A 72,089-nucleotide genomic window follows, 5' to 3' on the forward strand; every position below is an offset into this window, starting at 1 on the left:
TTGTTGATTATAATTTGTTAAAGTTTAATTGTTTTTAAAATATTAGTGAAGATATCTATTTTAAATTTTAATTTAAGACTTTTGACTATCTTATATTTTTTATTTCCGTTGGGCTACACATTCAAGCAATTTTTCATCCAAGTCCATCCAAGCAGCCTCAAAACAAAAAAAATCTACCTCATTAAATGAAACGTGTATACAGGCACAGAACCCCCCCCCCCACAAATGTTACTATTTGCGCTTGAATATAAAACAATGCTCATTCTTCACTGTCAAAATCGCTATTGGAAAATTTCAAACCTCTCAAACCTCGTTCGTGTTCTTTGCGAAAACTGCCGCTACTCCAGAATCGCATCAAGCTTTCGAAAGGAAGAAGAAAAAACAAACAAAAACAAGAATAGAGACTCCCCAAGGTATGAGAAAAACTACTGTTATTATGTTCATTTAATTTCGCGCAAAACTCGCATTTCTCCTAGTTCGATTTAAGGTTTAGTGGATTGAGTTAGTGCATTTAGTATAACAACTTATTCTTATTCTATTTTTTCTCCATAACTAGGGCATACGAATGGACATGTGTTGTTATTTGCTTTCTGTGATATATAACTCGGTTCATTGTAGTTGGTGATTTACATTCACTTGATTGTTAAGTGTTCGCTTGAGTTCATTTGCATATAGAAATATTTTAGAGTTGGTGATTTACGAATGAAAATATGTTTATCACATTTTATTCAAACATGAAAGGAGTTCGGTTCATTGGAGTTGGTGATTTAGATTTACTTGATTGTTAAGTATTCAGTTGAGTTCTTTTGCATGCAGAAATATTTTTCTTACTGATTGAATATTTATCACGTTTTATTCAAATATGAATGGAGTTCAGTTCATTAGAGTTGGTGATTTACATTCATTTGATTGTTAAGTGTTCAGTTGAGTTCTTTTGTATGCAGAAATATTTTTCTTGCTGATTGAATGTTAACATGAAAGGAGTTCAGTTTATTGGAGTTGGTGATTTATGTAAGAACCAGAGTTTTCACGTAAAACCATTTTAATAAAATAATAATTTTTAACTGCACGAGATAGATACAAAATTTAGAATTTTTAATTTAAAAATTTAAAAGTAAAATTTGATTTCAGTGAATTTTTCTGAGTTGAAAAATGTATCTTTTTCGAAAGATTTTTTGTAAAAATGCGTACTGGCACTTAAGCTGGCAGTAGCGGCTCTAGTCTGTCCAGTATCGCGTATTTTAGGAGAATAAGATTTTCAAAAATTAATTTATTGTTTTGAAAGGATAAAAAATAATTTAGAATTGAAAACCGGGAACTAATCTTAAAGGTTTAGACCCAAAGTGGACCAAACGAATAAAAAATACTACGTGGTTGGACTGGGCCCAATGCCCAACATATATATGCCCTATTAATGAGCATTCAGCTCATTCTTGCTCTCATATGATGAGAGGGGCGCTGAAAAGAGAGAAGAGAGGAAGAAGAGAGTGCACTATTCACCTCCTCCTTCTTTTGGGCATAACTTGAGCTATGGAACTCCGATTGACGAGCCGTTTGCAACCGCCCAAAGCTCTCAACGAGCTCTTTGTTTTTATCTAAGCAAACCTGGTAAGAACTTGTGTCTTGATCCGCAGTTTCCAGTCCTAGATTTTTGCATTTTTGGGTTATGATTTTTGAGTAGATTTTGTGGTTTTGCTTGATTAGGTGATCTCTAGTGGCAAATAATTATTGGATTTTACCCTAATCTCATTGGGTAAGGTAAGGTTTCACTAAACCCTTGTGTTTAGTTGTTTTTGTGAACCTTAGGTTTGATGTTTGTATGTTATATGATGTTAGTTTGAGCTTTGGTGCTTGTTGGAGTTGGCTTGGATTTTTGGAAGCTTGTTTGGACTCAAAGTGGTGTTTTGTGCATATTGGGAATCAGCCAAGGTATGGTTTCAGTTTTCTTTATATAATATGTAATATTTTTGGACACTTAGGCTAGTGAACCATAGGATAGGATTGAATTGGATTATGTGGTTGTTTGTGGTATATGCATGATGATGAAGATTGAGAAAAATGTATATGTTGGGGTATGATTGTGGTGGATTCTAATATGATGATGGATTGATGTTAATTACTAGTGGTTATTGATTTTTGTGGGTGATGGAGATTTGTTGAGGAATAATTGATGCTAATGATATATTATGATGGTGGTTGATGTTGATGAGTGTGTATGTTAATTGTGAAAATATGAATGTTGATAATAATTGTTAATGTTGAGATTAATTGATGAGGAGTATGAATATTGATGTTGATGACAATTGGTAAAGGATGTGAGTTTTGTGAGGATAATTTGAAGCATAAAGATTATGATGAATTTCGTTAATGTTAGATATTGTTTGGTGATGATTGTTGGAATTGATGAGGATTTGTAGTGATTGTTGATGTTGTTGTTGGTTGATGATGATTATGAGTGTAGATTTATGATTGAATTGGAAATTTTGGATTGATAGTGATATATGGTGTAATAGTTGAGTGGTTTAGGTGTGAAATTGAGGGGAATGATATAAAATGGTAAGATGTTGTGTGTGATAGTGTTTTATGATGATTGAGCAGGTTTTGATTTGAGAGTTGGTTGAAATTGAGGTTTTGAGGTTTTTGGTAAAAATATATTTTTGGTGAACTTTGACGGGTTATAACTTATGCCTCAGTTTTCAAAAGTTGTTGAAATTTGTTTAGAATTAAAGTTCATTGAAAACTCTTCAAATTGATATAAAGTTTGTAAAATTTGGATTATCGTAGAGGAAGTTATGATTATCCAAAGTTTGGTGTCAAAATCTGAAATTCTACAAAGTTGCAGAATTTTGTGATTTCTGGTATGTGTGCATGCACACCGGTGTGATTTTTTGAACCTGTGTGCATGCACAGCCTTGTGCGTACGCACACACAAGGGCAGGCTTTGTGTTTAGAGCGCTAGCACAACCTGTGCGCGCACATAACCAACGAAGTTCTGCAAGCTGTGCGCACGCACACGTTGGAAGGTGCACTCTATTGAGGGCGCTAGCACGCCTTGTGCGAGCGAACAGAGTTTGGAAAATTTTGCACTTGTGCGTACGCACACCTCTATACGTACACACACTTTTTAAAATCTCTCTGGGCGTGTGCACGCACACCCCTGTGCGTACGCACATTGTTCATACCCTGGGTCGAACTGTCCGACCCGGGATGTTCGACAGACAGAGCGACCGACCTCTTCAGGTCAGGACAACCCGACCTCTCCTCAAAGAGCTCGGCCAAGTCACAGGAAAGCCCAAACGAAGGGCCCAAATAAAGGAACGCGCCCCAAATCCAAGGGCAGCCCAAGCCCATAGAGATAAAGGCGGTTCCCTTAAAGATGACCTCACTTAAAGATAAGATAAGATAACTAACTTATCTTATCCGCAGGAGGCCACATCTCACCGTTATAAATACACTGGAGCACCCAGGTATAACTCATACTCTGATTCTACTCAATACCTGCTTAATACCCTTGCTAACTTAAGCATCGAAGTCTCTTGCAGGTACCCCCCTCCGGGGACGAAGGATCAGCACCACCACCAAGTCCAACAAGTCGGACACACCAGCTCCGGCCGCTACACACCTGCCGGACACGTCGGCTCCGACCAGCACAGAAGATCTCATCCGAGATCGACCTACAGTTTCAGGTAACCCTCGGAACATTGGCGTCGTTGCCGGGGAACCTGGAAGTCATCCCATTAACATGGCGGATGACCATGACAACGACCACGATTCAGGTTTGGAAGACAGAACGCCGCATACAAATGCGGACACAATACTCAAAGGTACTCCAGAAACCAACGGAGACAAAAATTCATCAAATCCAGGAGTAATAGAAGCACTTCAAAATCGATTGGAGCAACTTGAGAAAGAAGCCCAACATCGACGTGAAAAAGAAGAAGATCTACGCCGGGAGATAAGGCGGCGCCGAGAATTAGAAGATAAGCTTATAAAACTCGAAGCTGATCTCAAAACTAAAGCTACTCGACCATCCACAGAGGATAGCTCTCAGAAAGATCAAGATCCATTCACCAGAGAAATTATGAAGACCAAAATTCCAAAAGATTTCAAGCTTCCGGATATGACTCTATATGACGGCACCTCAGACCCCAACCATCATCTCAGCAACTTCAGAAGTAGAATGTACCTCACTGATGCCTCAGATGCAGTTCGCTGCAAAGCCTTTCCAACAACTCTCACCAAGACAGCCATTAAATGGTTCGACAACCTACCTCCAAAATCCATCTCGAGTTTCGACGACCTGACCAAGAAGTTCCTGGCCCGATTCTCCATACAAAAGGACAAAGCCAAACACGCACCTAGCCTACCAGGGATCAAGCAAGGAGATCGGGAGAGCCTTCGCAACTACATAGAAAGATTCAACAAAACATGCATGGACATACAAAGTCTACCAACAGAAGCTGCCATTATGGGCCTCATAAATGGCCTACGAGAAGGACCATTTAGCCAATCTATATCAAAGAGATACCCGACATCCTTAGACGAAGTACAAGAACGGGCACAGAAATACATCAACATGGGGGAAAATTCTCGACTTGGCGAAGCCTCAAAGTTCGGTTTTGCTTACCGAGATAAAGAATCCAAGAAAAAGGAGGATCGCTCCGGAGAGAAAATAAAAAAATATCATAACTATACTCCTCTTAGGGTATCCTTGGTAGATGTTTACAAAGAAGTCTGCCATACAAAGAAAATCCCTCCAGCTCGGCCACTTAAAGGCAAAAGAGGAGGAGGAAATCGGAATGAATACTGTGAATATCACCGACTTCGAGAGCATTCCACCAACGAGTGCTTCGACTTGAAAAACATCATAGAAAAACTAGTAAGAGAAGGAAAACTAGATCAGTTTTTGGCTAATCGGGATGACAAACCAAGAAAAAGAAGAAGGGATGAGGATGTTGGACGATCTGAACGATCACCTCGCACACCGGAAAGACACGTTCACGTAATACACGGCGGATTTGCTGGAGGAGGAATCTCCAAATCATCTCGCAAGCGACACCTCAAAGAGGTGTACCACGTCGAAGGAAAAAAGGAAGCCCCAGACATCCCAGCAATCACGTTTACCAAGGAAGACGCATCCGGAATCATCTCGGAACATGACGACCCCATGGTCATTATGATTATACTGGCAAACGCCAACCTTCACCGTACACTAATTGACCAGGGAAGCTCTGCCGACATCTTATTCAAAACTGCCTTCGACAAACTCGGCCTAGAAGAAAAAGAGCTAAGAGCGTACCCGAACAGCCTGTTCGGACTAGGAGATGCCCCAGTTCAACCGCTGGGATACGTATCGCTGCATACAACCTTCGGAAAGGGGAACCAATCCAGAACGCTCAAGATAGACTACATCGTGGTCGACGTAAGCTCAGCCTACAATGCCTTAATAGGTCGGACAACGTTAAATCAACTCGGCGCAGTAGTTTCAACTCCACATCTATGTATGAAATTCCCAACTGCAGAAGGGATAGCTACAATAAAGGCAGATCAAAAGATGACACGTCGCTGTTATAACGAAAGCCTAAACTTCCGAGGCGAAGGAGGAGAGTTCCACACAATCGAGCTCGGTGGAGTTCAGAGGCGAGAAGAATTCCGACCACGACCCGAAGGAAAAGTAGAAAGAGTCCAGATCGGAGACACCTCGGATAAAACAACTAATATTGGCACGATCCTGAAAGGAGACACAAAGGAATCACTAATACGGTTCCTACGAGATAATGTTGATCTCTTTGCATGGAAAGCTGCCGACATGCCAGGCATTGATCCCGAACTAATGAGCCACAAATTGGCAGTCTACCTGGGATCCTAGCCGGTACAACAAAGACGAAGAAAACTCAGACCAGAACGAGCTCAAGCTGTAGAAGAACAAGTACAGGCGCTACTAGAGGCCGGGTTCATAAGGGAAGTCAAATACCCACTATGGCTAGCAAACGTCGTCTTGGTGAAAAAGTCAAATGGGAAGTGGCGAATGTGCACCGACTACACCGACCTCAACAAAGCCTGCCCAAAAGACCCTTACCCACTCCCAAGCATCGACGCTCTAGTAGATGCTTCATCAGGATATAAGTATCTCTCGTTCATGGATGCGTATTCAGGGTATAACCAAATCCCCGTGTATCCGCCAGATCAAGAAAAGACCTCGTTCCTAACGCCGAAAGCAAACTACTGTTACATCGTGATGCCTTTCGGTCTCAAGAACGTAGGAGCTACTTATCAAAGGCTAATGAATAAAGTTTTCTCATATCACATCGGGAAAACCATGGAAGTTTATGTAGACGACATGTTGATAAAGACACAAAGCGAAGATACATTATTATCCGACCTGACTCAAGTGTTTTACACTATCAGGAAACACGACATGCGGCTCAATCCCGCAAAATGCACATTCGCAGTAGAAGCAGGCAAATTCTTCGGCTTCATGCTCACACAAAGGGGGATTGAAGCAAATCCAGACAAGTGTCAAGCCATACTCAACATGAAGAGCCCAACTTGTGTCAAAGAAGTACAACAACTCAACGGGAGGCTGGCCGCTCTATCCCGATTCTTAGCAGGAGCTGCGATAAGATCTCTTCCCTTCTATGCCACTTTAAGAAACGGAAAATAGTTCGAATGGACGACAGAATGTGAGCAAGCCTTCCGAGACTTCAAAGAGTTCTTAGGACGGCCACCTGTCCTATCTCGGCCACGAGAAGGAGAACCGCTCATATTATATCTCGCAGTAGAGAGCCGGGCAATAGCTTTATCACTAGTCAGAGAAGACGAACATGGGCAAAAACCCGTCTACTTCATTAGCAAAGCGCTACAGGGATCTGAGCTGAACTACCAGAAAATAGAAAAGTTTGCCTACGCTCTGATCCTCACATCCCGGCGGCTTCGCCCATATTTCCAAGCGCATACCATTAAAGTTCGGACCAACCAACCCATAAAAGGGATATTGCAGAAAACAGATCTAGCAGGAAGAATCCTACAATGGGCAATCGAGTTGTCTGAGTTCGACCTCCAATACGAGGCGCGGACAGCCATCAAATCATAACACCTGGCCGACTTCATCGCAGAATTCACAGACACCCCGGAAATCCCCATAGAGTGGAACATATACGTGGACGGATCCTCGAATAAAACAGGAAGCGGTGCGGGTGTGATAATCGAAAGCAACCTAGGAACTCAACTTGAGCTCTCCCTTAAATTCGGATTCCCGGCCTCAAACAACCAAGCAGAATACGAAGCACTATTAGCTGGTTTGAAGCTGGCTAGGGAGGTTGGAGCTCGGAAACTCAACATCTACAATGACTCACAAGTCATCACCTCACAAATAACAGGAAGCTACCAAGCCAAAGATCCGACCATGAAAAAATATTTGGATAAAACCAAAGAACAGCTCGGACAACTCGGGGAATATAGGATCTACTACATACCTCGTGAGCAAAATGCCTGAGCGGATGCCCTTTCAAAATTAGCCAGCACCAAACCAGGGGGCAACAACAGAAGCCTCATCCAGGAGATACTACAGAACCCGTCAATAGTTGAAGAAGAAAAAGTCCTAGCTATAATAGGTCGGGATCAAGGATGGATGACCCCCATAATAAACTACCTCAAAACAGAAGCACTCCCTACAGATGAAAAGGAGGCAAAGAGGCTGAAAAGGGAGGTACAGTACTACACTATCATAAACAACACACTATACAAAAGAGGGATATCAACACCTTTACTAAAATGCGTACCGACTTCTAACACAAAGGAAGTCTTGGAGGAACTGCACAGCGGCATTTGTGGTAATCATCTCGGAGCGCAAGCTCTCACCAAAAAGATACTCCGGGCGGGATTCTATTGGCCAACTCTACAAAAGGAGGCTACAGAATTTGTGAGGACATGCCCACCATGCCAGAAGCAAGCCAACTTTCACATTGCCCCACCAGAAAAGCTCATCAGCGTGACCTCACCCTGGCCATTTGCGAAAGGGGGACTCGACCTTCTCGGACCCTTCCCACAGGGATCGGGACAAGTAAAATTCCTCATAGTAGGAGTAGACTATTTCACAAAATGGATCGAGGCAGAACCCCTAGCCAACGCCACCGCTCAAAGAAGTCGAAAATTCCTATATAGGAACATTATTACGAGGTTCGGGGTACCATACTCCATCACCACGGACAACGATACCCAATTTACAGAGGCAGGCTTCAGAAAATTGGTGGCCGACTTGAACATAAAACACCAGTTCACCTCCGTCGAACATCCCCAAGCCAATGGACAAGTCGAAGCAGCCAACAAAGTTATATTGGCCGGACTAAAGCGGAGGCTACAAGAAGCAAAGGGAGCTTGGGCCGAGGAACTTCCACAAGTCCTATGAGCGTATCGAACAACCCCCCATTCTACTACAAACGAATCACCATTCCAACTGGCATACGGAGTGGAGGCAATGATTCCAATAGAAATCAAAGAAAGATCTCCCCGAGTAGTCCACTACAATGAACAAACAAACTCCCAACTTCAGAGAGAAGAGCTCGACTTGTTACCCGAAATCCAAGAAAGAGCTCGGATCAGGGAAGAAGCTCTAAAGCGACGAATGGCTTCTAGATATAATCAAAAGGTAGTGCCGAGAAGTTTTGCAGAGAATGATCTCATCCTAATCATAAATGACATTGGAGCAACTCGACCCGGAGAAGGAAAGCTGGCAGCAAACTGGAAAGGACCCTACCGAGTCATTGAAGTACTGGGGAAGGGCTACTACAGACTGTCCGAGCTTGATGAACGAGAGCTTCCCCGATCATGGCATGCCTGCAACCTAAGAAGGTACTACAGTTAGAAAAGGTAAAGGATCTCATTAAATGGATGCGCTCTTTTTCCTGAAAAGGTTTTTTAATGAGGCACCATGTCGAGACCTAGATCATACCCGGCTTAAAGGGACAAGGAAATTCCCACATGTATACATTTGCATTTTTTCTTTGAATAAAGTTTATTTAGATATTCTACAAGATTCCAAGATGCATTAATCTGAAGTATTCATCGTCCGATTATAAAGCAACAGGTCGGCAGAAAGTGAAAAACAAATTCACTGCGCAACCACGATAAAGACAATCGTCCGATAAAGGTGAAAACACGATTCACCTAAAGGACGATCTAATGACGCCAACCATTTTTCTACAAATCGGCAAAGATGAACACAGAATAATGTAAGAAGTTATCAAAAGCAATCCAAAAAAAGAACCTGACGAGGTCTTACGGATAGCTAATATAATAACTTAAAGACTGGCCGACGTTCAGAAGTCGGACCAAGTCAACCCAAGTTATAAGTAAACCCTAGAAAGAGGTCTGGCCAACCCTATTAAAGAGGATTACTTTAACTTAGAAGGGTCTGACATAACAAAGTCAGCCCCAAACTAAAAAGTTATACAAGTAGTCCCTAAAAGAGATCTGACAAAGATCCAAGAAAGATGACTACAAAAAATAACTTAAAGGAGACCGATATAACCAAGTCGGACTCCTACCATTAAAAAGTTATCAAAGTAATCCCTGGAAGAGACTTGACAAAGGTCCAAAAAAGAGGATTACAGAAATAACTTAAAGGAGACCGACATAACCAAGTCGGACTCCTATCACTAAAAAAGTTATACAAGTAGTCCCTGAAAGAGATCTGACAAAGATCCAAGAAAGAGGACTATAAAAAATAACTTAAAGGAGACCGATATAACCAAATCGGACTCCTACCATTAAAAAGTTATCAAAGTAATCCCTGGAAGAGACCTGACAAAGGTCCAAAAAAGAGGATTACAGAAATAACTTAAAGGAGACCGACATAACCAAGTCGGACTCAAAAAGTTATACAAGTAGTCCCTAAAAGAGATCTGACAAAGATCCAAGAAAGAGGACTACAAAAAATAACTTAAAGGAGACCGATATAACCAAATCGGACTCCTACCATTAAAAAGTTATCAAAGTAATCCCTGGAAGAGACCTGACAAAGGTCCAAAAAAGAGGATTACAGAAATAACTTAAAGGAGACCGACATAACCAAGTCGGACTCCTATCACTAAAAAAGTTATACAAGTAGTCCCTAAAAGAGATCTGACAAAGATCCAAGAAAGAGGACTGCGAAAAATAACTTAAAGGAGACCGACATAACCAAATCGGACTCCTGCCACTAAAAAGTTATCAAAGTAATCCCTGGAAGAGACCTGACAAAGGTCCAAAAAAGAGGATTACAGAAATAACTTAAAAGGGGACCAGCGCAAAAGAACCACCAAGAAACAAGTTGGACCCATAAGTTACAAACCTCAAAGGATCCAAGCTACAAACAATAAAACAAAGCAATCCGAAGAGGTCGAGATACAAGATTTCAAACATCAGTAGAAAACTGAAAAGATACCAAGTCAAAAAATTACCTCTGTTACTCCACAAAAGTTATAAGGCCCGGAAGGCCACCAAAACCTACCGTGAAGGGAAAGCAAGCTACCTTTTGTTTTTCAAAATAAAAAGTTGCTAAACAAGCAACTAGGAAATGTCAATGAAAAGTTTTAAAAGCCCACAAGTTGGGCCAACTATACATCCAGAAAGAGATCAGCAAACATCTGGAGCCTTCTTGGCAGCGTCAGGACAAGGGGAAGGAGGACGAGTCTGAAGGGGCACAGCATCTACGGTTCCATCATCCTGGTTCAGAATCTGGCAATCCGGATCAGATGTAACGGGAGGAACAGAGGAGGTCGACACCTTAAGAGAAGGCACTAGGGGAGGATCAGCCTCATCATCATCCTGGTCATCAGGGACAATCTTACCATCCCTCACGACATTGTCCAGGCTGATGAGAGTCAAGTCGGCATCAGGAGCAACAACCCGAAACTGCTCCATCAGGTTCTCAGAGGCAGCAATTACGCTACCCACAAGGTGACCTTGAAGCTCACCATAATTAACTCGAGCTGTTTCCAAATCCTCCCAAAGATGCATCAATTCCCTATAAGCCGAGACATAGCTATCCTTATGTTTCAATGCCATGTCTTCGGCCAGCTTCACAGAAGCAGCAAGGGCAATAGAGCTGGCCTTCTCACCCTCCAGCTCCTTCTCCACCTTCACCAACTTCACCTCCAACTCCTCCTTCAGACCCTTGATTCGATCAAATTCCGACTTGGCCTCTTCCATAAAGGATTTTGTGGCATGAATCGGAATCCCCTGAATTGTTCGGAATATAGCGGCACCCATATGAGCCATCTTCACACTACTTTTAGTGATAAAATCCAGATGCTGAAGAAGAGAAACATCCTCCATAGAAAGCCCACCATAGGGGGCAATTTGCTGGTCGACAAACTCGATAGCATCAAAATCTGGGGCATCCAGGTTAAAGGGCTCGGATGACTTTTGCTTCTTACAAGGAGGGGCACCAGGAGCTGCAGCAGAAGATTGCGGAGGATCGACCAAGCGAACCCGAGGAATAGGAATTTCTTTCCTCGGCCCGGGAGAACTAGGTACAGGAGGTTTAACTGGAACCTGGGAAGATCCCTCTTCGGCCGCCTTGGCCGAAATGTTTAAAGCAGTAGTTGCCTTCTTCGCCTTCTTGAAGGCCTTCATAGAGTCATTATTCTTCGACATATCTGAAGAACACAAAATCAACCACAAAAGACAAATTACAACATAGAAGAAGAAAAAGCTCGGAAAGCAAGTATAAAAATAATAAAGCAGACAGTACCCAAAGCAGCCCGAACCAAAGACGGATCACTCAAAAATCTCTTCATATCTAGATGGGGAGGCTTCCCCCACAAATCTTCAAGAACAACTACAAAGGCCCGCTCAACCTCACTAAGTATTTTCCATATGTAACGTGGCACTCTTACATTCTTTTGCCACTCTAGAGGAAAAGCAGGCTCATCATTTTCATCAAGAAAAAAGGGGCGGGCCCCCTCGACAGCTCGAACTTTAAAGAAATAGTTCTTGAAGTCCTTAAAGGACTCGTCATACATCGCAAACACTTTATGGCCCTGGGCGGACCGGAAAGAAACCCAAGAAGCTTTCTTTTTTGAAGAACCGCCAGGCTTGGCGGAAACAAACAAGTAAAGAAAAAGAGTCTGAGAAGGTGTTACATATAGTTCACGACAGAGAAGTTGGAAAATTTTAATAAAACCCCAGGAATTTGGGTGAAGCTGGGATGGAGCAATGTTACACGACCACAACAGGTCGGTTTCAAAAGCAGTAAAAGGAAAAGTAACATTCAACTGGCTGAAAAAGTATTCATAGGCATAGAAGAAGGGACGCTCCCTCTCAATAGAAGTCGGAAAGCAAACCCTCTCATTAGAATTAGGAGCAACAAGCTCGTAATCCCCCTCGTGAGCATTGTTACCACAAATCCTATGATGCTTCCTTAGCTCTGTGCAAAATTCAGCATCCACAACGGAAACACACAACAAAACAAGGGAGTCCAGCCAATCGGACATCCCCTCGGGAACTCTGGAAGACATCTCTACAATGTTATTGCGAGAAGACATGAGGCCAACTAAATCCTACAAGTAAGAAAAGAAGATAGGGGTTACAACAAACATCTCAGATAGGAAGAAAACAACTCGGTCAATACTTCTCAGATGATGAAACCACGAAAAGGAAAACCCCAAGACTCAAACCAAAAGTCCTGGGGCATCCTTTGGAGGCAATAACAAAGCAAGGATTCAAGAAATTTCTACAGCTTACGCCCCGGCACTCATCAGAAAGAAAATAAAGTCTCAAAGGAAACAAAGGAAGCAAAAACAAAAACACAAAGTCACCACCTTTCTACAGTCTATCAGCAAAAAGCATTATCAAACATCAAAAATACCAAGCAAAAAATCATCATCAAAGGCGCAACCAGAATCGGGGACAACATGAAAAAGCCCTAAGAAAAGATTCAAGCAACGAGAAAAGCAAAAGACTCGCACCAAAAAATGAAGAAAATCCAGAACACGCAAACAATCAGGCATGGTAAAAACAGAAAGATCCCAACTTTCTCTGAGCAAAATTTTAACTTTCTACCGACATATAAAAGGAACAGAGGAAGAAAAATCGAACCTGGAGAAATAGAAGAAAAACCTCGAAGCGAAAGACCGCAAAGGTAGAAGGAGAAAATTTGGTAATCACCCCTCTTCCACAAAGAGCAATGACAGAACAGACGTTGCAGGAAGAAGTTACGAAAGAAACAGAAAATGAGAGAGTAAAGGAAGAAGTTACAAAGAAGAGCGAAGAAGAGAAACCGTTTTTTATTGAGAAAATTCAAAATAAAAGCCAGGAGAAAACGGGGCAATTAATACGAATTAATGAAGGTACTAAACCCTTTCACGTTCCCAAAGCAAAGCGCTGATATAAAAACACGCGCCTTTAGAGGAAAACGTTCTACATTCAAAAGATTCTACAAAAAGAAGAAATCGACAAAATGCTTGAGTTCAGCTTCATCATGAAAGGACCGAAGTCAAAAACTCAACCTCAACAGAAAGACCGAGCTCAAGCAGGGGCACTGTTCATACCCTGGGTCGAGCTGTCCGATCCGGGATGTTCGACAGACAGAGCGACCGACCTCTTCAGGTCAGGACAACCCGACCTCTCCTCAAAGAGCTCGGCCAAGTCACAGGAAAGCCCAAACGAAGGGCCCAAATAGAGGAACGCGCCCCAAATCCAAGGGTAGCCCAAGCCCATAGAGATAAAGGCGGTTCCCTTAAAGATGACCTCACTTAAAGATAAGATAAAGATAAGATAAGATAACTAACTTATCTTATCCGCAGGAGGCCACATCTCACCATTATAAATACACTGGAGCACCCAGGTATAACTCATACTCTGATTCTACTCAATACCTGCTTAATACCCTTGCTAACTTAAGCATCGGAGTCTCTTGCAGGTACCCCCCACCCTCCGGGGACGAAGGATCAGCACCACCACCAAGTCCAACAAGTCGGACACACCAGCTCCGGCCGCTACACACCTGCCGGACACGTCGGCTCCGACCAGCACAGAAGATCTCACCCGAGATCGACCTACAGTTTCAGGTAACCCTCGAAACACACATGCCCTGTTTTTCAAACTAAATTCTTGTTTTCAACTATTTCACCTTCCCAACAAGCTTGTACACTTTTGAAACACCATTTTAAGACTCTTTGGCTTATTTTTTGGGCATCAATACATGGGAAAGGTCCTAGGAGATTTAATTTGGGTTTTACTTTGAAAAGTTAGCAAACGGAGATTTAGGTTTCTGGTGTATTGAGGTTGAGTTTGGTTGAGAGAGAAGGAGGAGTAGTGAAATTGGTGATTACTGACAACGAATTGAGAAACTGACGAACTAATGAGTTTGGAATGGAATTAAGAACTGATGATGGTTATTATGAGCTTGATGGATATTGAAGGAAAGTGTGCTAGGTACTATATCCTTGGAATGTTGAGAATTGATAATTGGAAGTGATTTGAGATGAGAAATAGTGATGACTAGTGATGGTTTGAGGTTGATGAACTTGTTGGATGTTTGAGAGTGTGCATGGCTTATATCCCTGGCATAGCAGATTTCTCTGCTGCATGAGTAAATGTTGTTGAGAGTGTGCAGGGCCTATATCCCTGGCGTGGCAGATTTTTCTGCTGCATGATTTGTTGTTGTTATTTCCTTCTCTGCTGCATGAAGTATGCAGGGCCTATATCCCTGGTGTAGTAGACTGCCTACTACATGAGTGTAAAGGGCACTATATCTCTGGCGAAACAGATTCGCTACTACATGAGTGTGCATGGCACTATATCCCTGGCGTGGCAGAAAAGGCTACATCCGGGAGGATGTGTCGGGTTGGCATTTACGGACCGACAAGTGATATCACGAGCCAATAGGATAGACATTCATCATATGCGTCTTTTATGTGCTTGTTTGCTTTGATTACTTGAGTTTGCCTAATTGTATAATATACCTACTTGCTTCTTGAATTAATTGTGGTACTTGAATATTAAATGTGTATTACTTGCTTGTATTATTTGTGATTGTCTGGCGCTGAGGAGGTTAGGTAGGTGGTGGCGATGGGATCGCACAGAGGTTAGGGTGGCAAAGGCTGTGGGATACAGCGGTGTGATTAGTATTAGTTATAATTTCCCTAAGTTAGATAACCCGGTTTATAGTTTAAGTTCTTTATTTATTTATTTATTTATTTTATTCTAAGCTTGAATATCCGTATTTGATGTGAAGTTCTAGAATTGTGTTCGGCGTCCCGGAGTCTTACATCTTACATATTGGGCGCTGTTACCATACTGAGAACATTCGGTTCTCATTCCATACTTTGTTGTTGTTTTTCAGATGCAGGTCATAATTCACCTCAGTGAAATTGCGGACATAGTGGCAGAGCGGAGTATGGTTTCTTCCTGCTTTATTTCTGTTTTATGTTGTTGTAGTGCTTTCTCTCACTCTTTTAGTTTTAGACTTTATGGCCTTAGAGGCTTACGTAAGAGATAAGTTGTATAAGCTGTTTTAATTCTAAAATTTTGTATTTTTCTGTTTGTAACTAGTCGGCTTAAAATCCGCAGGTTGTGGCTAGTTCCCTATGATTATTATACTCTTATATCTATATATGTTCTATTCTTTTGCATCCACACCTTGTATCTTATGCGTTAGCTTCGTGTGAACGTTTTGCGCTTTTGTAATTTTGTTTTTGAGCTTAATCCTTCATCGGGCCTCTAAAATATATTATTTCCTTCTATATATAAATATGTATAAGCCTTAGAATTGTCGTAACCTTTGATTAACTTTTACTTTACGGCTAGAGGTAAGGCTTAGGGTAATTAGGGTGTTACAATTTAGATTCGCTTGATTATTAAGTGTTCACTTGAGTTTATTTGCATGTAGAAAATATTTTTCTTGCTGATTGAATGTTTATCACGTTTCATTCAATCACTCATTATGCTTGATTTTGTTTTTTATATCCTTTTCAGGGATTAATAATATCCCAAATGAGGGTTTATGCTGGGGCAAAACCCTTGATGGAGGGTGGAGAGGGAGTTAAAGCAGAATATATCAGGTTCAACAGTCAACGAACAAAATTAATAAAATAAGAGACCAAGTAATTCAGGCATCTGAAGCCATAAGACTCTCCAAGTTATCTGTTGCCCTCTCAAGCCCTTTTTTGTAAATTCACATCTGGCAATATAGATAATATATAGGTTGTAGTTTCTTTAACTCGTTGTAATTAACACTAATTTGTTTAACTTGTTTAAAAAAGCAAACACTTCTTCTTTTATATATATATATATATATATATATATATATATATATATATATATATATATATATATATATAATGTAAATGTTAATGGAAATCTAATGTTAATGTATATATGTGAATGTTAATGGAAAATCTAATGTTAATGTATATATTTGTTGGAACTGTCTGGACTGCTGTTTTATTCTAGGTTCATAGTGAATGGATTCAAGGTATTTATCAAATATCAAGAGTCCCAAAAACACAAATGAACCAAAATTAATACACTAGATGAATTGAAAAAAGTGTATATAGCACTATTGCAGAAAGCTAATTTGAAAAAAATGTTTATATCAGTATTCAGTTTCAGAAACACCTAAACATCAAGAGTCCCTCTCTACTGTATACGATTAGTTGATTCTTAATCTCATCTCCCTTCCGAGTCGTGTTCCTTATTTTGGTAGAAAAACCGGCAAGTTTAAAATAATCTTTGTAGAACTTTTCAACTTCTTCTAGTGTCTTGAAAATCATACCAACCTTTGGAACAAATTGTTCATCCACAACACATATGGTCTACATAATGAACCGAACACATTATTAAAACAAAATCATTATTGTATAGTACTAAATGAACGGAATATTGTCCATTACATACATTCAAATTCGAACAACTGTCTGCATAATGAACCGAACACATTATTAAAATGAAACCATTGTATAGTACTAAATGAACGGAATATTGTCTATTACATAAATTCAAATTCGAACAACTGTCTGCATAATGAATCGAACATGTTATTAAAGCGAAACAATTGTATAGTACTAAATGAACGAAACATTATCCATTATATAAATTCAAATTCGAACAACTATTTGCATAATCAACTAAACATGTTATTAAAGTGAAACCATTGTATAGTACTAAATGAACGGAACATTATCCATTATATAAATTCAAATTCGAACATTGTATATATATAATTAAATTCGAAAGACCTGCATCTAGAATTCAGAGATTGCATTCCATTCAATTGAATTCAGTTCAATCCAAATCAGAACACCTGCGTCTAGAATTTATCAGTTTCATTCAATTCAATTCAATAATAAAAACCTTGTTTGCTTGATTCGACTAAGAAAAATAATCCAAATCACTCTCATTCAACTGATTTGAAGTTGAATCATTCATTGTTTTGATAGACTATTGAAATTTGAAAATGAAGAAGATAAATCCACAGATTGAAGAAGAAAATGAAAAAGAATAGGAAGAAGAACGACGAGCAGCAGAGCAGATCCGAAAATTACAATCGGAACGTTAACGTTACAGAATGTTTACGTTGAAGAAGAAGCTTTACGTAATTCTGTTACGTTAATAGGAGGGGGAGGGGGTGTGCGTGTATTTCACATAACTTGGGGAGGGGGAGGCGCGTTAACAAAAAAATGTTTGAATGACTTGGTTAGGTCGAGTTAAATCTCAATTTGACCCCTGAAATTTGGCCCGATGCTCAGAATGACCCTTACAATTTTATTGGTCTCAATTAGAACCCCCAAATTTGCAATTGTAGCTCCGGCTTGCCCCTGCGATCATCTCTGTTACCAGAATACTGATCTGGTGCAATTACATGACATGGTGACACTACTTAAACGACGGCGTGTTGGTTTTGCACCCAAATCCTTTGAAAATTATGTCATTTCAGTTTTTTTAGAGTTAAAACTTTCTTTCTTCCCACTATGACGATCATAAGTTGCAAAACGTAAAAAAAAACTCTTACACTTTTTCTTCTTCTTCTTCCTCGTTCTCCCTAATGCGGTGTTGTGAAATCCAAAGGAGCTCCTTGTAGCCATTCTAGAAATTTATGCAAACTTTGAGATTTTGGCAAGAGTGAAGAAACCACAAGCACAAGTTTTGACAAGAGTGAAAAATTTTGTGGTTTCTTCACTCTTGCCAAAACCCCCAAGTTTGTATATATTTTCAGAATGGCTACAAGGAGCTCCTTTGAATTTCACAGCAACGTATCAGGGAGAACGAGAAAAAAGAAGTGTAAGGGTTTTCTTGATATTTTGCAACTTATGATCATCATAGTGCGAAGAAAGAGAATTTTAACCCACAAAAAACTGAAATGATGTGGTTTCTAAAGAGTTTAGATGCGAAACCAATACACCGTAATTTAAGTAGTATCCACTGGGTCATGTAATTGTCCCAGATCAGCATTCCAATAACGGAGATAATCGCAGAGATAAGTCAAAACCACGATTACAAATTTAAAATTTTAATTAGGACTAATGAAATTGTGGAGTCATTTTGAATATTAGGCCAAATTTCAAGGACCAAATTAAAATTTAATTCGATTAGATCTTTTATATGAATATAAAGTATTATTGTTTTTCTTTATGAATTTTATTAGTTTAATTGATAATCGATTGAATTAACAAATCAATGAATTAATAATTTGATCAATTCGATCATCCGTTTGATTGGGTTGCTAGCTAAGATACTGCGTTAAGACGGCAGTGGTAACTCGAGTGAGAGTTAAAAACTTCAAATAATATGCGTACCGTGGAATGCACAAATATAAGCACTTGCCACTTGGTCACCGCCTTCGCTGTTGTTGCCCAAGCAAAAGCCCACTCCATCAGTCGTAAGTCGTAACCCCTCTCCACCGCGCAAACCCCCTTTTTCCTATAAACTAACCAACCGACTCAAGTGACGAGACGCCAATGGCGTGGAGATGGATCGTTCGAAGGACTCGCGAATCAAAACCCTTCTTCCTAGCCTTTGCCACCGTATGCGGCGTCGTTCCGGGCGTCATCGGCTACGGCGTCATGCAGGCAACCAACACCCGTAACGAACAGCTTGAATCCCACCTTCGCAGAAGTGCTCGCCCTGAATCACTGGCAAGTCCTTCTCTACCTTCACTTTCCCTTTATTTCTCTCCAAACTGCTTCACAACGAGCCTCTAATTTGATTCCCTAACCTAACCTACATTATATGATATGGTCAATTTGCTGAAATGAAAACAAAATTATTCATTTCAGTATTTTTGTTGTAATTCACCTCTCGATCCCTGTTTCGAAGTCTTTGATTTGGGCAGCACCACTCAACAGGGATTTCCATTTTACTTTTAGAAGTTTACAGGAGAACCAATGTTATATGTGCTTCTTTATTAGCAGATATGGCAATCTACTGGTAAAGTTCCTATTTTGTCTGTTGACGCTTATATGTGGATTAATTGGTTCGATGAATCCCTTTAAGGCTATCTTTCTTATATGAATTGGAATCATCTATCTATAAAACGGCAGCCCCGGTGCACAAGCAATACTATTCCGGGAAATTGGTGAAGGAGTAAGATTGGAAAAACAAATAGTTAAGCATAACTGCATCAAATATGAGGAACTTGCAGGAATCACTGCCCGTTTCGGTTAATATTATATTGGTCCGGGACAGCATTGTTTGGCTATACATTCAGCTATATATTTATCTGTTTCTTGAAATGTGTCATCTCTTTATTTGCTTTATGAAAACAAGATCTTGTATTTTTTTTTTCCTTCAATGTGGCACAATTTTCAGTTATCTCTTCAGTTTTCTATGTATGTTATTATTGATGCTGGGTTTTTTTTACTTCGGATCAGATGATGGGACAAGTAAATAAAGAGAGACTGGCAGAATACCTTGGAGAGCTACAGCGGAAGGAGAACACGAATGATCGTTATGTTGCTGCTCTAAGAGGGGAGACCTTAACCAGAAAACCTTATGTGAGGATTCAACCGGTCCCAGAGAAAACTGACACCGGCTCCAGCAAGGAGTAGCGGAAGTAGATAAGTGTTTTATTGCAAGATATTGCGAATACTTCGAGTTATCTGTACATTATTTAGAACTTGGAAGAAAGGCTTCAAATATTTATTATGTACCTGATGCTGTTCTGCTCTAGTTTTCTCTGGTTTTGTCCTTGGATTTGTTTGTTTAAGCAATAAACCAAAGCAGATGTTGTTAGATGGGAATGAGTGCCCAGGGTTCTTTGCAAACAATATATTAGTTAGGTTCAGGCTAGTGATTTTATGAAATTCTTCTACTATTCTCTTTGAGCGTAATACAATCTTTTTTCAGTCGTCTGGGGTCATTTTGCCTTTTACTGCCTGCAACGCCGCACGTGACTATTAGACATGTTATAATGTTAGTTAGATATTTGGGAATAGTTACTAGTTCGTTACATTACCATCCTATATAAGGGTGCACTCGTATATTGAACCTTTTCCGCCATTTAGTGAAATTTCTGTTTCCTTAATCACCTAATTCTCAACATGGTATCACAAAGGTTCCATCCTCCTTGAAGCTTCTATTTTTCCGCCCCTTTCTGAGTTCTTGATGAACTCATCTATTTTACCATTTTCATTCAACTTTCTTGGATTTTCTTTCCTTACAAACACATTTCCAGAAATCTATTACACCTCTTTCCTATTGTCCATCAATATTTTGATGAGCTGAGGTTTGATTTGACATTTTCTTGTTTTGGGTCGGGTCTCTTTGCCATTAGATCTGTTTCTCTCCACATCTTCCAGTGTGTTTGATTGCCGTTCTCCTTTTTGGTTCAACCCTTTCACCATGACTTATCTGGTTTGTTTCTCCTTCCAATGCTGTTTCTGTCTTTGTTCACAGAGGAATGAATGACTTTCATTAAATTTTAAATTTAGCTTTTGCAGTGTTTAATTGCTTTGTTTATATTGTGCTTTGGTTTGGTGATAATTAGGGTTTGAAGTTAGAACTTTTCATCTTGTTCATAGTGTTTGTACTTGGCAGCATTGTATATTTGTATGATTTTTTGGTCATATGTATAGCCATTAAAATTGAATAGGTAAAACAGAGGCTTGTGTAAGAACCATAAAACGTGTATAGCATTAAGATGTGCTGTCAGACTATCTTGATCATTGCTGCTGCTATCTTTCGATTAATATTTCTTGGTTCTCATAAATTTTCTGCATTAACTATGCGCCTCTAATCATGGAGTTTGGGGGAAGTTATGCGAAATTGGTGATCTAGAATCATGTAAAGCCATGTCTTTATATATGTGTGCTGACTTTGAACTTGCGACTCTATGATCTTGTTTAGGTTGTGGCTATCTCTTACGTATCAACTTCTATCACCATCTTTTTCAGGCTTGGTGATCCTCCAATTATCTAAAATTAAAGCTGTAAGATTGTGTAAGCACTACAATCAAATGAATTTTTTGTCATGCGCATTGTGGACCACACTTAATTTAACTAGTTGTATAAATTGGTTGGTTAATAATTAGTTGACGATGAAATCAGGTTAGTTTGTTAGTTCTGTTTTAGCATACCAATTAGTTGTTTGCCAACGGGCACAACTCTGATATATGTATATACATTCCCAATTGTTATTGGAAAAGCAAGTAACACATTCTCTTTTCACAAGTTTTAGTCTCAATTTGGTTCAGAAGAAATTTTCCATTCCGGTTTCTGCAACTTTCCCTCAAAAGCAAACTTTATGGGAAAAAAATGTTCTCTCTCTTCAATTTCCCCTACCCTTCGTTCTCTTCCCTTTGCTCCATGTCCACCTCTTCTGGCGCAAATCCTTCTTATGGGAACTCGTCAACTCAGGTGCAAATCCTTCTTATGGGAACTCGTCAACTCAGATGCAACGCTTGCCTCGCCAATTCTTGAGGCCTAGGTGTTCCAGTCCAGTGATTATCTAGGGCTTGTGCTAGTCTCGTAACCTCTTCAAGAAGATAACTAAACCTCATGGTGCTAATCCATGCGACTTGTTCTAAGTGGCAAGGGCAAAATTGGATTTATTGATGGTTCCTTGGTGAAGCCAGATTTGGTTTCTAGATCCGGTGCTTATAGAAACATGGCAATGGACGAACGATATCATCACAACTTGGTTACTGAATTCCATTTCAAGGATATTGCAGCGAGCGTCATCTAGTTCAATTGCATTACTGTTGCAAGATTTGAAGACTCATTTTTCTCAGAGCAGTGCACCTTGAATCCGTGACCTTGAACAAAGGATCTTTAACAATTTCACGGTATTTCACCAAATTGATGTCAACAACATTTTCTTGAAGGAGATTTATTTGAAGTGTATATGAATATGCTACTTGGTTACAGGTCTATGTCTTGTGTGCAAGTTGAATAGATTAATTACTTGGTTACAGGTCTATGTCTTGTGTGCAAGTTGAATAGATTAATTTATGGTTTGAAGCAAGCTTCAAGACAATGATTTTGCGAATTCTCCTCAGCATTACTCAACAACAACATCAATCAATCAAAGCATGATTACTCTCTTTTCACATGACACTAGAGAAACTTGTTAGTATATGTGAATAATTCATCCTAGCTATCCCTTCCAAGGACATGCTGAACAAGGTAAAGAGATTGCTTCAGTCAATTTTTAAATTGAAAATTCTTGGAGACTTCAAATACTTATGATTGGAATTGGCTATATCTTCGGAGGGCATTGCCTTAACTAAAAGCAAATACACTCTATGCCTACTGGAAGACACTAATTTTGTTGAAGCTAAACCTACCACTCTTCCAGACAAAGCTAACCTGAGATTGAGTGCATCTACTAGGAATTTGCTTCAGGATCTTGTAAGCTGTAGAAGAATCATTGGAAGCTGATGTATATCATTATTTCACACCTTGATATCACTTACAAAGTATCCACCTTCAGTTAATTCATGTCTCGGCCAACCACTACACACCTTTAGGCTAGCACCATTTATTGAGATACCTTAAAAGGACACCTGGACAGGACTTGTTTTTGCCAAATAAAAAATACAGAAATTAATTTATTTATGGAAGTTAAAAACGTGATATGCAATGATATTGTATTATGGTGAGTAATCCACAAATGTGGAACTGGTGAATTCAGTATCATGCAAAACACAGGTTACGTTTTGACTGAGTTGAACTGCAAAACGCAGCTTGCGTTTGGCATGGGAGGAGAACGCAGCTTCGAAACGTGTTCCTGTGCCCCTTGTATGCCAACACCTCGAAGCTCCAAAACGCAACATGTGTTTGGCAGTCTCCCCACCTGCATGTGTGACACGTGTAAAGGAGAGTGGTGGAGCCGGCCTATAAAACCAAACGCAGGCCATGAGAGTTTCAGTTTTCTTTTCATTTTACATGTTGTAAGTGAGTTTTGAGAGTGAAAGGGTTGGGGTTAAGGGTGAAAGGGAGTAAATTTGTGAGGAGGAAGGATCAGTGAAGGTTTGGGGCTTCATTTAGTGATAAAGAAAAAATGGTTCATAATTTTACTTTACCTAAAAAACACATTATTGAATATTTGAATCATCCTCAATGGGTAAGTAATTTTTTTTTAATTTTATGATGAATAAATATATTTATTTTTATATTCTTTATTTATATGTTTTAACTTATAAATTTATTATTATTATTATTATTATTATTATTATTATTATTATTATTTAAGATAATAATAGTAATAATAATGCTTAGTTACCGTTTTATTATTATTATTATTACGATTATTATTATTATTAGTTTTATTATTATGGATGTTAGTCATTATAGAATACTGTATAATAATAATTATTATTTGTTAATAATTTATTATTATTTTTTAAGATAATAATAATAATGTTTAATTATTGTTGCTATTTTTTTTAATAAATTATTAATTGATATTATTTAGAATTTAATAATTATCATTTTTCTTTTTGCAGGCTATCAGGAATTTGTTACCCAGAAAATTCGATCCGCCAGATACCTTTAACGAGGTAGCGGAGCGGCACTAGTATTGACTGGGTTTCAACACGTTTCGCGAGCAGGCGAAATGAGAGGTCATTCTGCACTACTGAGTGCCTTGGTGGAACGCTGAAGGCCGGAGACTCACACATTTCATCTTCTGGTTGGTGAAGTGATAGTGACGTTGGAAGATGTCCCGATTAATGGGGAGGCCGTTACGGGTAGATCAGACAGCAGTCACCAATTTTTGGTGGAGAATTGCATTGCATATTTTGGTCGGGAGCCCGGTCCACAAGATCACGTGTTGGGAAAGGTTAATCTCGCATAGTCTAGAGGTGCAAAGACACTGAGCCTTGTGACACTCAGGAGTCTGTTGAGCGGTACGTCCGGACGCACATTTTCTGCATGCTCGAAACAGTAGTGTTTCCGAATAAGTCGACCACTTCATTAAACTTGAATTTTCTACCACTACTTCGGAATTTTCACCGAATTTCAGGATACAGTTGGGGGGTAGCCAGTCTGACACACTTATACAGATCGTTGTGTCGTGCTTCACGATACAACTGTAAAGAGATGGACGGCCCACTAATATCGCTTTTTGTTTAGGCGTAGGAGCGTATGTCGCTCCTGGCACCTATATCCCGCGATCAGCTCGGCGACGTTGGTATTCCACTTGCGCGATGGTATTGTTTATTATTATTATTATTATTATTATTATTATTATTATTATTATTATTATGTTTTTTGTTAGGTGGAGCCATTGGCGCCGACATACAAGATATATACGTAGGCCTACTGCGCATTTTAGGCGAGAACTCGATGACATGGGAGTTGACGATGTAAGTTGTAACCATTAATGTCCAATATTTTTATTCAAAAGAATAATTTTTCTAATCGGCCTCTTGGTAACTAATGTGCAGTTTATATGGCAGTCGTATATGGGAGTGTAGGTTCCGAATGTCCTCGCTGCCCAGTTGGTTATGTGCTCCACCCAATCGCCACTAGTGTCATTCGAGTGCATAGAATAGCACCCGACAGACCGAATTAGACGACAGTTTGGGATGCAATAGCTTCCACCAGGTCTGGCGTTCGACCTTGGTCGTGATCATTGCAAGTGGTTGACAGGAGCACAGAACCATGACTGGAGAGAGATTTACAGTCAATGAGTTAACAGGTGGAGATCTGACCACTATAACACATTGCAGTTAGGCGAGGAGATTATTGACTTTCATCCTTTCCCAGTGTACTACGAGTGGTACACACAGCATTATGGGATTCACATGCGACTGTCAGATAGAGTTGCAGGTGAAGAGGTTGGCGCCGATGAACCACAGCAGCAACAGGAAGAACCAGCTGGCCCTTAGCAGCAAGTCCCGTCTCATGAGCAGCAGTTTCAGGTATTATTATTATTATTATTATTATTATTATTATTATTATTATTATTATTATTATTATTATTATTATTATTATTATTATCGTTTTAAATTATAAGTAATTATTATTGTAATTAATTACTATTAATTGTAATTAATTGTTAATTAGGTTCCGGCATATGAGCACCACTATCAGGTCCCGACATATGAGCACCAGTATCAGATGCTGGCATATGCCCAGCATTTTCAAGATCCGGCATATGCCCAGCAGTTTCAGGATCTGACCTACGACCAAGAGCAACAGCAGTGGCCGGCATATCAAGCAGGCACCATATATACCGGAACCACAGTCGTAGCAGGTACCTGAGCCCTACATACCACAGCTGGTAATTCCAGTCGAGGGTCACTTTAGTCCGTTGGATGGATCTGACACCATTAGCTTCTCTCAGGACCTGAGAGATACAGATTATCTATTTTCGACACCACCGCAAGAAGGCCCTGCTACATCTCAGCAGTCTGGGGGTCGTCGCACCACTTCAGGTCATGCAGTGACTTCGACTTTGATCAGTCGACAGGTCATGTAGATTCCGGGGATGAGTGGTTCCAGTTTGTATGACACCAGTGGTGCGAGCATGACAGATTTCGGTGGTCCTGACGTTGGCAGTGGGCTGGATGCCGATGTGTCTCAGGGTCATCCGTATAACTTACGGACACAGACTACGCCTCCGGACAAATATACCCCATCCTTGTATTCGAAGAAGGCGTCGAGGAAGTAGTCTGTTGCAGACTTGCAGTTGATCTTGCATTCAGTGTTGTATTCAGAGTTATGTTCAGTGTTATACCTTATATTTAGATTATTCTGTTCAATATTATTATTATTACGTATTTAGCTTTGTTCTCGTATAACTCTATTTGAGATATCCGTGTTGCACTTTTGGAACGAAATGTTTATTTATTAAAAAGTTACATAATGAGTAAAAAACTTTATATATCATAAATTGTTAACTAGTTTAAGGAGTACGTCATAACAAAGTTACATTGAAAAGCTAAACCACTAATGACCTCCAGCGGAGCTTGGACCTGCGCGCTGAGGATATCGACTGCGGCTATGTCCCTCGCGTACACATATAGTGCACCGGTGAGAACTACGCATATCCCGCGAATCCATTTCATTTAAGTAGCGGGTTGACTTCAGTCTTCTTTCTGTCGCGCGCTTCAATGTCTAGTTGGCGATCACCTTCGCTTCTTCATATCTATCCCACGTAAATGGGTCACCTATCAGAACAAACTCGCCTCTGTACACCTTACAAATTTCAGACATCTTGTACACGTCGTGCACGTATACTTGCCAATCAAGACGCTGGTTAGCGCAACATGCAAGCACGTGGCGACATGGGAGTCGCTCGACCTGAAAATGGCCACAGTCGCAGTGTCGTTGTGCAAGGTTAACAGTGTAAATGGTACCATCTTGCATTTCGGCGAACCTCAAACATCTCGTTGCGCCTGTCGAATCGGTTGACCACAATATTTCCTGCACGTCGAAAGCTTTTTTCAACTCTGTTTGTTGCAAATTTTGAATACGTGAATCCGTTGTGGAGACGTTCATGAGCCTCGGTACTCTTCCGAGTCAACAATTCATTCAGCCGATAGAAAGTTGACCGGACAATGGTAGTGACGGGAAGATTGCGTGCACCCTTCAGGACAGAATGTATGCACTCTACCAAGTTTATTGTCATATGTCTCCAACGATGACCACCATCGAATGCCAATACCCATCTCTCAACACTGATGTCATCGCACCATTGAGTATATGCCTCACCCCGCTCTTTAATCTTTTGGTAGTTTTTGTTGTACTCCTGTTCCATCCTAGAATAGCCTGTTGAACAAACCATTTAGTCATAAGCAGATGCCACAAATTTACTATGAATAGAACCATAACAGCGAGTTGAAATACCTGTGTTCACCACGAGTTTATGCAAATATAGAGCCTTGAACCTCCTCAAGAAGTTTGACCCGATGTGCCTAATGCAGTACATGTGCCACGCCCTTGGTAGTGACCATGCACCATTACTGCGAGCTATTGCAGCGTCAATGGAGGTATGACGGTCAGAAATAATACCCACATCATCAATGGTAACAACATATCTTCGCAAATTGGTTAGGAAAAACTCTCATGCGTCTGCCATCTCGCCCTCGACTATTACAAATGCAATAGGCACAATGTGTTGATTTTCATCTTGTGCAACCATTACCAGAAGTGCACCTTTATATTTTTCGTATAGGTGTGTGCCATCAACCTGCACTAGTGGCTTGTAGTGTCTGAATGCTACAATACACGGATAGAAGCTCCAAAAAACGCGGTACAGAACTCTTACACCTTGAACCTCCTCACTCTCTCGGTAAACGGAGAGCGTTTTAATTTGAACACGAGACCTTGGCATTTTTACCGCCATTGCTTTCAACCATATTGGCAGAGTCTAGTAAGAAACTTCCTAATCACCGAAAACCTTTACGACAGCTTTCTGCTTTGCCAACCAAGCCTTGCAGTAACTCACAGTGTAGTTGAACCTGGATTGAACTTCTGCAATAATATACTTTACCTTTATCAAGGGGTCTGCTTCGACAACGGCCTAATGGCATATGTAATTGTGTCTGAGTCCAACTTGGCATGATCTTGTGAAATCGTGTCCGTGGTGCACGTGTGCTTGCCATTGTATCTCCTGATCTCCCAACAAGCTTTTTTCGAATCAAGTTAGCTTGGATAAGCCAGTCGCACCCTGCACCATACCCCTTACATTTCACATAGAATGTCTGTGGCTCAGACTCATACACAGTGTAATCAACTCCTCTAGAGATGGTGTAGCTTTTGATTGCAGATATCACTGACTCTCTCGAACCGAATTTCATTTCGACACTAAACTCGTCATCTTCCGCCGCTGTGTTGCTTTCACCTACGACATGCGCACCACCATCAGTCAAACAAGGCAAATAAAATAAGCGCTATAGGAAACTTGAGTTAATAATCATACCCGTACTCGCATACTCAAGAAATTTCAGGGTATGCATGGCTTCGAGATTTAAAGTCCGCATAAAAGATGGAACACCAAACGGGTGCTGGCTTACAATCGCATTCGCTTCATTTTGCCCCGCCGGATTGCCTACCAAGTCTCCGTTATCGTTTTCGTCATCGATTTCATAGTTAGCTTCGAATTCCTCTTCATTGTCATTATTATCTTCTTCCTAATCTATATCTCTGAGCTCATCAACATTGACCTCGTCGCCGACCGCACCCATCCCCGACTGCTGTTCAAACTCAATATACAGCTCTATCATCAACACGTGAGATCGGGTTTGTTGATAAATACACAACATCTGCTGCATACTGGCATCGTCAGTGATGGACATTATTTGAAACTGTATTAGCCCACCAAATACTTGCACAGGATTTTTGTATAAAAGATTGCTTACCCTTTTTAAAATGTGGCTTTGAATGTTATTACAAAGACCATTTTGCAACTTGACAAACTCATGGTACATGGAATAGCAAATGACAACGGACATTCACAAACAAAAGTCACTCCTTCATGTGTATTTGGTATAACCTCACCGTTATATGGCTTGTTTGGGTGAGCTTTTAAAAAAAAATCTTTTTTCGAGTTATCTTTTTTTAAAAGATCTTATGAAGAAGTAAAAGTAATTTTATGTTTGGATATCTCATGCAAAAAGATCTTTTTATCTATCAATTATGTTTGGGTATAACAATATAAAAGTACTTTTTTATTTATTTATTACATAAAAAAATCTTTTTTTAAGGAAAAAATCTTTTAAAAAAAGATGTTTTTTTTTTATTTTTCTAGTGCTTTTACTTTTACTACTAGAAATTTACCAAACACGCTAAAAATAAAAAAAGATTTTTTTCATTGAAAAAATCTTTTTTTAACAAAATAATGGCACCCAAACAAACACATAATATACTCGCAAATTTGCAACACTTTCCATAACTTCAGCCTCAACTAATTCTATTTTTTTGACACAATTAACTGCCAAAAAAGCACACCACTAAGGACTTTATGCAAGAAAGAGTAAGAGGAAAAGTGAAGATGAAGAGAATGAAAATGGACTTCATATTTATAGGCAAAGTTGTGGATTTAAATATTATTTTGTGTATAAGACGCAACCTGCATTTTAGGGCTTCCAAGAAAAAGTTTCTGACACTCACAAAACACAACCTGCTTTAAATTTTCAGGCTTAAAAAACGCAACCTACTTTGAATTTTCAGGCTTAAAAAATACCAACCTGCGTTTAGCCTAAAACAAAATTAAAAAAAATGAAAATGTCAAAACGTAACTTACCTTTAGTGTATTTTAAAATTAAAAAAAATAAACAAGTTCAAAACGCAACTTGCATTTTAAATATGACACCATAGTAGTACAATTTTTTTACACACGTCAATTTCATGGTGTTACACGTTATTTCTTTCCATAACAAAAAAAAAACAGCCTAAAAAATAAGGCCAAATAAAAAATAAGGCTATTGCCTACGTTAATTCTAATTGAGCAGGGTGACGCAAGCAGCAGTGTAACAAGTTATTTTGTATTCATTGGTGATTCCATCATATCATGGAGATCAAGGGAGTAGCAAATAGCCTTTAAGTACTTTGCTGAATCTAAGTATTGGGCATGGCAGCAGTAGCTGCTGAATAAACTTGGCTAAGCGGACTCTTCTTGGATTTTCAAGTTGAGATTTAGCTTTTTATGTTGTTTTGTGACTCTCAATCCATTCTTTACATTGCGTCTAATTCAAAATTTTATAAATATCGGGGTGAAAAAAGGTCAAACAACTTGTTAGAAAGTCTCTTGTTTAACTTGTATTTGGTCTGATATGATAGAAAATATGTTTAGATTCAATCTATTTTAAAAGTTTAAATTCTTTAATAAGTCAAATCTAGACTTACAAAATAATTTGTTCGGCCTGTTAGGGAGACTTGAATCTGTAAATATATATGTAATGAAATTTTAAACTAATATCCTTTATGATATTTAAACATTTTTATCCACTAAGCTCTTGTCTTTTTAATTTACATATATACATTTTATATTTTAATATATGTAATATATTTGCTTTATCTTCATTTTTCTATTTATTTTGCTATTTTTTATTTTTTTAAAATTATTAGATCTTTTAATAGGTTTTACTATTTTAGACACCATACTAGATTTTATAATAGGCGGCTAGACTTAATACAAGGTGAATAGCCAATAGCAAGTTGCAGTCTAAGTTTAGGGCAGTAAATTTTATTGTAGGCCTGATATGTTTTCAACCCTACATTAAGGAATCAAAGACATTGGAATTGATTGCCATTTTATTTGTGAAAATGTAGTGGCAGGATTCATCAAGCTCATTCATGTTAATTATTAGAACCCATCACTAATTGATGTATTCACTAAACCGTTGACTTTAGCTCAATTTAGCAACTTGGTTTCAAGCTTGGCATGTTCAATATACACCTGCCAATTTGAGTAGGAATATTGTGGACCACATTTAATTTAACTAGTTGTATAAATTGGTTAGTTAATAATTAGTTGATGATGTAGTCAGGTTAGTTAATTTGTTAGTTCTGTTTTAGCATTTCAATTAGTTGTTTGCCAGCTGGCACAACGTGTGTATATATATTCCTAATTTTAATTGGAAAAGCAAGTAATGAATCATTCTCTTTTCACGAGTAATTTCTTTTTAAGACATGAACTTTATATGTTTTCTCTCTTTGCTGGACTCCAGTTTCAGTTAAATTTATGTTTCTTGTGTAGGAAGTTAGGAACCTCAAAAAATAACGATAGGGTGTAGAGTGTTAATTGCAAAACATGGAATCTGATATTGGTTTTTACATTTTTATTTTTGTGGGTCACATCAGTTGTAGAAAACAATTCTTGTACTTTGTTGTGCTCTCGTAAGGACTAAAAATTCTGCGTTATCGTGGTCATTTGTATTAGATTTACACTTGATTACTCTTTGTTAGGATTTGGTTGAATTAGTCCCATATTGCTTAGAATAGCAAATGGAGTGGGTGGCCTAGGCTATAAATATGAGGCTAAGTTCTCCATTTGTTTTTGTACCAGTCAGAAACACTTTAAATTTGTATCTGATTTTTCTTTTTCTGGGGTGCCGGTGTTAGAGAAAAAGAAGTCTATGTGTTGTAACAATTTTTACATAGTGATATTCTCTGGTTGTCATTTGACAACGGCCGTTAAATTCTTGTGTTGTGATTGTGTCTATTTTATTTCTCTGTCAAAAGTGTTTTCTCAAGGGGAAATGGTGTCTTATTTCCAACACTCTTTAATACCTGCCAGTATTTTTTTATTGTGAGTAAATAGTCATTTTGGTACTTGAAAAATTCAGTTTTTGACAAAATGCACCTCAATATTTATTTCTGATAAAATGACCCCTAAAACATATATTTTGTCTGTTAAAGTGACTAAAACATTTAATTGATAGTTTATTCAGAAAAAGATGCAATTGAAAAAACTTGATACCATAAATAGTGAATCTCGACAACGAAAAGATATTCTGCAGAATTTCGCTCTATGGTATGGAGAATTCACTGAATCCGAGATTAGCGAGAAGCAAAATCATGGTTTGCGATCAGAAAAGTAGCCCTAAGGTTGCCAAAGGTTTGGTGGTGAAGAAAGCTGGTGGAGTTGGAATGATCATCGTAAACGGAATCTCCAACGGCGAGGGTCTTGTTGGCAACGCTCACTTCATCCCGACATGCGCTGTAGACGCAGATGAACGCAACATGATCAAATCCCACATTTCATCTACCGCAAACCCTACTACAAATCTCTTGGTGTCAGCATCTTTGCGACTTAGACCGATGCTATTAGACCTACAAGTCTTGATTCAGATTCCAGGAGAATCGAATTTAACACTTCATCTTACTTTTGTTTATGTTTTATTTTGTTTTTGTTTCATTCTACTACTTCTGCCTTTAAATTGGTTTTATTTCTGTTCACTGATTATGTTAATTTTTTTATTATATTAAAAAATTCTAACTATGAGTTCTAATAATGTCTTTTGCTTATTTTTTATTATGTTAAAAGTTTATTATGGCAAAAATTTTGGTTCTGAATTTGTGTTGATTATGACAAAACTTTTGCTATGAAAAAAAAAAGAGTTTGTTGGTAAAGGATGGTGATAAAAGAGGGGATGAGGAGATGGTAGATGGGGAAATGGTGAGGGTGGTGAAAATGGAAGAGGGTAGATGATAAAGGTATAGGTCAATCAATAAATTTATATTTTATAAACATTTTTTCAATATTTATCATTAATAAAGACTTAATTACAAAATTTAATATGATATAAAAATTTAATTAAAAAATATATATAAGAACTTAATTAAAAATTTAGAATAATAAAACCTTTCTTTTCCCTAATTACATTCCTTGTTCACTACCCATGTGCGCACCCAACATCACCCACTGCATCATGGTTTACCACCATTAATACCAAACCACCTCTTTCTTTTGCCCTATTCCATCTCCCTGCCACCACTCCATTCTACCATCTTCACCTATTAATATCATTAGCATCTTCATCACCACCATTTAGGAAATATTCACCTTAAATTAGAACTGATATTGTTGAACTTTCAAAAAACACAGGAATACCAAAAAAACAAAAAACAAAAAAATATAAAAGCAGAAAATGGTCCATGAAAAGGAGAGTTAAAAAAGAGAACAACAACACAAAACTCAAAGAAACAGAAGATGGGTCAGTCGTGACCATTGGCGGAGCTTTGTTAGGGCAAGGGGGTCATGCCCCCCAAAATTTTTGTAAAAATATTAGTAATTTTACTCTAAAGAAAATAAAATTAGTTTGTTTGATTAAATTGATATACTTTCAACTTATATATTTGAATTTTATGTCCATCTTTATCATTCTTTCAAACTTTTTATCCTATTCTATTTGACATAACAAATAACATACATTTAAATCAACAACAAGTGACATATCTTTAAAACAATGTTACAAATTAAATATCATTATAGAATTAACACTAAATCATATTTAACTACTCATATAGTTTCATGCATTATTTTATTTTTAAAATAATAAAAATTATAATATAACTAATAGTAATATTAGTTATTAATAAAAAATTATTATTTTATTTTTAAATCAACTTTACAAATTTAATGCCATTATAGTATAACACTGTTTACATTAATAAATTTTGATATTTTTATTTTATTAAAAATTTAAGATTTTATTTTGTTGTATTATATTATTTAATTTGTAATCAAAGTAATAATAAAAATAATTAATCTTAAAATTTTTAAAAAATAAATATTATCAAAAGTAAAATTAATTGTATATAATTTAAATAAAAAATTAATTTTTTAAAAAGAAAATCAATTTTTAGATAAAAAATTAATTTTTTAAATAAAAATAGATTTTTATATGTAAAAATTAATTTTTTTTATAATTGATTTTTTATTTAAAATCAAATTGGCTTATTAATCTAAACAAAAAAATTTATTAATCAAAATCAGAATTATTTTTTATTAATCTTAACCATATATAATCTTACATATTAATAATAAATTTAAAAATAAAATAATTATATTTATAAATTTTATTTTAATATAAATACTATTATATAATTTTTTATTAAGATTTTTGATCCCTCCAAAAATTTTTTCAAGCTCCGCCATCGGTCGTGATGTTGGCCAGTTGAAAATAGCGATGCTCGAGGAGACGAGAGATGGCAGAGCTTAAGGCACGATGAATCATGGACCGTGAAATTCGAGACTTAGTGAATGCAGATGGCTGATGTCCAGACATGATTAATGACAAACGATAGAGTAAGAGCTTGTATGGAGAATGAAAACGTTGTGAATGTTAAATGAAGTATGAGAGATTAATTTAGGATTTGTGGAGTGTGATTGCTATAGTGTCAGTGTGAAATAACGGAGACATAGGAGTAGTAGTGAGTGAAATAAAAATTGGGGTTGTGATAGACTGATAGTGCCTTAGGAGGTGGGAATGACAGAAAAGAATGAACTGAGGATAGGAGTATAATAGATGAAGGATGAAAAAAATATGATAGATAATGGTGAGAGAAAGAATAAATTAATAATTTTATATACGTAGAAAACATATGTAATTAATTTAATAGTTAATTTTAATATATATCTAATATAATATTTAAAAGAAGAGGAAAAATAATTATATTATAAAATGGTTGAATAATATGAGAAAAAGATAAAATAAATAATTTAAAAAGAGGAAAAGAGAAAGAGAGAGAAAGGCAAATTAAGAGAAAAAAATGTGCTTGGATTTAAAGAATAAGTATTTTATAATCTACTTCATCAATATAAGAATCAAAAGACAGCAATCAATAATCAACATTATCTTATAAAATTAATTAAAAGATTTAGTTATCTTATATTTTAAAGATACATATTAAAAAAATATTATTAAAAATATAAAAAAATTAATTTTTAATATATTTATTTTATATTTATTAAATAAAAATATTTAAAATTTTTTATTAATAATAAATTTATAATATATCTTAAAAATATATATTAACTAAATTCTTAATTAAAATTTAAGGAGATAAAAGGCTGCCACCTTTACTGTTCACTTCAATTGAATGATTTGATCATTTGAAGTTGTATGTACCCCCTACTCAAAACACACACATGTAGATATTTTTATTAATTTTATAAGTAAACTTTGTCATATATATATATATATATATATATATATATATATATATTAATATAAAATATATATTAATTTTATACTATATATATTAAATTAATTATTAAACTTAATTATTAATATAAAATATATATTAAAATATAAATATATTAATAGTCAATTTTAATATATATATATATATATATATATATATATATATATATATATATATATATATATATATATATATATATATATATATATACACACTAGTCTTGTTGTTGTTCTTATCATCATCATCATCTACTGACTACTGCTAATAATCTGCTATCAAGTGCTTAGTTAATTTTAAGCCTTTGAAAAAAGGTGGTAGTAAAAAGTAAGAATACGGTTAAGTCGGTAGTAAACCAACTAACCAAACGACATCTGATGCTTGCAGTTTGCGCGGGAAATTTTCACAGAAAAAAAGTTGGACAAATGTCACCGTTCGAGCTTGGGACTACACCTTCAAATAACCGATATTCTCTCCCAGTAAACACCAAGCATAAGAAAAGTAAACAAGGAATCATCATCCCCGTTGCTAAAAAACCCCTTCAGATTGAAGTTTTTTGGGATGGCGAGACTGAAGATTAGAGGGACCTGGTCGGGGGTTCTGGAAGACGTCACCGTCGACGCCTGGACCGTACCAAAGCTCCGGGAAGAGGTGGCCATGCGCGCCAACTGCTCCCCTGACTGCATCAACCTCACATTCGCCGGCATGCTCCTCAAGGACGACGATGCCGATGCCGGCGACGTCAGAAACTTGGCCAGTCTGGGCGTCAAGATCAACTCTAAGATCTTCGCCTCTCGCATCTCTCCTCAAGAAAGCGACGCATTCAGAAGAGAAGAAGAATTTTTTAGTAGGCTTGAGGAAATCAGGTACCCCTCACAATCATGTCTTCTTTTTCTTCTTTAATTGTTTTGTTCAGAAGTTTAGGGATTTTCCGACTCTTGATTACTCCTAAGAGTTGCGCATGTCTTCTCTCTTGTTACCAAATAGATATTTTCAAACTCAATGCTAGGCATCTCGTGCCCATCTTGATGACTAATGTAGACATGGAAGATTTTAACTCAATGTTAGGATTGAAGGATGATTCTTGAGAGTTGAATTGTGTAGCTGGCCTCGGAAAAGAAGCCCTCATTAGGATGAAAGGAATGGAACTATTTTATTTTATTTTCTTGTGTTGTATGGTTTGATTGAAAGAGCAATAATTTAAAGCTTTATTAATTCTATCACTGGCAAAATAGAGGAACACGAAGCTTTTTGGTGCGGGTTAAAATCTAAAATCGAATGCCTTCTGTCCGATTTTCTAGGCTGGATAAATTTTATTAATTGATCATGATTTCCTTTTAGATACTGACACCACCGTTAGAGAAATCAACCTTATTAAAATCATTGCTGGAGACAATAGCTCTGAACCAAGAAAATCAAAGAATACCACTTTTTATCCTGCAAGGAAACCAACTTGTTCATTACTGAATTCTTTGCTTCAATGGGAGTCCCACATTTATGAAACCCCTCTTTGCTCTGCATGAATTCTTGCTTTGGAACATAGGTTTCTTTTGTTTTCCCTCTTATCCTATATGTAAAGCTACTTGTTATGATGTCATATGACTATCACTAAATACTGTGGTGGATACAAGCCTTGTTCCAAAATTTTTCTATGATGCATTATCAAATTGTTTGTGCGAACTGAGAAATATGGATCAAGGCAATGAGCAGAGACCTTTTGATAAACTTAATCAAAAGTGCATGACTCCCAGTGTTGTTACCTCTTTCTTTCTTTCCTTTTTTGGGCACATAATGCAGATAATGTGTTATGACAGCTAATCAAAACTGGTGCTTGAGCTTGTGTAATGTGAGAATCTTTGACAGTTCTTGTTTGTACACCTGGTTTCTGGATTGTCAATCACCATTGAGGAATAAGGGTTTGAAAAAAAGTATGTAGTACATTTTCTGAATAACAATGTTTCTTTTCTTGTCAATCTAATTTTGATTCATCGTAAAGACAAACGCTTGATTGTTGGATGTGTGGTCTTAGCGGGAACTTTGACATGTTTGGGAGACAATAAAAAATCAGCCAAAACAGCTCAAACTTGCCTTATTTAACATTTATTAATTGTCGTTACAATTAATAAATTCTAAATAAAGCAAGTTTTGGATTTTTTTTGTCTCCATAGCATTACCGTTAATCAATATGCTGTATACAAGTTAGAATACACTTTCTTTTATCACAATTCTAATTGTGCAATTGAGTGAGCTGTTAATTTTTCAAGCTAATCCATGATGTCTAATTATTCATAAACAATGAGAAGCATCTCTGCATTTCCAGTGATGTTTCTTCTGCACCAACTGCAATGATCAATCTCTTGGTGTTTGTCCTGTTGAGCAAACAAAACTTTCATCTATTATTTTACATTGAATGCATTACTATTTTTCCGAAGCTTAGCTGCGTTTGATGCTGTTAGAAAGGTAAGAGAGAGCAGCAGAGAAAAGATTTGTGTATATTCAAGTTGTGTAAGATAATACAATAGATAAGGGGATTTATAGGTGCTAAGAGAATCGAAATAATAAAAATATAATATCTTATAATACATATTCAGATGTGCTAAATGATTCTAATGAATGCTAAATGATCCTAATATATTATGCAAAATACAGGGGAGCTGCAATTGTGATGGCGGAAAAGCATCCATGTTTAATACCTGTTGAGGACTTCAACAGAGAAGCTGAAGATCAAAGTGGACAGTTAGTGCATATAAGTTCTGAGATGGAGCATAGGTATTTAATCTTGGGAATTTTCATCTTTCTATAATGAATTGTTTGAATGTCGGGTGTTAAAGCCCATATTCTTTTTCCACCATTTAAGTACTTAAAGCTCTCATATGGCAGGGCAGTAATGATGGGAGTGAGGCTTCATGCAATAGCGGTGAGGCTTATTGGATGTGATCTTTACAATAGTGCAGTAGAAGTGCTTAGCTTAGGAGAGGTCAGTTCCTGATGAACAAGAGCAGTATATTGGTTACAAATGTGTGTTCAAAATTAGCATAGTGCACATTTTCGCATGAGTATTGTCTTCTCTTATTATCTGCCTTCATTAGGATATAGGTTATAGGCTAAGAAGTTTCTGAGCAAAATGCAATCTTTATTTGATATGTAGCATAGAACTTTTAAATTTTAACACCATTGATTCTTTGATTAATATGGTTGAATTTATTATGGAGCTGCAAAAATTGGCGTCTCAGTTGAAATAAGTTATTTTTCTTTTTCCTGAAAGATATTAACTCAATCATTCACTTCTTTTCTCTTTTCTTTTTGTTGTTTCCCCAATACAATTAATTCCGTCATTGAAGACTTATTTTATTATGTAGGAGGCATTCTCAATTTGTGATCCAAATCTCATTAAGGTGAGTGACTCAGTATATATTGAGAAAATAAAAGAATTCAGTTGCCAGTTATCATTTAAGACAAGCCATGACAGAGTGCGATTTTTGTGTCACTTTTTAACTGCATTATTGACATTAGATTATACTTTGTGGACACCAGATCAGTGAGTTTGTTGCAGATATGCATTTATAATAAAACTTTCAATCATTTAGGAAAAGATTGAGTAGATGGGGTTTCATTTGAAGCAAAATGATTAGCAACTTTTAATATATTACCATGGAAACATTGTTTAACATCACTATGTAATTATTTCCCATTGATCCTTTTTAAGTATTTCCCTCTACATATTCTCATTCTGAATTGGAAATCCTTCCTGTCTCTGTCATCTCAGCTTATTTATATTGTTCCGATTCTGCACATAAACATGGTGTGGTGCTACTTTATGAAAGGAGACATCAGGTTGCTCTCGGATGCAGGAAAGCGTCTTGAGATAGCTAGAACAGGAATTGAACGCGATCAAGTGAAGAAATCTGTTTGCCGCAGACAATTAGAAAAACTGTGAGTTGCTTATGTATATCTTCCAGCTTCTTTTTCCTTAGAAATTATAAAATGAGATTAATTTAAGGTACTCTGTAAATAGGCATTTGAGACTAGATTTGCTTGAAGGGGTTGTGGCATATCATAGTGGCCAGATAGAGAAATCAAGAAAAGCATTACTTTCTGCAAAAGTAAAATTTATCCAGGTTTGTCTATAACATATTGAAATAATCATGTCTGGAAAAACTTCAACATTAACTTGTTGATCACGGCATTACTTGTACTGACTGGAAAAGGGGGAATTGAGTTATAAGCAAACTGGGCCCAATTTATGATTTTGAAGGTCAATGTAATAGAAAAAGATACTCACCACTTCGATTTATAATGCTTAAAGCCTACTTCTCCCGAACTCCTATCATAAAGACCAGTTGAAGCTCAACCATCAGTAGCATTAAGAATTCTACATCTGGAATTATCATGTGTGATGTAATTGATTAATATAAACACCACTGTGTTCTCTTTTAAATAAGGGGAGAAAGAGCTAGTCAAATACCTTTTATTTCTTCTTGTAAACCAATGTTTCGTTTTATGGCAGCATCAAGGCCCGGTTGACCCCATAATGCTTTTTATGAGCTTTGATGATGCAAGCTTTGGCTTCACCCTAAATGAAGCAAATAGAGCACTGAAAATGTGTAATGGAGATGTGGGGGTTGCCATTGACTTCCTTATTGAGGAAGAAATAAAGGAAATGCAAAAATGCAATGATCATAGCCAGAGAAGAAAGAAAATTTGGTGGGTGTCACTTAGTATTTATTAATTTCTAATTTGAAGGTATTTCTATGTTTCTTGATAGCTTCCTTCGTCAGAGAGGGAAAGCTGTACGGGTTGACACCTTCAAATAAAGTTGTGAATATAAAGAGATTGAAAGCATTGGTTTCCTTTGGGCGAGTATGTTTTGTAAATGTATTGTTGGTAATCTGGTATCTGGTAACATGTGAAGCAGTTATTCTTGTAATTTAAACCAAAATATCTAGTGCATAATATATATCAAGAACTTTTCAGTAGCTATTTATGTTCAATTGGTTATTGATCTGAACAACAGTTCAAGATTCTAACATACCTAAACATGGACAGGATGAATGATGGACTCTAGCTTCCCTGTGGAGCAAAATTATTGAGTTCAAGAAGTATTTATTCCTTACTTAGAGGAGATATGTTAACCGAGTATTGGGACGAGATCTCGGATCCAAGCCCAAACAGCTATGTTGCATATAATTTATAATTATCATTGCACATTTGTATTTTGACAGGTTTGTCCACTAGCTAATAGTATATTTGTCCTATTTGATACTGCTAAATATAGCAGGTTTGGTGAGGAGCTTGCGGCTGAAGCCCTTAAAAGAAATAAAAATTATAAGCTGAATGCATTGGATGATTTAAAAAATCCAGAAACTATTTCTACTTTACAGGTTACTATTAGTATTATGTGTTAACAAATTCGTATTACTAAAATATATTTCTACTGACTCTCACCGCCATGAATGAAGGCTGATATTGAGTCCATGAAAAGAGAGAGACAGAAACAAGGAACAGATTTTGCAATTGAAAAAGCTGTACAAATGGGTTTTGAAAGATCAAGAGGTACAAATCTTATTTAGTTTAATTTAGAGCAGTGCTGCACAACCAGAAAATGTAACCAAGATATTTGAAAGAAACTGTGGTGGTGATTGGATGATATGAAGTGGTGTACTCTGATATTTCTTTGTGTTTACAGTGGTTGCTGCTTTTGAGGCTGGTGGCACTTCAGAAGAAGTAATCCAAAGACTGAAAGTGCAACCGGAAGGTCCATCAGATATCAGCAAAGCAGAGGAGCAAAATGAGGAAATAAAAGGCGAGCTCTCTGCAGATATAGAAATTGCAAATGAAGGACCAGTCATTATTTTTTACTTGCGTTTGGTAGAGCTTGCATTGAGGAGGCTCTGGGAAGAAGACGTCCCTTCCCAGCATGATGAAAAAGAAGGATACAAGTTTATGTAAATAAATAGCGGGTTGATGTGGGCGGTGAATGTATGTCATAGGGGTCAATGTGTAGATAGCAGGATGAATAAATATGTGATCATATTCTTTTTCATGCAGTAACTTTTTATAGAATTTGCTTTTGAAATTTCCAATAATATTAATGGTTATAAAATAAAAAATAGAGAAGAGAAGTAAATATAAAAATAAAATAGAGAGAATAACATATCTTTATTAATATTTTTAATATGTGTATCTCATTATAATTGAGATTTTATAATACTTTCTCAATAATAATATAATATAATATAATATATATTAGAAGTAATGTCTAAAATGGTTTTTAAAATTTTCAACGTTTTTTTATTTTTTAAAATAATTAAATAAATTCTTTTAAGTTGCAAAATATAAATCTCTGTTAGTCTCTAATTGGATGATCGTTAACACAGTGCTGACATGTACGGTTAAGTGCTAACATGGCATAATGAAATACGATATCGTTTTGGAATGGAAGCTAAAAAAGATCACGACCGCCAATATCTTGTTCACTTAATATAGATTAGAAGGTTAGATTTAATTCTAGTTTATTAGCTAGGAGGAATTTATTTTCAAGTTAGTGTTCAAGTGACATAACTCTTACAAGAATCACAAGAACACATATAGAATAAGGGTTATTCTTTCGATCTATCTAGATTCATAAGATGAAGAACGAAAGTAATTCTTGAAATTGAATCAATACATTAATTAACATAGAATGATAATAGTTTTAATCCATAGAAATAAACAGCGCTCCTAACATTAACCAAGGAGGTTTAGTGGCCCATGACTCAGAGAGAAAACTAGGGTTCAGAAAATGTGAAAGTGCGGATGAGAGAGATCCCCCCGAAGGCTGAATTGTTTCCCTTTTATATCTAACCTAATTTGATTTGAAACTAAAAATAAGATAATAAATTCTAAACCTAAAAAATTTTGTTTGTAATTAAAAATAACTAAAATAAAATAAAATAGAGTAATTAAAAGATAAATCCAACTAAAGATGCTTCATTAGTGAGAATGTGATCCGGATCATTGGCGCTAAATGCCAGATCCAGTGTTTAGCTTCCTTGTGGGCAGAAAGCTCCCATTCGTCTTTGGCTTGCTGGAGCTAAATGCTAGGCTTGGCATTTAGTGTCCTAGTAGGCAGAAAGCTTCCTGACGCTGCTGAGTTGCTGGCGCTAAATGCCCAGGTCCGCGTTTAGCGCCAGCTTGGCAGATTCGAATTCTTCTTCTCTTCTTGCATACAAACTCTGCCAAACTGATCCGAATTTCACCTGAAATAATTAAAATATCAAAGCAACTCAAAGTAGCATCCAAAGAGGTTCCAAACACTAAAATAAGATCAAAACTCATTAAGTTCTAACTTAAAATAAATAGAAAATAAGGAAAAGATGCTCACACATCACAACACCAAACTTGAATTGTTGGTTGTCTTTAAGCAACTAAAAATAGTATAGGATTGACAAGAGAAAATGCCTAGACTTGAGTGTTCATTTAAGCTCTTGTCCAATTACTGAGTGGGGTTGATGGTACTGTGATTCTAATAGGTTTGGCATCTCATTATCCTTTGAAGCTCAGAAATATTGATATCCTTCAGAACTAAAACTCGAATGATATTATGCATTCTTTTATTCTTTAAGCTCTGATTGATCCTTGAACGTAGCTTTTTCCTTTCTTTTCTTTGGTGCTTTGCACCTTAGGTCTAGCCGTGACTTTAAATGTTTTGTGTCAAGTTTATCTTGATACAAAAACACCATAAGAACTTAACTAGGGAGTTTTTTGAAGTCTAATTTTTCTTTTAATTTCTCCCAATCAGTGGTACTCAAAGCCTTTGGCATACTCTGTAATTGCATTTGGTCTCGACTCTTAATGCTATGTCTCAAGGGTTACTTAACACATTTACACCACAAGCATATGGTTAGAAAAATAACTCTTTGAGCTTTTAATTATGTTTGACCTTCCTAACCATTAATGCTCAAAGTTTTGGACTTTTTTTTGCTGTTTATTTTGCTTCAAGGACCAATTTCTTACTTACTTTAGAGAATCCATAATATTTCTCCAAGTTCCTGTACCTCGGGAGTCAACACTCTTAACTTCAATATCAATTATGCACTGTTTAGTTCATACATTCAAAATTATAGATAATACTATGATGAGCGGATAATTTATACGCTTTTTGGCATTGTTTTTAGGTAGTTTTTAGTATGTTTTAGTTAATTTTTAGTATATTTTTATTAGTTTTTATGCAAAAATCACATTTCTGGACTTTACTATGAGTTTGTGTGTTTTTCTGTAATTTTAGATATTTTCTAGATGAAATTGAGGGACCTGAGCAAAAGTCTGATTCAAAAGCTGAGAAAGGACTGCAGATGCTGTTGGATTCTGACCCCCTGCACTTGAAGTGGATTTTCTGGAGCTACAGAAGCCCAATTGGCGCGCTCTTAATTGCGTTAGAAAATAGACATCTTGGGCTTTTCAGCAATGTATAATACTTCATACTTTGCCCGAGATTTGACGGCCCAAACTGGCGTCCAAACGCTCACCAGAGACCTTTTTCTGGCGTTAAACGCCAGAACTGGCACCAGAACTGGAGTTAAACGCCCAAACTGGCATCCAAGCTGGAGTTTAACTCCAAGAATGGCCTATGCACGTGAAAGCTTCAAAGCTCAGCCCAAACACACACCAAGTGGGCCTCGGAAGTGGATTTCTGTACTATCTGCACTTAGTTACTTATTTTCTGTAAATCCTAGTAACTAGTTTAGTATAAATAGCACTTTTGACTATTGTATTTTATCTTTAGATCATCTTTTGATCTCTTGATCACCTTAAGGGAGGCTGGCCATTCGGCCATGCCTAGACCTTTCTCTATTATGTATTTTCCAACGGTGGAGTTTCTACACCTCAGAGATTAAGGTGCGGAGCTCTGCTGTTTTTTATGAATTAATGCAAGTACTATTGTTTTTCTTTCAATTCACGTCTACTTCTTCTCCAAGATATACTCTCGTACTTAATTCGTTACTCGCTTAGCCAAGATCCGCGTGCCTGACAACCATAAGCGATCTACATGATGTTCAACGTAGTCATTGGACGACAGCCGGAGTATAATCTCTTGGGTCTCTGATCCACGGATTTGACTCGTCTCTCCTGACAACAGAGCATTCGAAACCATGAGATTAGAACCTTCGTGGTATAGGCTAGAACCAATTGGCAGCATTCCTGAGATCCGGAAAGTCTAAACCTTATCTGTGATATTCTGAGTAGGATCAGGGAAGGGATGACTGTGACGAGCTTCAAACTCACGAATGTTGGGCACAATGACAGTGTGCAAAAGGATAGAGAGATCCTATTCCGACACAAGTGAGAACCGACAGATGATTAGCCGTGCGGAAACGTACCTGGACCATTTTCACTGAGAGGATGGATGGTAGCCATTGACAACGGTGACCAACTAACATACAGCTTGCCATGGAAGGGAGCACGCATGATTGGATGAAGACAATAGGAAAGTTGAGGTTCAGAAGCAACAAAGCATCTCCAAACGCTTATCTAAAATTCCCACCAATGGATTACATAAGTACCTTTATTTTAATTTACGTCTTATTTATCTTTTAATTATCCAAACCTCATAACCATTTGAATCCACCTGACTAAGATTTACAGGATGACCATAGCTTGTTTCAAGCCGACAATCTCTGTGGGATCAACCCTTACTCGCGTAAGGTTTTATTACTTGGACGACCCAGTGCACTTGCTGGTTAGTTGTGCGGAGTTGCAAAAGTGTGATTGCAATTTCGTGCACCAAGTTCTTGGCGCCGTTGCCGGGGATTGTTCGAGTTTGGACAACTGACGGTTCATCTTGTTGCTTAGATTGGGTAATTTTATTTTATGTTTAAGATTTTTTATTTTTATTTTCAAAAAATACAAAAAAATTAATAAAATCATTAAAACCAAAAAAATTGTGTTTCTTGTTTGAGTCTAGTGTCAAATTTTAAGTTTGGTGTCATGCATGTCTTTCTTTTCTTAAATATTTTCAAAAATATGCTCTTGATGTTCATCATGATCTTCAAAGTGTTCTTGGTGTTCATCTTGACATTCAAAGTGTTCTTGCATGCATTATTTGTTTTGATCTTAAATTTTTATGTTTTGATTCATTTTGTTATTTTTCTCTCTCCTCATTAAAAATTCAAAAATCAAAAAAATATCTTTTCCTTTTTCTTCTCATAATTTTTGAAATTTTGAGTTGACTTGGTAAAAAAAATTTTAAAATTTAGTTGTTTCTTGTTAGTCAAGTCAAAATTTCAAATAAAAAAATTTTATATCTTTTCAGTAAATAATACAGAGAAATGAAGGATCAGAACATAAAGCAGAGGAAACACAGAGAAAAAGAGCTCACTGGCGTTAAAATACCAGTAAAGAGGCATTTTGGGTGTTAAACACCAGAATGGTTATCATTCTGGGTGTTTAACACCAATAAAGGTATCATTTTCGGCGTTAAACGCCAGAATGGGCAGCATTCTGGGCGTTTAACGCCAGAAATGGCAGCATTCTGGGCATTTAGAAAAATACCCAGTAAAGAAGGATTCCTGGCGTTTAACGCCAGCCAGGGTATTTGGCTGGCTATTAAACGCCCAAAGAGGTAGCCAAGTGGGCGTTAAACGCCAGAATGGATAGTATTCTGGGCGTTTAACGCCAGGATGACACAAGGGAGGTAATTTTGTTTCCAATTCGAATTTTTTTCAATTTTTCATGTTTTAATTCATAACTTTTTGCATCAAACATATTTTAAACATTCATCTTTCAATTTTTTTATGTTTTTGAAAATTTTCAAACTAATTTTTCAAAAATCTTTTTCTTAACCTTATCTCATATTTTCAAAAATCCTTGCTAATAATTAATGTTTTGGTTCAAAATTTTCAAGTTTGTTACTTTCTTGTTAAAAAAGGTTCAATCTTTAAATTCTAGAATCATATCTTTTAGTTTCTTGTTAGTCAAGTCATCAACTTTAATTTTAAAAATCAAATCTTTTTAATTTTTTTCAATTCTTTTTCAAAATAAATCTCAATCATATCTTTTTAAAATTTTAATTTCAAAATCTTTTTCTAACTTCTTATCTTTTCAAAATTATTTTCAAATCCTTTTCAACTAACTACTTGACTTGTCTGTTTTAATTTAAAAAGTTTACTATTTCTTATCTTTTTCAAAACCACCTAACTACTTTTCCACTTCCAATTTTCGAAAATCACTAACCACTTTTTCAAAAATCTTTTTAATTAACTAATTGTTTTAGTTTTGAATTTTATTGTATTTCTTTTTCAAATTTTTGAAACTAACTTAATTAATTAAATAAAAATAAAAATATTTTCCTTTTCCCTCTTTTAAAATTTGAATACTCTCTCTCATCTCTCTCTATTTATTTGCTAACACTTCTCTTCTACTCATAATTCGGACCCCTCTCTCTTCTCTCTGTTCAAATTACTCATCTCTTCTCTCTATTTCATTCTTCTATTCTTCTGTTCCTTTGTCACCTCAAGGAATCTCTATACTGTGACATAGAGGATTCCACTACTCTCTTTGTTCTCTTCTTTTTCATGAGTAGGAACAAGGATAAGGACATTCTTGTTGAGGCTGATCCTGAACCTGAAAGGACTCTGAAGAGGAAGCTAAGAGAAGCTAAAGCACAACACTCCGGAGAGGACCTTACAGAAAATTTTGAAAAAGAAGCAGACATGGCAGCCAAACCCAACAACAATGCTAGAGATGCAAGAAAGATGCTTGGTGACTATACTGCACCAACTTCCAACTTCTATGGAAGAAGCATCTCAATTCCTGCCATTGGAGCAAACAATTTTGAGCTTAAGCCTCAATTAGTTTCTCTAATGCAGCAGAATTGCAAGTTTCATGGACTTCCATCAAAAGATCCTCATCAGTTCTTAGCTGAATTCTTACAGATCTATGATACTGTTAGGACCAATGGGGTTGATCCCGAGGTCTACATACTTATGCTTTTCCCCTTTGCTGTAAGAGACAGAGCTAGGATATGGTTGGACTCACAACCTAGAGAAACTCTAAACTCTTGGGATAAGTTGGTTAGTGCTTTCTTGACCAAATTCTTTCCACTTCAAAAAATGAGCAAGCTTAGAGTGGAAGTCCAAACCTTCAAACAGAAGGAAGGTGAATCTCTCTATGAAGCTTGGGAAAGATACAAGCAATTAACCAAAAAGTGTCCTTCTGACATGCTTCCAGAATGGAGCATCATATGTATATTCTATGATGGTCGGTCTGAATTGTCCAAGATGTCATTGGACCATTCTGCTGGTGGATCTCTTCATCTGAAAATACCTGCAGAAGCCCAGGAACTCATTGAGATGGTTACAAATAACCAGTTCATGTACACTTCTGAAAGAAATCTTGTGAATAATGGGATAACTCAGAAGAAAGGAGTTCTTGAAATTGATACTCTGAATGCCATATTGGCTCAGAACAAAATATTGACTCAGCAAGTCAATATGATTTCTCAGAATCTAACTGGATTGCAAGCTGCATTTGGCAGTACTAAAGAAGCCTCCTCTGAAGGAGAAGCTTATGACCCTGAGAATCTTACAATGGAAGAGGTGAATTACATGGGAGAACCCTAGGGAAACACCTAATCCTTCATGGAAAAATCATCCAAATTTCTCATGGAAGGATCAACAGAACCCTCAACAAGGCTTCAATAATAATAATGGTAGGAGAAATAGGTTTGGCAATAGCAAGCCTTTTCCATCCTCTTCTCAACAACAGATAAAAAATTCTCAGTAGAGCCATTCTGGCTTAGCAAACATAGTCTCTGATCTATCTAAGGCCACTCTCAGTTTCATGACTGAGACAAGGTCTTCCATCAGAAATTTGGAGGAACAAGTGGATCAGCTGAGTAAAAGAGTTACTGAAACTCCTCCTAGTACTCTCCCAAGCAATACAGAAGAGAATCCAAAGAGAGAGTGCAAGGCCATCAAGATAACCAAAATGGCCAAATCTACAGAGGAGAAAGAGGCAGTGATCTCTAGTGAGGAAGACCTAACTGGACGTCCACTGACCACTAAGAAGTTCCCTAATGGGGAACCAAAGGAATCTGAGGCTCATACAGAGACCATAGAGATTCCACTGAACTTACTATTGCCATTCATGAGCTCTGATGAGTATTCTTCCTCTGAAGAGGATGAAGATATTGTTGAAGAGCAAGTTGCTTGATATCTAGGAGCAATCATGAAGCTGAATGCCAAGTTATTTGGTAATGAGACTTGGGAGGATGAACCTCCATTGCTCATCAATGAACTGAATGCCTTGGTTCAGCTGAAAATACCTCAGAAGAAACCGGATCCCAGAAGGTTCTTAATACCTTGTACTATAGGCACCATGACCTTTGAGAAGGCTCTGTGTGACCTGAGGTCAGGTATAAACCTCATGCCACTCTCTGTAATGGAGAAACTAGGGATCTTTAAGGTACAAACTGAAAGAATCTCACTAGAGATGGCAGACAAATCAATGAAAAAGGCTTATGGACTTGTAGAGGATGTCTTAGTGAAGGTTGAAGGCCTCTACATCCCTGCTGACTTCATAATCTTAGACACTGGGAAGGAGGAGGATGAATCCATCATCCTTGGAAGATCCTTCACAGCCACAGCAAAGGTTGTGATTGATGTGGACAGAGGAGAGTTAGTCCTTCAATTGAATGGGACTACCGTGTGTTTAAGGCTCAAGGATCTTCTCCTGTAAACATGGAGATGAAACATGAAAAGCTTCATCCTATTCTCTCCATACAAAGTCAAACAGAGCCCCCACATTCAAACTTTAAGTTTGGTGTTGGGAGGCCACAATCATGCTCTAAGCACTTGTGAAGCTCTGTAAGAGCTTCCTGTCAAGCTATTGGCATTAAAGAAGCGCTTATTGGGAGGCAACCCAATCTTATTTATCTATATTAATTACTTTCTCATTTTTCTAGTGTTAGTCTATGTTTTCTTTAGATTGATGATCATGTAGAGTAAAAAAAATAGCTGCAGAATTAAAGCAGAATAAAAAACAGCATAAAAAATAGCACACCCTGGAGGACGAGCTTACTGGCATTTAAACGCCACTAAGGATAGCAAAATGGGTGTTTAACGCCCAAAATAGCAGCATTCTGGGCGTTAAATGCCAGAATTGGCAGCCAGACTGGCGTTTAACACCAGAAAAGGGTGTTTGGTGTCTGGCTGGCATTAAACGCCAGTAAGGGTAGCAGAATGGGCGTTTAACACCCAGTCTGGCAGCATTCTGGGCGTTAAATGCCAGAATTGGCAGCCAGACTGGCGTTTAACGACAGAAAGGAGCATCAACCTGGCATTTAACGCCAGAAATGGCACACAGAGGGCGTTTAAATGCCAGAAAGGTGCAGGGATGAGAAATCCTTGACACCTCAGGATCTGTGGACCCCACAAGATCCCCACCTACCCTAACTCACACTCTCTTCTTCACACCTTTCCATAACACTCTTCTCCAAACACCATTCACCTATCAAATCCTATCCTCTTTCCCATAATCTCTCCATTACTCACATCCATCCACTCTTCCCCAAAAACCCCTCATAAAACCCCACCTACCTCACCATTCAAATTCAAAACATTTCCTTCCAAAACCCACCCATTCTCACACGGATCCCCTCTCTCCCTTACCCTATAAATACCCCTCCTTACCACCCTCAATTTCAAACATCACAAACACTTCTTCACCCCATTGGCCGAACCACTCATACACTTCCATCTCCTCCATTTCTTCTTCTTCTACTCCCTTCTTTCTTCTTTTGCTCGAGAACGAGCAAACCTTTTAAGTTTGGTGTGGGAAAAAGCTCTGCTTTTTGCTTTTTTATAACCATTAATGGCACCTAAGGCTGGAGAAACCTCTAGAAAGAGGAAAGGGAAGGCAGTTGCTTCCACCTCTGAGTCATGGGAGATGGAAAGATTCATTTCAAAGGTCTATCAAGACCACTTCTATGAAGTTGTGGCCAAGAAAAAGGTGATCCCCGAGGTCCCCTTCATGCTAAAAAAGAGTGAATATCCGGAGATCCGACGTGAAATGCGAAGAAGAGGTTGGGAAGTTCTCACCAACCCCATCCAACAAGTCGAAATCTGGATGGTTCAAGAGTTCTATGCTAATGCATGGATCACTAAGAACCATGATCAAAGTATGAACCCGAACCCAAAGAATTGGCTCACAATGGTTCGAGTGAAATACTTGGATTTCAGTCCAAAAACCATGAGGTTGACATTCAACTTGCCAATGATGCAAGGAGATCCTCATCCTTTCACTAGAAGGGTCAACTTTGATCAAAGGTTGAACCAAGTCCTCATGGACATCTGTGTGGAAGGAGCCAATGGAAGAGAGACTCCTAAGACAAGCCGGTTCAACTGAGAAGGCATGACCTCAAACTCGTGGCTAGAGGATAGTTGGAGTTCATCCAACGCTCTATCATTCCTACTAGCAACCGGTCTGAAGTAACTGTGGATCGGGCTATCATGATCCATAGTATCATGATTATTGGAGAGGAAGTGGAAGTTCATGAGATCATACCTCTAGAACTATACAAGGTGGCTGACAAGCCCTCCACTTTGGCAAGGTTAGCCTTTCCTCATCTCATCTGTCACCTATGCAATTCAGCCAAAATTGCCATAGAGGAAGACATCTTCATTGAAGAGGACAAGCCCATAACTAAAAAGAGGATGGAGCAAACAAGAGAGCCTATTCATGGACCTCATCAAGAACATGAGGAAGTTCCTCATCAAGAAATCCTTGAGATGCCTCAAGGGATATATTTTTCTCCACACAACTATTGGGAGCAACTCAACACCTCTTTAGGAGATTTGAGTTTCAATATGGAGCAACTAAGGATGGAGCACCAAGAGCACTCCATTATCCTCCATGAAATTAGAAAGGACAAAAGGGCCATGAGGAGGAGCAACAAAGGCAAGAGAAATTGAGGAGCTCAAGCACTCCATAGGATCTTCAAGAGGAAGAACTAGCTTCCGTCACTAAGGTGGACCCGTTCTTTAATTTCTTTGTTCTTATTTTTCTGTTTTTTGGTTTTTATGCTTTATGTTTTGTCTATGTTTGTGTCTTTATTACATGATCATTAGTGTTTAGTGTCTATGTCTTAAAGCTATGAATGTTCTATGAATCCTTCACCTTTCTTAAATGAAAAATGTTTCTATTTGCAAAAGAACAAGAAGTACATGAATTTTGAATTCTATCTTGAAAATAATTTAATTATTTTGATGTGGTGGCAATACTTTTTGTTTTCTGAATGAATGCTTGAACAGTGCATATTTTTTATAGTGAAGTATATGAATGTTAAAATTATTGGCTCTTGAAAGAATAATAAAAAAGAGATATGTTATTGATAATCTAAAAAATCATAAAATTGATTCTTGAAGCAAGAAAAAGCAGTGAAAAACACAAAGCTTGCGAAAAAATGGCAAAAAATAAAGAAAAAAGAAAAAGCAAGCAGAAAAAGCCAATAGCTCTTTAAACCAAAAAGCAAGAGCAAAAAGCCAGTAACTCTTTAAACTAAAAGGCAAGGATAAAGAGGATCTAAGGCTTTGAGAATCAGTGGATAGGAGGGCCCAAAGGAATAAAATCCTGGCCTAAACGGCTAAATCAAGCTGTCCCTAACCATGTGCTTGTGTCATGAAGGTCCAAGTGAAAAACTTGGGACTGAGTGGTTAAAGTCGTGATCCAAAGAAAAATAGTGTGCTTAAGAACTCTGGACACCTCTAACTAGAGACTCTAGCAAAGCTGAGTCACAATCTGAAAAGGTTCACCCAGTTATGTGTCTGTGGCATTTATGTATCCAGTGGTAATACTGGAAAACAAGATGCTTAGGGTCACGGCCAAGACTCATAAGTAGCTGTGTTCAAGAATCAACATACTAAACAAGGAGAATCAATAAAACTATCTGAATTTTGAGTTCCTATGGATGCCAATCATTCTGAACTTCAAAGGATAAAATGAGATGCCAAAACTGTTCAAAAGCAAAAAGCTACTAGTCCCGCTCATCTAATTAGAACTAAGCTTCATTGATATTTTGAAATTTATGGTATATTCTCTTCTTTTTATCTTATTTTTGTTTTTGGTTTCTTGGGGACAAGCAACAATTTAAGTTTGGTGTTGTGATGGGTGGATAATTTATACGCTTTTTGGCATTATTTTTAGGTAGTTTTTAGTATGTTTTAGTTATTTTTAGTATATTTTTATTAGTTTTTATGCAAAAATCACATTTCTAGACTTTACTATGAATTTGTGTGTTTTTCTGTAATTTCAGGTATTTTTTGATTGAAATTGAGGGACCTGAGAAAAGTCTGATTCAGAGGCTGAGAAAGGACTGCAGATGCTGTTGAATTCTGACCCTCCTACACTCAAAGTAAATTTTATTGAGCTACAGAAGCCCAATTGGCGCGCTCTTAATTGCGTTGGAAAGTAGACATCTTGGGCTTTCCAGCAATGTATAATAGTGCATATTTTGCCCGAGATTTGACGGTCCAAACTGGCATCCAAACGCCCACTAGAGACCCTTTTCTGGCGTTAAATGCCGGAACTGGAACCAGAACTGGAGTTAAACCCCCAAACTGGAATCCAAGCTGGAGTTTAACTCCAAGAATGGCCTATGCACGTGAAAGCTTTAAAGCTCAGCCCAAACACACATCAAGTGGGCCCCAGAAGTGGATTTATGCACTATCTGCACTTAGTTACTTATTTTCTGTAAACCCTAGTAACTAGTTTAGTATAAATAGCACTTTTGACTATTATATTTTATCTTTGGATCATCTTTTGGTCTCTTGATCACCTTGAGGGAGGCTGGCCATTCGACCATGCCTAGACCTTTCTCTCTTATGTATTTTCCAACGGTGGAGTTTCTACACCTCATAAATTAAGATGCGGAGCTCTGCTGTTCTTCATGAATTAATGCAAGTACTATTATTTTTCTTTCAATTCACACCTACTTCTTCTCCAAGATATACTCTCGTACTTAATTCAGTTAAGTCAGAATGAAGGGGTGACCCGTGACAATCACCAACTATCTTCGTTACTCGCTTAGCCAAGATCCGTGTGCCTGACAACCACAAGCGATCTACATGATGTTCAACGTAGTCATTGGACGATAGCCGGAGTATAATCTCTTGGGTCTCTGATCCACGGATTTGACTTGCCTCTCCTGATACAGAGCATTCGAAACCGTGAAATTAGAACCTTCGTGGTATAGGCTAGAACCAATTGGCAGCATTACTGAGATCCGAAAAGTCTAAACTTTGTCTGTGGTATTCCGAGTAGGATTGGGGAATGGATGACTGTGACGAGCTTCAAACTCGCAAATGTTGGGCGCAGTGACAGTGTGCAAAAGGATAGAGAGATCCTATTCCGACACAAGTGAGAACCGACAGATGATTAACCGTGCAGAAACGTACCTGGACCATTTTCATTGAGAGGACGGATGGTAGCCATTGACATTGGTGACCCACCAACATACAGCTTGCCATGGAAGGGAGCACGCATGATTGGATGAAGACAATAGGAAAGCAGAGCTTCAGAAGCAACAAAGCATCTTCAAACGCTTATCTGAAATTCCCACCAATGGATTACATAAGTACCTTTATTTTAATTTACATCTTATTTATCTTTAATTATCAAAACCTCATAACCATTTGAATCCACCTGACTAAGATTTATAGGATGACCATAGCTTGCTTCAAACTGACAATCTCTATGGGATCGACCCTTACTCGCGTAAGGTTTTATTACTTGGACGACCCAGTGCACTTGATGGTTAGTTGTGCAGAGTTGCAAAAGTGTGATTACAATTTTGTGCACCATACTACCACATCAAAATAACCAGAACACTCAAAATATATATAACTCAAGTCTTATGCATTTTACTACTTCTTTTCTTTATTTTTTATTTTTCAAACTCAGTGAGCAATACATGAGACATTTTTTAAACTAAACATAGAATACCAAAATAAATAACTATACTAGAAAGCAATAAGACACTACTAATGATCATGCAAAAGCTTTAAACAGATAACAAGAAACATGAAAATCATACTGAAAGACAGAAAATAAGTAGAGCAGCAGATAATGAAACTCAACCACCTCAGTCCTGGTGGATGCTTCCTCCCGAAAATCCTCTCTAGCGTCTCAGCTCCTCAAATTCTTGCTTCTGACTCTGCTGTTCCTCCACTAGCTGACGAAGGAGGGCTGAGTGATTCCGATGCTCCATCCTCAGCTGGTCAACAAAAGAAGTCAGCTGCCCAATAGATGCTGTCAACTGATCCCAATAGTCATGAAGGAGAAAATAAGATCCCTGAGGCATCTCAGGTTGCTTCGGCCGTGGCGGGGGAACTGGCTCCTGAGGCGGTGCTCACCCAAGCTCCTTGGCATACTCCATACCCCTCCTAGTGATCGGCCTGTCGATGTCAATAGGGGTGTCTCGCTCAATGCGGACGTGATCAGCCTCACACAGGCAGAAGATGAGGTGAAGAAAGGCCAACCTAGCAGAAGTGGAGGCCTTTGCGGCTATGTCGTACAACTCTAGAGAGATCACACGATGTACCTCCACCTTATTCCCGAGCATGATGCAGTGAATCATCATAGCTCGGTTAATACTAACCTTAGACCGGTTACTCATAGTGATGATGGAGCGCTGAGTGAACTCCAACCACCCCCTAGCCAACTGGCTTCAGATCATGCCTTTCCAGCTGGTATGGCTGACCTCTAGCATCTCTTCTCCACTGTACTTTGGAAAGGCATATATCAGTGAGGATCTGGTCCAAACTCTGATCATTAGTGAGCCTGTGAGAGTAAGAGTGGGGGTCCTCTCTGGATGGTGGTAACTGAAGTATCTCCCTCACTCTCTCTAGCCCAAACTCTAAGATCCTCCCTCGAAGCATAGTACGCCAGGTCTTGAACTCAGGATTCATGTCATTGATATGCTTGTAGGTCACCCAAGCATTAGCATAAAACTCCCTGATCATCAGAATGCCTACATTAGTCATAGGGTTATACAGGAACTTCTAACCCTTCCTCAGAATCTGCTCCCTGATTTCTAGATACTCATCTGGTTACAAATCAAATCAGACCTCTGGAATCACCCGCTTCTTGCTCACAATCTCATGGAAGTGGTCCTCATGGATTTTGGAACTGTAATCGGTTGTTATCAAACAGACCGGTTGTGGGAGCCTTTTCCTTTCTCTTTCTTGAAAAGGATTCTCCAATTTTTGACGCTGCATTGCTCCTATCATCATCAAATTATATTCCCTCTTTGGTCTCCACCAAAGCTGAAAACTCAGGTGCAGTCAACTTTACGTGAAGTTGATAATTGAGAGTTGTTAGATAAAATTTAGTCAAATTAGTCAAATCATTTAACTGCTTTCAGCTATCAACTTCACGTGAAGTTCACTGCACCTGAGTTTTTACCCCTACCAAAACCTCTTCTTTCTTCCTCATGGACTCATCTCTTTCATTGCTGTCTTGATCGTCTAACAGGGGCTCCAGTCTGTCACTCTTGGCTCTATCAACTGCAAGGATTTTCTGACAATCACATTATGAACAAAGACAAATATACCAATCTAACCTACCTTTCCTAGTTTACAGATTTCTCTAACTCATTCTCATTACTATAGCATCGTCCCTTCTCGCTTTCAAAGAATTTGGACCTCTTCTAGAGCCATGTATAGGATAAATTTGAGGATTGTACTTCTGCGATGCGAGGTAGTTTAGAGCTGTAACAACGTCAATTATAACCGGCCTCATGTTAAGCTGCTCTTGAACACACATCGCGACGATAGCAGGAGCTTGGTATAAATTGACAGCATACATAAACGAGATAGAATGCGGTATGCACTTGGATATTTTCACTAACTTTCCATGCCAGTACAAGGTAATAACTTGACCAATAAACATGAAAGAAGATAACAAAAATCTCGATTCCTCTCGAATGAAGGAGAAGAGGTCTTAATATATAGTGTTGAAGACTTCGACGAAGAGGGCTTGACAAAACATTTCATAGAATTCTTTGGTTGATTATCATATTGTTCAGACTGGAGTCCTTGCCCCATCATTGTTTAGACAAAAGACCCTGAAGTTAATGGAAAGTCAGAATTAGTCACATGCATTACTATTTGTGATGGTTGGTGTTGTGGTGGTGCTCTGAGCGACATTGATGGCTCCTCTCCACAGTAATCAAGCTCATTCTGAATCCTCCCTCTTGTTGTCATCAAATCCACTAATAGCTTTTCAAGACTGTGATGTTCACTGGCTTGGAAAGAGAGCTCCTATTGGTTCATGGCGTGAGTATAGAGCTGCATTAGTGAATTAGCGGCACTACAAAACTATGTGTACATGGTTCGATCGACTCGTCCAGGCTGGTCGCTATCGACTTTCTCTTCTTCACCATCTGAGGTTAAAAACCATTCCTTTTTGTGATTTTGACAGTGACCTAGCCGTGATTTTTCAGCTATTTGGAGATTTCCTTCTTCTCTCTTTTTTCTCTTTCTCTTCTTTCTCCGCACTTTTGTTTCAGAAATAGAGATTATTCTCAGATGCGAAGTTTTAGGGATTTAAAATTAATGATGAATTTGAATTGAGTACAAACAAATAATTTAAGATACTATTTTGAACATATTATTATGGTGTCCATCTCACAGGTTATGTTATATAATCAATGTGGTAGTTAAAGGTCTACATCAGTGTATCACTAATGACAATTAACAAAAAGACCAACAGAAATTTACATTTTACAATTTAAAAAATTTATTTGGTCATTTTTAAAATTTAAAGACATAACTGAAATGCGTTAAAAATTTCAAAGGCTATTGTTTTGTCGATTTTTAGCAAATTGATGGTGGTTTGATATCTAATAGTCTGGGAGCGAAACCTACTCCTCTTTGCAGGTACCAGTTTTCTATAAGTGCATCAAAGTATCTCGAATTAGACAGGCATCGAAATAAAGAGTAAATAAAAATTTGTAAAAAAAATAAAAAAGTTAAAAACAACAAATTCGAAAATGAAATTGGTTGAAATCGAAAAGATTACGTTGAAATTAAAAAAAAAACAGTCAAGGTGCCTTCGACTGGGTCAAAGGACTTTGGGCATGAAGATTAGAAATACTGAAATGTAAATTGCATTCAAAAGATAAACATTTCATGAAACATAAATTTGCTTGAAAGATAAAGTTTACAAGAAATTTAAAAGGAATGTAAAGACATGTGGAAGGAACCCTTCAGATAATTGACTCGAAGCAGACTCAGAAAGTCCCTGGGATGTGAGTGTGTGTGAGTAATTTCTGAAGTAAAGTTCCAACCTTTATTCCCTAACACTTTTTAATATTTATAGTCTACTTGTGTAACCGATTATTAATTACACGATGCTGTCTTGTATGCGCACTCCCTGGTAACCGTTCCCGCTCTTTTGCTAATAAAACATTACCTATCAATTCCTCACGTGGTGAAAGCCCTCAACTTCTCCACTTATGTAACCGTTTGATTCATTATCTCGAGCAGCCATTTGATTTCTCATTCAAATACCTATTCGACTAGGCCCACTCGATTTAACAAAGTGTCCAAGATCGAATCTGTATTAAGTAACTCCTAATTAATGTGTGCACGTGCACTTTTTCGACATCTGCTTCTATCCCAATTATTTCTTCAATATTCCCAATTAGTTTTACTAAGGGTGCGAACACTCGAGTTCGATCAGAAATATTCGAAATAAACCTTCGAAGATAGTTTACCTTTCCTAGGAAAGATTGCACTTCTTTCTTCGATTTGGTCGCAGACAATGCTAATATTGCATCAGCCTTGCTTTTATCGATTGCAATTCCTTTTTTACGAACAACAAAATCTAGAAAATTCCCAGCCGATACACCAAAAGCAAATTTCAAAGGATTCATCTTTAATCCCTTCTTCCTCATAGTGACAAATGCTTTCCTTAGGTGATCAAAGCATTGTAACTTGCTTTTGATGGCACCACCATGAACACAGTGTTTCGTTTGGATGATCCAACATTCACCCCCAAAATAACAAGACCTTTTGCTGGCATCGAAGAACCACTAAAGTCTGTTACAACAATGTTAGTGGGGACCGGATCATCAAGATGTTTTTCCACCTTCATCAGCATCCTCTTTGGTAGGAGATTTATTGCTGCTCCACCATTAATCAGAACTTTATTTACTTTAATCCCATTCAGAGTAGTGGTGATATGGAGTGGGCGAAGATGGGATTTCTTCCTTCCAGTAGTCCTTAGAAAATAGCCCGGCTCATCCTCATATCGAATGAAAGAGAAAGCTTCCTCAGCCTCCATGTCATAATCTTCCTCTGGGTCACCTTCATATTCTCCCAGATACTCAATTGGAATAATCAAAATCGTTCCAACCATTTCATCATCTCCTTCCTCAAGGTACTCTTCATCTAAATCAACTTCCTTACCTTTATTGACTCTCGAAGAATGAGCTATTGCTTTACCTTTCTCCACCATTGTGGGAGAAAGATTCCCTTTAGGGCATGTCTCCCCATCAGTAAGAAAGACTATTCAGGAGTGCACTGACGGTGTTGCCCCCTTGCCTCTGTCTGATTGAAGCTTTTTATTTTTATTGAGGTTTCTTCTTCCTCTCCTCCTTGAATAGCCTCTGGCTCGACCACGGTAGTAGGGATACTGGTTTTGAGGAGATCCTCAATGTCCCCACTGTGGGTTCCGTCGATAGAGAGCATCTCAATTCTGAAATTCCTGACAATTCTGAATCTATTGAACACCTATAGCTTGAGACCGGCTCAAAGGTGTAACCACATTTTATTGAGGGGCCTTGGAACTTTGTCCCTTCATACGCCGAATTGGCTGCCTTTGGTGAGCTTGCTCCTCTCTATGAGCTAACTCCTTCTTCATTTTCTCTTTCTCGAAAATTGCTGCAGCTTTAGCATCAAATACAGTTACCTCGTGGACATAAAGATATGTCCCGATCTTTAATCTTTTGTTGTACTAAGAAATCTAGCAGGCCATCTCCTGCTTGAGGATACATCGATCAAACTTGTGACTCGAAATCATCAAGAGCCACATCAAAGTCGTATGACATACCAACCATTTTCACTCCAAAACATGGTTGAACAAAACTAGCATTAGCATTAAAAGGATCAACATCAACTTTCATCTCCTTTTTCCCATCATCAAACTTCAATCGTCCCTCCATTATAGCTTCCTGAATTAAGTTCCTAAAACGAACACAACTGTTAGTCGAATGACTGGTTGCTTGGTGAATTTTACAATAAGGTTCACTTTCAAATCTTTCACCAAAAGTAAAGTTCTACCCTCAAGCAAAATTAATTGTTTATCTTTAAGCAACACATCGAAAATCTTATCAGATTTCGAAATATCAAAACTATATTTCTTTCCACTTTTCAGTTTTGAATCATTCAACTTTTCATTACTAGGAAGCTTTTTAAGTAAAGAACAAACAAATGGAGGACCCTTTTTAAGTTCGAATAAATTGATCTCAGCCTCGAAATCGAGTTCCTCTTCTGAGGACTCTATAGTCACATAAGCAACTTTCTTTTTTTGAGTAAAAGGTTTACTCTTTAATTTCTGCTCATTCCTATGCTTCTCTTTTTCTTTTTTCATGAGTTCAACCTGACGAACCTTTTTAGCCAAATGGGCTAAGTCAGGAATATGCACATTAAGCAACTTTCAATGCATATAAAATCCTAGCCCCATAACTGCTATTTTCACCATTTCACTCTCGGGTAATTAAACATAGCATCTACTTCTAGAATTTTTGAAACGTATCATATAATCATCAATAGTTTCACCATCTTCACATTTCAAAGCCACTAGATCATTAACTGCCATATTTAATTCCCCTCGATAAAATGGAGCATGAAAAATAGATTCCAACTGATTCCATGTTGTTATCGAATTTGGTCTAAGATTTGAAAATCAAGTAAATGCATTCTTCATTAACGAAGAAGGAAAAAACTTCATTTTCAAATTCTCATCATTGGCTAAATTTTCAATCTCAACCAAATATCGAGCAACATGTTCAGTAGTTGATTCTCCTACTTCCCCTACAAATTTTGTGATTATTTTTTGATTTTTCACCCCTCTTGGCACTTCAGCCATTTGAACAACTTGAGAGAAAGCAGATACGAAATGTGGTCAATTCATAAAATCAACATTCAAACCCACTCGATTAAGCACATCTTCCACAATTCTGGTGACTTGATAACGTTCACCACCATGATTAGCACGTAATCTGGCTAGAACATCATCCGCATCTTGCCCACGGGGAACTATATGAGGATTTTCTCTATTTGAAACATTATTTTCATTTTGAAACACATTTTCAAATCCTTCATTATTTCCCCTGGCCTCATGCCTTTCACCTTCATTATAATTCACGATTCGAGCAATTCGTTCGAATTGTCTAACAAGGCGTTCGAATTTCAATTCGTGATCAACCATCATAGGATTTAGAATTGTGGTCATTTGCTGAGTCAACAAGTTAACTAAGTCATGATGACTTTCCTCTACATGCTGTCGATATACTGCTATGGAATTAGCAGCATTCGATGTAAAGCCCACATTATAATCACGAGAATACTCGGAATGCTGTTGTGGCTTTTGAGGATTATTCAATCCACTTGTACTCCCAAAATGAACATGAGGAGCAAAACCACTCACTGATGGGGTATAACCAGGAGGTAGATCATAAGGTGGCCATCCAGTGTTTAATAGAGGCTGGATTAGTGGCAAAGAACTACGTGGACGAATGTTACGTCCGACAGTTTTAGTTTGTACAGTAGTAACCGCTATGCTTTCACTTCAATTACACCTTCCGAACGTGAAGTCACGTCCGCAGAGTGCACAATTACTGGTATGCTATCATTGGTGGACGAACCACCATTAACATTTGACAATTCATCAGCCATGTGAATAATCTTCCCACTTCTCAATCGCATACACCAAATAACACCAAAAACTATTTGACACACTTCAATTTAAAACTGTCCCACTGGGCGTGCCAATTTGTTTTGTCGATTTTTAGCAAATCGATGGTGGTTCGATATCTAATAGCCTGGGAGCGAAACCTACTCCTCTTTGCAGATACCAATTTTCTATAAGTACATCAAAGTGTCTCGAATTAGACAGGTATCAAAATAAAGAGTAAATAAAAATTTGTAAAAAAAAAAAAGAAGTTAAAAACAACAAATTCGAAAAGGAAATTGGTTGAAATCGAAAAGGTTGCGTTGAAATTAAAAAAAAGTAAAGGTGCCTTCGACTGGGTCAAAAGACTTTGGGCATGAAGATTAGAAATACTGAAATGTAAATTGCATTCGAAAGATAAACATTTCATGAAACGTAAATTTGCTTGAAAGATAAAGTTTATAGGAAATTTAAAAGGAAAGTAAAGACATGTGGAAGGAACCCTGCAGATAATTGACTCGAAGCAGACTCAGAAAGTCTCTAGGATGTGAATGTGCGTGAGTAATTTCTGAAGTAAAGTTCCAACCTTTATTCCTTAACACTTTCTAATATTTATAGTCTGCTTCTGTAACCGATTATTAATTACACAGTGCTGTCTTGTATGCGCACTCCTTGGTAATCGTTTCCGCTCTTTTGCTAATAACACGTTACCTATCAATTCCTCACATGGTGAAAGCTCTCAACTTCTCCATTTATGTAACCGTTCGATTCACTATCTCGAGCAACCATTCGATTTCTCATTCGAATATTTATTCGACTGGACCCGTTTAATTTAACAAAGTGTCCGAGATCGAATCTATATTCTGTAACTCCTAATTAATACTTGCATGTACACCTTTTTGACATCTACTTCTATCCCAATTATTTCTTCAATATTCTAAATCAGCTTATCCTAGTCGAAAATATTTTTTGACTAACAACTATCATGGACATTACCTATATATCATTATATAAAGTAAAGTCACGTGGCCTTTTGTATTGCTACTGAAACTCTTTGCTTTTGTGCATTTAAATGTGCTATACTTATTATCAAATATATGGCCTATTTATAGACAATGCTTAGTAGTCAAATTTGACTACAATGGATGATTATTGGTTTGGTACTGCACGAGGCATACCAACCAAAACATCCACTCAATAATAAATAATATTATAATATTTCTTATTGGATTTCTATTTAGGATATGTTTTGTTAAAATTTCATTAAAAAAAATTCAATAAAAAAATTTTTAGTGAAAAAAATAGTACAATGTCTTTTTTTTCTTTTTATAAAAACTGTCTTTTTAAAAATTTTGTTAAAAAAGTTCAATAAGGATAAAAATTTAATCAAGAGGAAAAGAGTACAGTCTCTCCCCTTTTAGTAACATCACTTAAGATCTTGAAACCGACGTATTTTGATTTGGTGTATCAAATCTTTCAAAAGAGGATGTTGGAAGTCACTTTGTGAATAAATCTGCCAAATTATCACTTGAGCGAATCTGTTGGATATCAATCGTTTCTTGATTTTTAAAGTCATGAGTAAAGAAGAAATTGGGAGAAATATGCTTTGTTCTATCATCTTTGATATATCCACCTTTAAGTTGAGCAATGCATATTTGGTGCGGTATTTCAAAACAATAAACTAATCGGCAAGTGCATCGGGTCGTACTAAGTAATACCTCAAGTGAGTGAGGGTCAATCCCATGAGAATTGATGGACTGAGCAACAATGGTCGAATGATTCCTTAGTTAGGCAAGTAGAAAGTGATGTTTTGGGGTTCAAAAAGCATTAAACAGTACTTTAGAGAATAAGAAAACAAACAGTGAGAGTGGTGTGAAATATACGAGAGAAAGTTGTTAAGGTACCAGAGATGTTTACTTTTTCAGATTAAATTTTCTTACCAACTATTTTAATCATGCAAGATTCATTTCATGGCAAACTGTCAGTGACTAAACCCTAATGTCTTAGTGATTTAGTCTCCTTTAACCTAGTTAACCGTCAATGTCTTGGTCACTTAATTTCGATTAGAGGGTTAAGTTCAATTCTAGTTTATGGCCAAAAAACCCTAATTACCCAAAGCTAAGAGGATTATATGTCATGTATCCCGATTAGTTCAAGTAATTAATGATTTAGGAGAAATTTACTTTCAAGCTATTATTCAGGTGAGATATCTCTTCCAAGAATCACAAGAACGCATACAGAATAAGGGGTTATTCTTCCGATCTACCCAGATTCATAAGATGAAGAACGAAAGTAATCCTTAAAACTGAATCAATACATTAATTAAAATAGAACAGTAATAACCTCAATCCATAGAAATAAACAGAGCTCCTAACCTTAACCAAGGAGGTTTAGTGGCTCATGCTTCACAGAAAAAACTAGGGTTCAGTAAGTATGGAAGTGCGGAAATAAGAAGATCCTCCTGAAGGGTGAATCTTTTCTCTTTTATATCTAACCTAATTTGATTTGAAACTAAAATAAAATAATAAATTCTAAACCTAAAAGATTTTGTTTGTAAATAAAAATAATTAAAATAAAATAAAATAGAGTAATTAAAAGCTAAATCCAACTAAAGGTGCTTCTTTGATGAGGTTGTGATCTGGATTGCCTGGCACTAAACGCCAGCTTTGGCATTTAGCACCAAAAGGGGATAGAACGCTTCTAACGTTGTTGAGTTGCTGGCGCTAAATGCCAACTTGGCGTTTAGCGCCCTAGTAGGTAGCTTCAATTCTTCTCTTTTCTTGCACGGATCCGAACTTCACCTGAAATAATTAAAACACCAAAACAACTCAAAGTAGCATACAAGGAGGATTTTAACACTAAAATATACTTAAACTCACTAAATTCTAACTTAAAATAAACAGAAAATAAGAGAAAGATGCTCACACATCAATACTGAATTATCTTCATACAAAATATTGAAGTTATTTTCTTATTAGATGGTTCACACGACTATTCAATGTATTGAGTCAAACCTCTAAGCCAGAAATATTCGCAACTTGCTTCATGTATTGCAAGTATTTTAGCATGATTAGAAAATATTGCTGCTAGAGTCTGTTTCGTAGACTTCCAAGATGTAGTTGTATCATCATATGTGAATACATAACCACATCCAAGAGCACCCCTCTCTCTCTCTTTTAGTAGGCCGTCGAGTGTTCTCTCAAACCTCCCCAGCACGCCGATGTTGATCGGGGACGTCCCAAGGAAGGTGAAGAACGTCCCTTGGCTGACTGACAGTAGACTGGACGTCAGCAGGTAAATAGAGCAGTTTGGGATCATCAAGTACATTCTGACCTGATAAGTGCATAACATGGGCTTTCTAGTACCAATCCCAATACTCCTGCGTAGGTCTATAATCGGAGCACAGCTGAATGGAGATCCTGTGGCCCTCTGCAAATCATGCCCTCCAACGATCATACCAATCGACAAGTCTGTCAGGCCACTAGACATCCTCGCCTCGTCCGATGGATGTCAGGAACCTATCAACATTGACTGGGGCCTCCGACACCAGCTGTTCTCCATTAAATTGGCACTTCACCCGGTCAACCTGGTAAAACTCGACAATATTGAAGCAGACGAGGGAGACAACAGACATCCATGTGCCCCACTCTACCTCATCAATAAACCATGGCGGACACACAACATACAGTATAAGGTCATTGTACAGTATCCACACAAACTGCAGCGATAATTGTGAAATAATCATAAGTAATACAAGCTAAATCAAAGGCTAAACAATTCATGGAACTACAAGAGAGTAAAATCTTAGTGCTAACCTCATTCATTAATAACTGATCTAGTGACAGAGGCCATCGAAGGACCCTCATCTCGTGCTGGTCCCTACTCTGTTGCGTCAACCTTATCAACCTGTCAACAGTTGCAAGAATAACGCGAATTCAATTTATGAAACATCATAATGAGTTACAAATTTGGAACACAAGCAAACCATAAAGGATGGTTACCTCGTTGTCATAGGATATATGTAAACCTATCGGTCAGGTGGACACCACTGTAAAAATCTCTGGTATATCCAAGACATCAACAGCATAGTGCAGCCAGCTATGTCTGTCGTGTCTTGGTGTGCTGCAGAGCACAGAGAATGGTAGGTCCATGCAAGCACCGCTGAAACCCAAGATAGACCAGAGCACGTCTGAAAGTCGGCAAGTAATGGCAGCCACCATAGATGGACCAGATTGTTCGACTTGTCCGTCATCAGGTAACCTCCAATCAGTAACATGATATAACACCTCGCATACTGCTAGAGTGTGTCTGGATCAGTAGTGTCGGGCATATGTCGGACTCGGTCTCGAAGTCATGTCAGCTTCAACGAGAAAGACTCCTTCCTCTGAGCTCCCTGCTACTGAACCACTAGAGGCCTGGCACTAAGTAGTCGCTCCACAAACTCCCATGTCTTAGTACCGTACCATATGTAGAAATCACGGAAGCACCCCCACTTGCTTCCCGTACGTGCATAACCCGAGGTGGTACGCAACGTCCTGCAGGGTGATGGTGCACTCATCCTATGATAGGTGGAACGTGTGGGTCTCCGGACACTAGCGCTCCACAAATGCCGTGATCAGGGAGTTATCAAAGACGAAGTCCCTGAGAGGTACCGTGTCACCGAAGCCAGCCTCCCTCAAATATGGGACGATGGCGTCTGGTGGTGGAAGTGTGTGACTCACTCGTCGAGAAAGAAGTAGGCAAGACCTCTGATAAAAATTAAATTATCACAATTAGAAAAATAAAGTTCCAATGAGTATTGACATAACAAACTAAGTTAACTATTATATACATTTATTTAACAGAAATTTACAAATATGTACTAACTGAATTTATTTAAATTACACCTTTTACGTTAATAATTACTAAGTTAATTAATAAACATTTTCTCAACACGTTAATTAAAATAAAAATATTTACTAAAGTAATTAATAATCTAATGAACAAACTTTTACTTAATAATTTAATTTAGGTAAATACAAAATTACATCATTGTTTACTTAAAAAATAATTTTTACTTGGACAGTTAATAACTAAATTAATAAATTAAGAAACATATAATTAATAAATTAACTTCAAAAAAAAATATCTACCACAATATTTAATATCTAAATTAATAATTATGTACTTAATAACTTAATTACAAAAAAAAAAAAAACAGAACCACATTCCTAAAATTATACCCTATTAGTGATCTGTTACTAACGATACATTCAGCCACCTAAATCATAAATTATATTCTAGTTCTTGGCAAGTATCCTAACCATAGCTATACATATATGCAATAACATAAATGTGAAGATAACAAAACTAACTGCGAAGTCGGCTATCTGGTGATGTACCACGTCGCGTTCAGTCGATTGATGTCCGGATCACGTGCATCTACGTGCGCCATCTTAGTGTTACTCAACAATATAGTCAAAAAAGATAGAAGAAATGAGAAAGTGGTGGAAAAATTAGAGATAAGATCCAAAATGTCGCTGTGAACGACATGTATATATAGGCCGCACCCAATCTTACCTCGTTTACAGTGTAAACGAGATAAGACATATTACGTATTTTTATAAATATTTTTAAAATTATTTATTATAATAAATAAAATATTTTTTATTTATTTAAATAAAAAATCCCAAAATAACAAGGGGAACCAACCTTTATCCTTTATTTTTTATTCTAAATAATATAGAAAAAAAAAACATGTATACATTTTTGCTTCCAGAAAAATGAGAGATCAACACTGACTTAAAAGCCCATGTACATTGTATTATTTTTGTCTACCACTGCTATCCAATCAACTACAATTACCAATTTGCCACTCTGATGGAACAAGATCAGGTTAGTCCCAGGACTCGAGGGAGGGGAATTGGAGTTGCTTATCCGGCTTCGGCATTTAGCAAGTCATTAAACGTGTATACGTCTAGACTTAAGCGCGTCAAAGGAGTGTTGTTACATTCGTAATCGTGTATTCAGTTTAATCAAAGAAACATATTTCTCTTTCTTCGAACTTTCAACCAAAATAGGGGAAAAAATAACTCTAAAATTCAAATAACCTCTTCTTTTCAAATTAATATTCCTTATTTTAGTTACATAAATTATTAAATTTTATTAATTATTATAAATTAAAAAAATATCTTTTATTAATCACCATATTTTTTCTCTCTTTATAATTATGATCTTTACCAATATTGCTATTTAATAAATATCTAAAAAGTATAAAAGGTATAAACTAATTAATAATATTAAAATTAAAAGAAACAATTAATTTAATATAGAAACAAACATAAAAAAATAATTAATATGAAAAGAAGAAAGTAATTAATTTTGATAATATAGGAATGACAATCGGTTGAGGAGATTAACTTAGTATATTGTTATCGATCACTAATATATATTTTGGGTGGAAATTTATTATCATCGTCATTTCTCTATTGTAGCTAAAACATTATCCCTTTTTGTGTTTGTTTTTTTAGAATAATAAATTTATATGTACCAGTACACTAAAAATATAATATATAAATTATATTATTCACATCAGTATTTCATTAATTTATTTAAAAATGTATATCGTAGTGATACTAAAATATTTTTATAATTAATTAAAAAATATTCTTTTAATTATTTAAAAAAATTAAAACATTTTTTTATCTTCGACAAACACTATCCTCTTATATTTAACAAATATTAAAATTAAATTAACTTAAAATTTTTAATTTCAAATTTTAAATAATTTAGAATAAAAAACATAAAAATAATTTGAGAAAAAAATTGCTCTTCATCTTCTCTTTTTTAACTTTTTGGATATAGGAAAGAAAATAGAAGGAAAGAAAATAAGAGGAAAGAAAATGAGAGAAAAAAAAAAGTAGAATTATTTGTATGTTGTTTGAATTAAGAAAAAATGAATAAAAAAATAGAAAAAAAAAATTTTGTTTGGATAGAAAAAAAAATGAGAAAAAAGAAAATTATAATAATATAAAATTACATTAATATCCTTATTTATATTATATGTAAATTATAATTTATTAATGATAAGGGGCAAATGTATAATTTTATTCATATTTGTCCTATTTCTCTTCATTTTTATCTCATTTGTGGAGAGAAAATAATTTAATGGGTCTCACACTATTTTTTTTTTCTCTATTTTCTCTTCTTATCCAAATAACAAAAAACTTACTTTTCCATCAATTTTCTCTTCTCCCATTTTCTTTACTTTCAAATTCTCTCGATCCAAACAATTAGTAAAGACGCAACGACTACTATAATTTTGGCGGCAGAGACAACACATGCACTCAGCCTTGTGCTGAAATTGCTAGAGATGTGACCAGTGGCGGAGCTTAACTAAGACAATGGGAGCCACTTTTTATAAAAAAAAATTAGTAGTAGTTGTTCAAAATAAAGAATAGTTCAGTTGGCTTAAATGGCTTCTTGCTGCTTTGCTTCTCGTTATAAAAACACGCTTTACTTTGCTTATCTATTCAACAAGCAACACTCCATTTGCCTTTGAATTCAAATATAAAAAATTAAATATTTTTTATTTATTTAATTTAATATTATTTTATATTTTATTATTTATTTAATTTAACTTTTTTATATGATAAAAAATATTAGAATATTTAATAAATATTGATATTATTGTATTTGTATAAATTAATAAAAAAATTCAATAAATATTATAAATTTTAATATTCATCTTCTAACTTTTTTTACATATTTGACAAAATATATATATTCAAATTTTTATACAAAATAATGATAAAAAAAATCAAAGAATTGATACATTTTTTAAGAGGAATGCTAATATTCAAGAAGGAGAACATATAACTTTTACAATATCAACACCTATAGATAGTTCTTCTACTTTAATGAATCACGAAGAAAGTGAGATACAACCTTCAAAAGTTCAAAGAGTTGCATCTGATGAGTTTGACATTAATTCTTTGGAACGAGACTCTGGGGAACGACTTCAAATTTGACAATATCATCCAAACCAGAAAGATGAGGTTAGACGAGCTTATCTTAAATGGGGTCCATATCGAAAGTATTTTGACAATTATCCTCTATCTGGTACGAAGCATCCAAAACGATTTCAATATGCTTGGTTTGGCATTTTTTCTTCATGGTTAGAGTATTCACCTTCTGAAGATGCTGCATATTGTTTATTTTGTTATTTGGTTAGGAAAAAATCCAGTGGACGTAATGGGTTAGATATTTTTATTAGTAAAGAATTTAGAAATTGGAAAAAAAATTAATGATGAAAAGTATGGTGCTTTTCTTAAATATATTGGAGATCCTTGCTCACTACACAATAATGCAGTTGGATCATGTCTAGATTTACTAAATTAGACAAGTCACATCCAAAATGTAATTGAGGATCATACTTATGAGGAAATTCAAAAGAATCGATTACGTCTAAAATCCTCCATTGATGCAACTCGTCGGCTTACATTTTAAGCTTGTGCTTTTAGAGGCCATGATGAGACTCCAAAATAAAAAAATTGAGGTAATTTTCTTGAAATGATAAAACTCATAGCATCTTACAATGATGAAGTTGCAAAAATTGTGTTAGAAAATGCTCCATATAATGCTAAATATACTTCACATTAAATTCAAAAAGAAATCTTGCATATACTTTTAAACAAGGTGAGAAAGCATATTTGTGAGGAAATTGGAGATTCCAAGTTTATCATTGTAGTAGATGAATCTCATGATGAATCCAAAAGAGAACAAATGGCACTTGTTTTAAGATTTGTTGATATACATGATTTTATTCAATAGCGTTTTCTTGATTTTGTACATGTCAAAAATACTATATCATTAATTCTGAAACGAGAATTGTGCAGCATTCTTTCTCGACATGGTCTTGATGTCTCTAATATTCGTGGTCAAAGATATGATGACACCAACAACGTGAGAGGGGAATGGAATGGGTTACAAGCATTATTTTTAAAATATTGTCCTTATGCTTACTATATCCACTGTTTTGCTCATCGATTACAACTTGCATTAGTTGCTGCATCAAGAGAAGTTATTCCTGTGCATCAATTTTTTTCAAAATTGACTTTTATCGTCAACATCATTTGTTCTTCTAGTAAGCGACATGATGTGTTACATGCTGTCAAGACAGATGAAATTGTCCATTTATTAGAGATTGATGAACTTGAAACTGGTAAAGGGGCAAATCAAATTGGTACTTTGAAACGAGTAGGTGATACTCGATGGAGTTCTCATTTCTCTTTTGTTTGCAGTTTGAAAAATATGTATGGTGCAACGTTGGCTGTTTTACAAAAGATTATTGTTGATGGATCAACTTATTCTCAGCGTGGTGATGCATGTAGTGCTTACAATACCCTGACCTAATTTGAGTTTATATTATGGGAATAACTGATATTCTTTGTCAAGCTTTACAAAAGCATTCTCAATACATAGTTAATGCTGTTCAACTAGTTCATTCTACAAAAACACTTATCCAAAGCATGAGAGACGATAGATGGGAGGAATTATTGAAAAGTGTGAAATCATTTTGTGAGCAACATGATATTCTAATTCCTGATTTAACTGCTTCTTATGTTGCAAAGTAAGGACGCTTGCGTCACCCAAAAGATCATATTACAGTTGAGCATTATTTTAGAGTGGAGATATTTTTAGTCACAATTGATAAGCAATTACAGGAGTTAAATAGCAGATTTAATGATCAAATAATAGATCTACTAAGTCTGAGCTCTACTCTCATGTCTAAGGATGCTTACAAAAAATTTGACATTGCTAAGATTTCTACTCTTGTTGACAGCTACTATCCCGAAGACTTTACTAAACAAGAGAAGATTAATTTGCCTTTTCAGCTTCAGCTTTTTATTCTTGATGTTCGTTAGCATCCAAAAATGAAGAATTTGTCAACTAGTCATGAACTGTGTAGATGTTTAGCAAAAACAAAAAAGTCAAAAGTATATTACTTGATTGATAGATTAATTCGTCTGATATTAATTCTTCCAATTTCTACAGCTACTACAAAGCGATTATTTTCAGCAATAAAAATAATAAAGACAAGGTTAAGAAACAAGATGGAAGACGACTTTCTTGCGGATAGTTTGATTATTTACATTGAAAAAGAAATTGCTGAAAAGTTTAGTTTTGATTCAATTATTAAAAATTTTAAGTCATTAAAAACTCGAAGAGTACTATTATAAACTATTTTATATTTTTTATCTGTAGAATTATTTATTTATTATCTTAATAGTAACAAACTTAAAGAATAATTATATTTATAAATTTTATTTTAATATAAATATTATTAAATTTTTATGTTAAATTTTCGACCCAAAATTTTATTTCAAATTCCGCCACTGGATATGACAATGTTATTTAGATTTTCACGAACTCTTCTTTTTCCATCAGGAATGCCATCATGGTTGCTCAAAGTTAAAAAGAGAAGAAGATGAAAAATTGGTTTTTCTTGTTGGTTCAGATTTATCTTTTCGATTTTTTGTTTTAAATTATTTAAAATTTTAAATTCATAAATTAAAGTTAATTTGATTTTAAAATTTATCAAATTTAAAAGAACAATGTTCGTCAAAGATAAAAATAATTATGTTTAAGTTTTTTTTAATAATATAATATATTTTTAAATAAAAATTTAAATGCTTATACGAATAATATAATCTGCAAGTCACATTTTTATTTGTCCATATTTTTATTGTATCGATACTAAATTTATTATTGTAACAAAATATACGTTTTTTTTTTATTTTTCACAGCTACGTGGTTATTTATGATAAAAGTATTATTTTAAATAGTACAAATTTTAAAAAAATGAATTAGAAAAAGTTAAAAGTCTACCAGACCATGGCAATAGTATTACCGATGGTAAATTTTTTTTTTTTTATTAAAAAACCATTTTCATTCATAGAAATAGCTAAATAGTACTTAAAAGATAGTAGAAAAAATAATAATTCTAAATCTAAAAAAAATAAATATTTTCTATGTTAAATTATAAACTGAGATGAGACACAATATTTGATTATAAAGAATCTTAATGAGTGAAAATAG

At 36.6% G+C, this 72,089-nt stretch overlaps 4 protein-coding genes, 1 long non-coding RNA gene and 1 other non-coding gene across 9 annotated transcripts; 4 read left to right on the forward strand and 2 right to left on the reverse strand.

Moving 5' to 3' along the window:
• Nucleotides 1-18,700: 18,700 nt before the first annotated feature.
• LOC112790000 (uncharacterized) lies at nt 18,701-20,216 on the forward strand. Its single transcript, XM_025832206.2, has 2 exons — nt 18,701-19,118; nt 19,854-20,216. Exons 1-2 carry the CDS (start codon nt 18,942-18,944, stop codon nt 20,028-20,030), a joined length of 354 nt encoding a protein of 117 aa, XP_025687991.1. The 5' UTR covers nt 18,701-18,941; the 3' UTR covers nt 20,031-20,216.
• Nucleotides 20,217-23,911: 3,695 nt separating this feature from the next.
• LOC112790001 (uncharacterized) lies at nt 23,912-26,292 on the forward strand. Of its 2 annotated transcripts, XR_003196464.3 has the most exons (5): nt 23,912-24,328; nt 24,445-24,631; nt 24,700-24,787; nt 24,869-25,345; nt 25,491-26,292. It is a non-coding gene; the product is annotated as an uncharacterized lncRNA (long non-coding RNA). The 2 variants fall into 2 exon arrangements; XR_011878392.1 differs by having other exon boundaries at nt 23,912-24,631.
• A 251-nt stretch (nt 26,293-26,543) lies between these two features.
• Nucleotides 26,544-27,774, reverse strand: LOC140183351 (uncharacterized). Its single transcript, XM_072231765.1, has 4 exons — nt 27,686-27,774; nt 27,276-27,466; nt 26,806-27,197; nt 26,544-26,729 (listed from the first exon to the last, which is right to left on the reverse strand). The coding sequence occupies exons 1-4, from the start codon at nt 27,772-27,774 to the stop codon at nt 26,544-26,546; spliced, it is 858 nt and encodes a 285-aa protein (XP_072087866.1).
• A 7,532-nt stretch (nt 27,775-35,306) lies between these two features.
• Nucleotides 35,307-41,161, forward strand: LOC112775413 (uncharacterized). Of its 3 annotated transcripts, XM_072232671.1 has the most exons (10): nt 35,310-35,944; nt 37,728-37,847; nt 37,959-38,055; nt 38,438-38,473; nt 38,845-39,011; nt 39,094-39,196; nt 39,586-39,782; nt 40,125-40,459; nt 40,538-40,631; nt 40,765-41,161. In XM_072232671.1, the coding sequence occupies exons 1-8, from the start codon at nt 35,640-35,642 to the stop codon at nt 40,141-40,143; spliced, it is 1,044 nt and encodes a 347-aa protein (XP_072088772.1). In that variant the 5' UTR covers nt 35,310-35,639; the 3' UTR covers nt 40,144-40,459; nt 40,538-40,631; nt 40,765-41,161. The 3 variants fall into 3 exon arrangements, with proteins under 3 accessions (XP_072088773.1, XP_072088772.1, XP_025674794.2); XM_072232672.1 differs by lacking the exon at nt 39,094-39,196 and having other exon boundaries at nt 35,307-35,944; XM_025819009.3 differs by lacking the exons at nt 40,125-40,459; nt 40,538-40,631; nt 40,765-41,161 and having other exon boundaries at nt 39,586-39,953.
• A 6,012-nt stretch (nt 41,162-47,173) lies between these two features.
• LOC112793773 (small nucleolar RNA R71) lies at nt 47,174-47,281 on the reverse strand. Its single transcript, XR_003198468.1, has one exon. It is a non-coding gene; the product is annotated as a small nucleolar RNA R71 (small nucleolar RNA).
• Nucleotides 47,282-65,232: 17,951 nt separating this feature from the next.
• Nucleotides 65,233-70,403, forward strand: LOC114927459 (uncharacterized). Its single transcript, XM_029297401.1, has 2 exons — nt 65,233-65,265; nt 69,822-70,403. The coding sequence occupies exons 1-2, from the start codon at nt 65,233-65,235 to the stop codon at nt 70,401-70,403; spliced, it is 615 nt and encodes a 204-aa protein (XP_029153234.1).
• Nucleotides 70,404-72,089: the final 1,686 nt, after the last annotated feature.

The sequence above is a fragment of the Arachis hypogaea genome, chromosome 3 (genome assembly GCF_003086295.3).
Source record: "Arachis hypogaea cultivar Tifrunner chromosome 3, arahy.Tifrunner.gnm2.J5K5, whole genome shotgun sequence".
Lineage (NCBI taxonomy): Eukaryota > Viridiplantae > Streptophyta > Magnoliopsida > Fabales > Fabaceae > Arachis > Arachis hypogaea.

Coding starts and splice junctions, on each gene's coding strand:
- LOC112790000 (XM_025832206.2), top strand. CDS start 18,942: ATGGCGTGGAGATGGATCGTTCGAAGGACTCGCGAATCAAAACCCTTC. Junction 19,119..19,853: donor GTGCTCGCCCTGAATCACTG/GCAAGTCCTTCT, acceptor ACTTCGGATCAG/ATGATGGGACAAGTAAATAA.
- LOC140183351 (XM_072231765.1), bottom strand. CDS start 27,774: ATGGCGGTAAAAATGCCAAGGTCTCGTGTTCAAATTAAAACGCTCTCC. Junction 27,467..27,685: donor GTTCAAGGTGTAAGAGTTCT/GTACCGCGTTTT, acceptor CAATTTGCGAAG/ATATGTTGTTACCATTGATG. Junction 26,730..26,805: donor GGCGCAACGAGATGTTTGAG/GTTCGCCGAAAT, acceptor GGCCATTTTCAG/GTCGAGCGACTCCCATGTCG.
- LOC112775413 (XM_025819009.3), top strand. CDS start 35,640: ATGGCGAGACTGAAGATTAGAGGGACCTGGTCGGGGGTTCTGGAAGAC. Junction 35,945..37,727: donor AGTAGGCTTGAGGAAATCAG/GTACCCCTCACA, acceptor TGCAAAATACAG/GGGAGCTGCAATTGTGATGG. Junction 39,012..39,093: donor CGCAGACAATTAGAAAAACT/GTGAGTTGCTTA, acceptor CTCTGTAAATAG/GCATTTGAGACTAGATTTGC.
- LOC114927459 (XM_029297401.1), top strand. CDS start 65,233: ATGGACCAGATTGTTCGACTTGTCCGTCATCAG. Junction 65,266..69,821: donor TTCGACTTGTCCGTCATCAG/GTAACCTCCAAT, acceptor TTTATTCAATAG/CGTTTTCTTGATTTTGTACA.